General features: G+C 38.9%; 1 protein-coding gene across 2 annotated transcripts; it reads right to left on the bottom strand.

Moving 5' to 3' along the window:
- Positions 1-20,663: 20,663 nt before the first annotated feature.
- On the bottom strand, positions 20,664-39,030 carry Lipf (lipase F, gastric type). Of its 2 annotated transcripts, none has more exon segments than NM_017341.2 (10): positions 20,664-21,019; positions 23,715-23,786; positions 24,224-24,295; positions 26,191-26,337; positions 31,041-31,177; positions 32,947-33,056; positions 34,120-34,318; positions 35,361-35,478; positions 35,617-35,729; positions 38,995-39,030. In NM_017341.2, coding segments are annotated over 9 exon segments (1,188 nt in total). In that variant the 5' UTR covers positions 35,719-35,729; positions 38,995-39,030; the 3' UTR covers positions 20,664-20,788.
- Between the last annotated feature and the right edge of the window lie 31,131 nt (positions 39,031-70,161).

The following is a 70,161-nucleotide window of genomic DNA, read 5'->3' as shown; positions in this document are numbered from 1 at the left end:
ATAAGCTTCCCAAGTATTTTGTTTTTCCTACCTTGAGTATTAGAAGTGTCAAGAAATGCAGACAATATGGTGTCCAAGGTTTGTTTTTTTTTTTACCACCCCTTCAAGAGATAGTGCATGATTCAAGATCTTTAGCAAGCTGCAATTTGCCTCTTCCTTGACCCATATACTACTTGTGTGTCTGTACTAGGCAGAGTCTTGGTGCTATAGATCCCATTAGGAGTTTTTGTGCTGTGTAGATTTTTATTTTCAGCAGAAAATATTTTGAAAAGTTACAATTATACAGGTCTAGGTGGGTTGAAAAAAATGTGTGTGTGTGTATGTGGTATATGTGTATTTGTGTGTTTGTGTGTCTATATCTATGTATCTATACTTATATCTATATCATCTATCTATCTATCTATCTATCCATCCATCTATCATCATCATCATCATCATCATCAATTTTACATTCTTGAAAGTCTTGATGTGCTCGCAGAGGCCAGAGGGGGTGGGTAGAGCTTCTGGAACTAGAGATACAGTGGTTGGCAGCCTCATGTTTTGAGAATAAGGGAGTAAACCCTGGTCCTCTGCAAGAGCAGTACACACTCTTAACCCCTGAACCACCTCTCCAGCCCCCCCTCCCAGTTATGTATTGTTTATATGAATCTTGTATGTAGACATGTCTGAACTATGATAAAAATTTACAAGCTCAATTAGGAGATTCCTCCTGAATTTCAAATCTCTGGAAATGAAGTAAGTGGAAAGAGCTCCTATTTTAGCAACTGAGCAGTACCCGTCCCCACAGTCACCTGCAGTGATGGAGTTTGTTAGTAGCTAACATCTAACTCACTCCAGGAGATACAGAGTTTCTTAGGCAAAGTAAGTGAAAGAATAAGGAGAGTGTTCTATAGTTGGTCTTGAACTCTATTGCCAATGGTTGTCTTCATCACATACCTTGAAAACACATACACTGTAGCCAGCAGCACCTTTATATCAACAGAGCAATGCTTCTGCAAAAGGGTTCTTTGCTGTCTGGTTTTTTTTTCTCTTAGTTTAATCTTAACTTTTGTTCCTAAACCCAAATTGTACTTAATATCTTGAAATATGAACACTTTCCTGAAATGTATGAAGCATGTCTACTTTTCATGTCATTTGACAAATGTGACCTTGTGGCCAACTCTTCTTACTCAAATAGGACTTGGCTTTGTTGTTCCTGGAGCTCCTTGGTGAGAATTATTTAAAACTTCTCAATGGTAACAGGGGAGTTTCCTCAACCCCCACCCCTTTTAAAAAATATTCTTTAATTTTTTTAACAGTTGTGTCATTATCCCCCTCTTTGTCTGCCCTCTGACTGTTCCTCAGCCCATACTTCCTCCCCAGGCTCCCAGAGGATGTCCCACCCTTCAACCCCCACCCCACCAGACCGCCCCATTCCCTGGGACCTCAAGTCTCTCAACGGTTAGGTGCATCTTCTCTCACTGAGACCAGACCAGACAGTCCGCTGCTGTATGTGTGTCAGGGCCCTCATCTCAGCTGGTGTATGCTGCCTGATGGGTGGCTCAGTGTCTGAGAGATCTCGGGGGCCCAGGTTTGTTGAGACTGCTGGTCTTCCTACAGGGTCACCCCCCTCCTCAGTTTCTTCCAGCTTTTCCCTAATTCGACCACAGGTGTCCCTGGCTTCTGCCCATTGGTTGAGTGTTTTGCATCTGACTCTTTCAGCTGCTTGTTGGGCCTCTAGGAGGGCAGCTATGCTAGGCTCCTGTCTGTAAGCACGCCATAGCATCAATAATATTGCCAGGCCTTGGAACCTCCCCTTGAGCTGGATCCCAATTTGGGCCAGTCACTGGACCTCCTTTCCCTCAGGCTCTTCTCCATTTTTGTCTCTGCTGTTCTGTTAGGCAGGAACATTTCTTGGTCAGTGTTTCTGACTGTGGGATGATAACACCAACCCTCCACTTGATGCACTGTCTTTCTACTGGAGGTGGATGCTACAAGTTCCTGCTCCCCAATGTTGCACATTTCATCTAAGGGCACTCCCTTTGAATCCTGAGAGTATGTGGCCTTTGGTACATTCTAGAGGGTTCTCCCCACCTCCTACTTCCCAAACTTGCCTGTTTCCATTCTTTCTGCTGGCCCTCAGGGCTTCAGTCCTCTCACCCCCGTCCCACGCCTGAACATATTTCCTGAACAATACCTGAATATGTTTCCTTTTTCCTTCCCCTCTCCTATCCAGGTTCCTCCTCCCTCTGCCCCTCCCCCCACAATTGCTTTCTTCTCCCAACCAAGTGGGACTGGGCCATCCTCACTTGGACCTTTTGGTTTGTTAACCTTCTTGAGTTCTGTAGATTGTATCCTGGATATTCTGTACTTTTTGGCTAATGTCCACTTATTAATGAGTCCATATCATGCATGTCCTTTTGGATCTGAGTTTCCTCACTCAGGATGATGTTTTCCTAGTTCCATCCATTTGCCTCCAAAACTTATGATATCCTCGTTCTTCATAGCTGAGTAGTATTCCACTGTGTAAATGAACCATGTTAAGTTTTTCTAAATACAGCACCATAGCCCCATCCCTGAGAACACAGGGAGTTTCAACATGCTCACAAGGCTTGTAACGTAGTCACTTCTCAAGGAATTATACATTTTGAACTTTTCCAGTATTTTGTCCTCTGGTCATTTCATTCTATGCAATTACACACCATGATTAACATCATTAGTGAATTCTGTTAGAATTTCTTCATGATACAAATTCAGACACAAGATGGGTTCACCATAGATCACATAGATGCTAACTTCAACTGTCTTCTGCCATATTGTTTTAGAATATGCAGTTTGCTTCCATCAACGTGCCAAGAGAACCCATTTTTGTGTGTGCAGAAATACCTGTGATATGCAAATATCCCTCACAATTTGTCTTTTTTTTCCTAATCATTTCATTTATCATTTACTTCATTGAACAGTCATCTCTGTTTTCATGTTTCCCTTTTATACTAAATGAAATTGGAGGGTCTATATTTAATTTAATTCTCCTCTATTCCTTAACATACTAGAGGGATAGATGTTTTCTCAAGGGTCTTAAGGATCACTTAGGCATTTGACTAGAGCAACGGAAAGTTAGCAGAACAAGCTCTACTTTGCTTATACTGCTAAGACAGTGTGGTCAGAGTCATTATTCAACTGCTTGTGCTCAGGGTGTTGAGATGTATTAAAAGATCTGAACCCCCAGTTCACTGGAATTGTTGGGGGGGTGGGTGGTAATGGGGGGAGGGTGGGGAGGGGAACACCCACATAGAAGGGAAGGGGAAGGGGTTAAGGGGATGCTGGTCTGGAAACAGGGAAAGGGAATAACATTTGAAATGAAAATAAGAAATACCCAATTTAATAAAGACGGATTAAAAAAAGAAAAGAGAGAAAAAAAAAACAAGATACATATCCTTTAGAATGGCTTACATCTAGGTCCCTTGTTTTACACACACACACACACACACACACACACACACACAGAGAGAGAGAGAGAGAGAGAGAGAGAGAGAGAGAGAGAGAGAGAGAGAGACTTACAATGTATCTATAGTTATGAGTCAGAAATTTGATGCTTGATGAACTATCCTGGTTTGATTAATTGGCTTAGTGTACCCTCCCATGAAGTGTATATTTCTGAGTTGTAGGAGAGATCTCTGTGTTGAATACCTTTTGAAAATGCAGGTGCACGGATGTATCTGTTGTTTTAAAGATGTTCTGCTGAAGATTGTGGTTGAGAAGGAAGCAAAATTCATAACTAATTTAGCTTATTCCCTGTGTTAATAAATGTAACATCTCATCTATGGGGATTTTCTTAGACTAGTCTTTTTTTTTTTCTCCATCTTTATTAACTTGGGTATTTCTTATTTACATTTCAATTGTTATTCCCTTTCCGGTTTCCAGGCCAACATCCCCCTAAACCCTACCCCTCCCCTTATATATGGGTGTTCTTCTGCCAATCCTCTCCCTATTACCACCCTCCCCCCAACAATCCCGTTCACTGGGGATTCAGTCTTGGCAGGACCCAGGGCTTCCCCTTCCACTGGTGCTCTTACTAGGATATTCATTGCTACCTATGGGGTCAGAGTCCAGGGTCAGTCCATGTATAGTCTTTGGGTAGTGGCTTAGTCCCTGGAAGCTCTGGTTGCTTGGCATTGTTGTACATATGGAGTCTCGAGCCCCTTCAAGCTCTTCCAGTCCTTTCTCCGATTCCTTCAACGGGGGCCCAGTTCTCAGTTCAGTGGTTTGCTGCTGGCATTCGCCTCTGTATTTGCTGTATTCTGGCTGTGTCTCTCAGGAGAGATCTACATCCGGCTCCTGTCGGCCTGCACTTCTTTGCTTCATCCATCTTGTCTAGTTTGGTGGCTGTATATGTATGGGCCACATGTGGGGCAGGCTCTGAATGGGTGTTCCTTCTGCCTCTGTTCTAAACTTTGCCTCCCTATTCCCTCTCAAGGGTATTCTTTTTCCCCTTTTAAAGAAGGAGTGAAGCATTCGCATTTTGGTCATCTTTCTTAAATATGTGATATTTTATTGATTTCAAGGTGTTTATGTTTATAAAATATTTCATTATGTATTGCATGACTAGAAAAGAAAAATCAATTCCATTTTTAAGATATCACCAATTATTATATAAAGGACTTGGAGTATGAAGTCATAAGTATATTTTTAATGTGTAATTTTAAGTCAGGTAGGACAATAAATCTAATTATAAGAGAGTGTTTTATGATTCAGATTCATATGTTGGCTAAACACTCCCATGCTTTAGATTTTATGCAGTGAAGACACCTAATGTTCTCGACTTAAGGATTATAATTCTTTAGGTTTCTAAGGGCTTTAAGAAACCACAACTGTTAAGAAGATGATACTGAGACAGACAACCCATTATCTCTAATTGTCACCTGATCTAAATGTGAAGATAATAACGTAGAGACAAACCAACGTACTGGGAAATTAATTTTTTGTAAAGACATAATTTTAAGACAAAATTCAGAGGGTAGTTCAAGACGTTGCAGCAGCAGTGATATAGTGTTATGATAGAACAGCAGTCCTGGGAAAGATGCCATAAAAGTGCTTTCTTAAACTATGTAATTTGACACCACTTTTATGAAGAAATTTTGACTTGTCCCGCATATGTAAGTAAATAAAAAAAAAGGTACCTAAATCAAACGCTATTGCTAAACCACTGGTTTATTCTATGGATCCCTTGTTCCTTCCTACATAAATAACCAAACCTTAATGGTATCTTTGATTCTTCAGGATATAGTATCTTCAACATTATTCATAATTGATAAATACTTTCTTTTACAGTTGTCAGTGCTGACAGCACTGCTTCATATAAATGCAATGTACATGTTGACAGAAGTATATTTAGTGTAACTTTAGAAGTCATTGAAAAATTTGTCGTAATTCTAAAATTTATTATATGAATTTAAATTAGATCTCATATCAGTAACTAAAGATCAAATTTTTAAATAGTCAGGCATTCTAATACAACACAAGCCAAAGATACATTTTGTAGATATTTATATGCTGAAGACTGAGAGTAGGAAAATGATTTTTTTCTCTGATTAAACCAGTATTGTAAGAGGGGAAAGCTTTGCACGTATATTAAAACCACAGTAGTTCACAGTGTACAGTGGTCTCAGGATCGGAGCTAAGGTGGTTCAAAGTGCATTCATTGGTGGCTCATGGTTAGCAGCACGCACAGTATGGAATGCACATGTGCATTCAGAACCAAAGCTGCAGTGAGAGTCTGCAGTGCAGCATGGGTCAGCACCACCAGAAGACCTTTCATCAGTCACATGCTTGATTTGGAATTTATTTTAACTCACTTCATGCTTAGTTTTGCATCAAAAGGTTTCATGACCCTCAGAGTCTGAGACTTCCTTTGCCATATAAAGGTTGTTTTGGACCCACAGGAACAATACACTCATAAACCAAAGTGTTTCAAATAAATTTGACTTTGTTTTCAGAGATCCTTTGGGAATATTATCTGTCTAGATGCTTCTTGATAATAGAAAACTTTATTGTGAAATATAAACATGGAAAGAACACATGAATATATTTGAGAAAGACATAAAAGGCAGTAAAAGAATATGAATAAAATATGAGTAGAATCTAATTATACTTAAAGGAGGTTCAGATTTTAGTTATATCAAGTCTCATGGCTATTAAAGAGTATAAAAATAATTATTTTTCAAAATGTGTATCCATATGTATGTATGAATGAATGTTTTTATGTATATGGGCATGCATGTTCAAAGATGAGCATGTGGAGGTCAGAAAACAAAGGAACTTGATTCTCTCTCCCACCATGTTGGTCCTTGGATATAGATGTTATATGTGTTACACATACACACATGTATACATATACATATACAGATATACACATATACAGGTATACAGGTATACACATATACACATAAACACACACACACACACACACACACACACACACATATATATATATATGTGATATATATATCCTCCAACCTCCTCTATCAGTGGAGGAGCTGGATAATAATAACAGAGCATGTCTTGAAAAGGACATCATGCTCCCAGTTGCAATGACTGTCCTCTTTTTCAAATGACCATTCTGTGACTGGAAAAGTCAAGCTACCCATTCATGGGATGGTAAGAACTGTGTTTAGCTTTTTCTACAGTGGGCTATCTTCTCTAACAGTAAAGGTGGTGGTGCGTGCAATGTGCTGAGAGCAGCACTTGATGTAATTAATTAATACTCCTTTCTCTCTATATGGAGTCAATATTACATATTTAGCTACAGTCAGAAAAGATAACTTTAGAAATTTACAAGAATTGGGAAAGATGTCACTTTGGTGAGCCTGTGTCCTTAAGCTTCCATTTCTCTGCTCTTCTGGGTCTGCTCCATTTGCTGGTGTGTGTGTGTGTGTGTGTGTGTGTGTGTGTGTGTGTGTGTGTGTGTGTGTGTATCTGTATAAGAGGGGCAGGGTATTGTTACTGATAGCCACAATCTCTTACTATTCCCCCATGGAACGTGGTGAGACTGGTTATCAAAACAAAAACAGGGGGTTGGGGATTTAGCTCAGCGGTAGAGCACTTGCCTAGCAAGCGCAAGGCCCTGGGTTTGGTCCCCAGAACAAAACAAAAAACCCAAAAACCCAGTCGTACTGCTTTTCCTCTCCACCAGCACCATCTCTACCCAACACCCTTCTCTTCCTCCTCACTCATTGCCTAAATCCTTTATTTACAAATTAATTTTTAGATATTATTTTTATTTTCTCTCTATATACGCTGTCTTGCCTCCTTCATGTCTGTATGTTTAACAGAAGGTGTTAGCATCCTTGGAGCAATTTTCGTTATCCACCATATCAATGCTTGGAGCAGAATTAGGCTCTTGGGAAGAGCAACAAGTGCTCTCAACTGCTGAGGCAGCTCTCCAGTTCAGCCTTTTTAAACCTTAGTGTCTGGGTCTTCCCTTCCTTCCTTCAGGAATTACCCAGTGCCACGGTTGATAAGGAAGTTTGAACTGGTTTTGGTTTTGTTGGACTTATCAACCCTGGGACTACAGCAGAGTATGTTTCCTATAGTTTTCTGGAACAGTCCAAATTAGACTCCATAAACATCACAGGTCAGTGTCTGATGACCTAAATAGATAGAGGAAAACTGATGTAGCCATCAGATCATCAGATAGGCCAGGGTATCTCAGAGCAGTTTGTGGTTCAACAAGGATCTTGTTGGAGTGCAGTCTCATGGGCTTCACTCCAGACACACTGAGTCAGAGGCTCTGAACTTGGGTTTGTTTGTTTGTTTGTTTGTTTGATCAAGATCTCTAGGTTATAGCATAAGCTGAGGTTGGTTCTAATCTAGAGCAGCATTTTCATATGAATTATGTTGTAAGCTCTAAATACACATCTTAGATGTTAACACTTAGAGACAACCCCTTATTATCCGCCTGCCCCACTGGCTTTATGAAAATGAGAAAGAGCACCTCTCTTCAGCAAAGGCTACTTATACCATCTCTAAGCAGCAGACCACGCCAGATCACCACTCTCTGCCTCCCCCAGTCTTGTGTAACGAGGTACCTGCATATCTTCATCCAGTGTGACACTTGGTTGTGATGACAGAGAAGGCTATGGAGGTGAAGAGAACATGAAATTTGAAATTTTTCCTACAATCAGATTGTAAGATTAGTCCTGACCCAACATCCTTCTTCGGCAGCAACTGCATTTTCAATGTAGAAGGGTGAGTCATACTTAACGTAAATGACGAATTCTAGTGCACATTATACTTCAGTTTTAGCTTAGCTTAGTCCATTAAGTATCTGTTCTTATCCGAATCTGACTGACCAAGGACCACGTTCAGAATTTTGCATCCCTGTTCCTCAGACTTTCACTCTACTTTTTTTTTTATTAACTTGAGTATTTCTTATATACATTTCGAATGTTATTCCCTTTCCCGGTTTCCGGGCAAACATCCCCCTAATCCCTCCCCTTCCCTTCTTTATGGGTGTTCCCCTCCCCATCCTCCCCCCATTGCCGCCCTCCCCCCAACAATCACGTTCACTGGGGGTTCAGTCTTAGCAGGACCCAGGGCTTCCCCTTCCACTGGCGCTCTTACTAGGATATTCATTGCTACCTATGAGGTCAGAGTCCAGGGTCAGTCCATGTATAGTCTTTAGGTAGTGGCTTAGTCCCTGGAAGCTCTGGTTGCTTGGCATTGTTGTACATATGGGGTCTCGTGCCCCTTCAAGCTCTTCCAGTTCTTTCTCTGATTCCTTCAACGGGGGTCATTTCTCAGTTCAGTGGTTTGCTGCTGGCATTCGCCTCTGTATTTGCTGTATTCTGGCTGTGTCTCTCAGGAGCGATCTACATCCGGCTCCTGTCTGCCTGCACTTCTTTGCTTCATCCATCTTGTCTAATTGGATGGCTGTATATGTATGGGCCACATGTGGGGCAGGCTCTGAATGGGTGTTCCTTCTGTGTCTGTTTTAATCTTTGCCTCTCTATTCCCTGCCAAGAGTTTTCTTGTTCCTCTTTTAAAGAAGGAGTGAAGCATTCACATTTCGATTATCCGTCTTGAGTTTCATTTGTTCTATGCATCTAGGGTAATTCAAGCATTTGGGCTAATAGCCACTTATCAATGTTCACTCTACTTTTTAACCCATGTATTAGGTCCTCTGTTGGCTAGTAAGTAGAGGCAATTTTCTTTTCCCTGTTAAAATAAAATACTTCAGTTTAATTTTAGGAAATAGCTCCATGTCAAAGGAAAACATTTAGAAGATATAAAAGAAAAACAAATAATATTTGGAACTCATCAAATCGAATTAATTTTTTAACTTTGGCGCTATTTTACATTGTTTCATCTCATCTTGAGGGAATTCATCTTGACATGGGAATTCATCTGCAAGGGTTGGGAGGGATTCTCTCCTGGAGTCTGTGTCTGAGCTCATTTTGAGAAGACTTTGAAAAGCTCACAGGTGATTTTGAAACTCATCTTTGAATAGTCACAGCTTTACCAGGAATAATAAAAAAGGGAAGCTACATATGGAAAACTGCACATTACTTACAGGTATAGATGACAATATGAATAAGTAAGGACAGTTAACATTTTGAGTATAAATAACCTGGAAAATTGTTCAGTTTTTGAAGATTATTGGAAAGGTTTAATGAGACTTAGTCAAAATTCTGTTGATTTTTTTTTAAAACAGTGAAAATGTAATTTTTATCAAGGATAAAAAAGTGACCTATAGAGAGCCAATTACTGACACTATTAATGATATTTTGCTATGCTTGCAGGCAGGGACCTAGCATAACTGTCCTCTGAGAGGCTTCATCCAGCCGCTGAGGGAAACAGATGCACAGATCTACAGTCAAACAACAGGCAGACTTTGAGGAGTCTTATGAAACAGTGGAAAAAAGGATTCAGGGAGCTGGAGGACTCAAAGACACAACAAGAAGACCTACAGTGTCAACTAACCAGGACCCATTAGGGCTCACAAAGACTGAATATCAAGCAAAGAGCACCCATGGGACAGACCTAGGCCCCCTACACATGCGTAACAGCTGTGCAGCTTGGTCTTCATTCGGTCTCCTTACAAGTGGAGGGGAGCAGTGATTCTGACTCTTTTGCCTCCGTTTGAACCCCTTTCCCTTAGCTGGGCTGCCTTGTCTGGCTTCAGTGTGAGAGGATGCCCATTTGCCTAGTCCTGCTCTTTCTTGATGTGCCAGAGTGGGTTTGTCCTCTGGATAAACAGTACAAGAATCTTCTTCATTGAGCCCTCAAAGTTTTAGCTGTGCCACCAGGACTCTAAAATTCTTTGAATTATCAAATTTCCCTTCAGTGTAGCAGTGAGAGCTATGCTTCTGTGTCAGTGACCTCCCTGCTCTTGAGGACATCAGTCATTATGGATGAAAATGCCTTTCTGACTCAATCACGCTTCTATTCATGGGATACAATAAAGATCCCAGAAAGAGCTTTTAATTGTTAGGAGTGGTGTCAATGAGAACAAATCCTGACAAAGGCAACAGAGTAATCAAACAAGTCTAGGAAGATTTACTTCACTGTACACTAATTACTCTTGAAGGCATACCGTGATATTTGATAGGAGGGTAGGAATTGAGGAAATGATAATGCCTTCCTTGAAGGCCAAAGTTATTAGTGGTAAAATCCTATCCTAGCACAATTTATGAAGATTTTTCAAAAGAAAGGTAAACTCAGTTCTACTTTAGTAATTTAGTCCCCTGTAATCCATGTAATAGCCTCGTTTGTTGACACTGACCAGGGGAGATGCTGTGACAAACTAGTGCAGGCATTCTAGCTCTCATCTATGCAGTTGAGTCAACTCTTATGGGGTTGATGGGAGGAGGAAATGGGGCATGGCATGTTATTGGGGATTTAGTACTTACACAGGTACATTGAATACATTCTTCATGATTACATATAAACCGTCTTCCTGATAGGCTTAACTATTAGCATTTGATCTTCAGGTATTGATGTGATTTTAGAAGGTCATGGAGACTTTGTGAGGTGGGAACTGGCTGGCAAAGGAAGGAGGGTGGGAACAGGTCCAGAGTCAAGTCTCATCTTTGACCTTTTCTGTCCTCCTCTGGCTTCTGTCCTCACAGAGATGACAAAGCTTCCTTGCCGCACCCTCCCACTGCAGTGATGTTCTACTCAGGTGCATGGGGCCAAGTGGCTGTGGACTGAAACATTTGAAACATGGGCAGAATTAATCTTTCCTTTAAAACATATTTTAGATACAATAATGTAAAAGTAATTGATCCAAAGCCATTTTGAGAAAAATCTCTTAAGAGTTGAAAATATAGGCATAAACTTAATAGAATAGATGCTCTTGGAGTAGAGGAATTGCTAAGAGAGAAAATGAGATCCCTCTGAAGTATTCTCAAGGACAGATTACACTCTCCAAATTGAGGGAGAAAGTCAGTCAGTAAGAGCCAGGAAAAGAATACAAACAAGAATATAGTCTTAAGATACTCATAAACCAGTGTGGTATAAGGTTGTGTTATGTCCTGATTCTGAAAAACAAAAACAAAACAACAACAAAACAAAAAACTAATGCAAAAAGCACACTTAGACAACAATTAGAGAGATTTGAGGTTGATTGGTCAAATTAAAGAATTGTTTTATACCTTGTTTTAATGTTCATATCACTACTGGGATTGCTTTTGAAATACCTGTATTTTATCTATATAAAGAATTATTCCTGGGTGAAACAATTTGTGTCTGGAGATTTTCTTTAAGGTAATTTGTTGCTAGTTTAGGTGAGATGTAAACAAAGCAAAGGCGATCATGTATTAATTATTTGGGGCATAAGACAAATATTTAGGGCTCATACTGATTTCTAGATGTCATGTGTTTGAAAATCACAGTAGAAACTCACAACGCAAATAATTATTAAAATGATTATTAAGTAATTGCATTACATTTAGGGCATAATTTGTGATGTGTAAATCAATTAAAAAGTATTTGCTACCTAACTCTATTCTCTAAAAGAATCTACCACATTGACAAAAGCAATTTGTCCACAGGCCAGAAAACAGTAATTTACTGAGTTATTCAAAATTCAGCTTTGTAGACACATAATGGAGTACTTCAAGTTGAATAAAAGTGTTCATGTGTGTTTGTATCTAGCAGAGAGGAAATCTAAGCAAAATAGGATCCATGAATTCATAGATTCTTTACACAACCAGAAGCAAAAACAGCAATGTAAACATTTCATATGGCTGAGACTGGTTGCAAAGAAAGGAAATATACTGAGGTATACTGTAATATGAGATATGCATTTGCACTAAAGCTTTGATTTAGTCTAAGGGCAGAACACTAAATAAACTGGAATTCAGGATCAGGTAAAATTGAATTCAAATCCTGATTCTACTGCTAATTCATTTTTAAAATCTTAGCAAAATGTTCAATTTTGTAGTATTTTTTGGGTACTATTAACCCATACGCCAAACTCTTTGCAGAGACCTAGATTTTATTAAATCCCATATGGTCTTCTCAGAGTTAATTGATTTGTGTTTTTTTTACTTATTCAATATTTTCATCATAACAATATTTTAAAATACAGTGATTTTATTAGTATATATTAGTTGTAGAAAATAATAAGGTTAATTGTGATATATTTATTTTATTTTATATGTATGTGTGTTTCACTTGCCTGCATGTGTCTTGCATCATATGTGCAGTACCCATGAAAGCCAGAAGACAGCATCAGACCTCCCAGAACTGGAATTACAGAGTTTATTGACAGCTATGTGGGTGCTGGGATTGTCCTTTGGGTCTCTATAAGAGCAACAAGTACTCATAACTGATGAAAAGCCTTTTGAGACCATCGTCACAATATTTTTGCACATATGTATATTAATTTAATCATACTCATCCCTAATTGTCCTAATTACCCTATCTTATTTTTCGAGGACCCACAGATCATTTATAACTATCTCTGAACCTCCATATTCATATATCTGTAGTTTCTCTTGTTATTGCTGCCTACTCTTTTTCCATTATAACATAATATACCTGAAATTGTGTTGACTGTTTTTGTACTTATTAATACTTATCTTAAACCCTGTGATTGATTCATGACCAAAAATGCACAGAGGCCACCGCAGTTTTGCTACAAGGGGACCAGACTATATCTTGAGTTAGAAAAACTCGCGGATCCTATCTACATGATGGTAGTCTTGTAAGTGTTTTTGTTTGTTTTCTGTTGTTGTTGCTGTTGTTGTTGTCAACTTGACGCAAGCTAGAGTCATCTGGGAAGTGGAATGCCACTCGAGGAATTGCCTCCATAATATTTGTCTATAGCCAAGCCAATGGGTCATTTTTTTCTTCATTAATAATTGGTGTGTGTAAGCCCAGTCCACTGTGGGCAGTGTCATCCATAGACAGGTTTTCCTGGTTTATACTAATATGGTAACCGAGCAAGCCATGGGGAGCAAGACAGTAGGCAGCATTCCTCTTTGCCCCTGATTCTCTTTCTGCCTCCAGGTTCCTGCCTTGACTTCATTCATCATATGTTGTGATTGAGATTTATAAGGTATAATAACCCTTTCCTTCCCAGTTTGCTTTTGGTCATGGTCTTTTGCACAGCAATAGAATCCTGAATAAAATAAAACTGTAGGAAAGAAAAAAATGCAAAAGTTACAGGGTCATGGAGGCTTATACAAAGGTTCCAGAAAGCTGTGAATCCAGACAGTATATACCCATTATAGCTCATTCAAAGAAGGCCCATGAGGCCATAGTATCAAGACGGAGGCTAAGTTAAACGTAAGCTCCAGGATGGTGGAGATGCATGGATCTTCTGTCTACTGTCAGAAGCCATCTAGGGAAAGCTAAAGGTTAGCAGGTGATTTTTCAGAGATGGTCTATGGTGGACTAGGATGAATGAGTGTTGGAGAAAAGAGACAAGGGTCTTTGTTGCAGGACTGATTCTTGCTATTGATATGCCCTTGCTGTCATTATTAAATTGATATAACAAGCCCTGGGCAGATTAGCCCATCCTACTGGGTAGATTTTCTGCAGATTGGCAAAGATATAGTGTCTTATGGTGATGCTATATAGACAAATAGACATTTTCTTAATTCTTAATGATGATTCTATAAGAACTTCTAAATTTATACTAGTTATTATTGAGGTCTTTGTAAAAAGGGGTATAATCAGGGCCCTCTGTAATATGAAAACTGCAATTAGGAATCCTTCCAGTCTTTATGTGTCACAAGTTAATTTAGGTAAGATAGCAAGCAGGCATGATACAGATTTACAACTTAAAAAGCTAGGCCATAAATCCATTGATGAAATATTGTAAAAGGAAACAAATGATTTATTGTAGGTGCAAGGACAGAAGATAAAATATTGAGTAGGTTTATGTACACAAAGCTTCAATACTAATGAGACAGATTTGCTTTTTGACATACCCTGCTAACTTGGACCTAAGAATTATAGTTTTAGACTCTCAATGAACCCGTGGAACTCGTGGCAGAAAATGAATGTTTACTTAATGGAAACACATCCAAACACCTTAGTTGTTACTTCTTGTTCGATGTATGATTTGAATTTATATTTGAACTTGTTGTGAACTCTTAAAAAAAAGGATGCTTAGAATACCATGTGATCATGTTCTTTTGGTATCGGGTCACATACACAATCTATTATAGTCGAATATAGTTTCTTTCTCTTTCCACTCTGTGTAGGTTGGTTTTTGTCCGGGACTTGTTTATTGTAGACACCAGGCTGTACTCACTCAGTTACTTCCTTTGTGTACTGAAATCCTTTTCTGACCCGAATGACCTCTGTGTCCTGTGGATCCAGGCAGATTCCTACTCGCTCCAAAAACACCTGCTCTTCCAGTCTCACACCCACACGCACCCATTGTCCAAGCTGAGAGGTATGGCCAGAGTACACAAGAGTGGGGGAAGCAGAGAACTGAGTTCTACATTAGAGGTACAGAGCTGAGGAAACAGACTTCTTCCCCTCCCAGGCTTGGATCTCTCCAACACCACACAACAGCAAACTATCGAGTGGATTCCATAAGTTTTAATAAGAAGGTTAAGATATGGGGTCAATCAGAGTAACTGCACCCCTGCAGAGAAAAATCACAACCACTAAATCCACCTTGCCCTCTAGTGGTGAAATGCATACAGGGTTGTTTCTGAGACATTTTTCCTGCCTTAAATAGTCTTGAAATCATACACATTCAAGTAATGTTATATGGACTGAGCTGGTATTCATAAATATATGTATACAAGTATATTATATTCTAATATATAATAGGTGTGTATGTGTGTGTGTGTTTGTGTGTGTGTGTGTTTGTGTAAAACAACGATTAAAAAAAGAGGCCATGAATTTGAGAGCGAGCAAGGAAGAGTTACAAAGGAAAATGATTGAAGAGACAAAAAAGAAGGCAGAAAACAATCTTATTACATTTCAACAAAAAAAAATTAAGAAGTAGGTCCTTGTTGGAGAAGAAAAGGGTTGGGAAAGGGAAAATGCTATTTTAAGTAACTGTTTTTGTCACAGTGTTATTATTTATGTCTACCCACTTATGGAGCTAACTTACTCTGTAAAGTTAAATGTTGATTCTTAGAATCAAAATTCTGTTAGACTTTCAGTTATGCCAATATAACCACAAGGCATTTATTAAATATTTAGCAATGTCTTGGCACATACTCGTTATTATGACTTGGGGTGTGTGAGTGCTATTAGCATCTAGTAGGTAGAATAAACTGTTAATAATACTCAGGGAATGCACACAATTATGAATAAAGATCATAAACATATGTGTAGGTCTTGCTTGGATTTTATTTCAAGCAGTTCAATATTGATAAAATGAGTTGACATTTGAGCTCTGACTGGATTTGCAGCTTTAAGGGGGGTTTGGCAGAATAATGGTATCATTTTGTGGAAAAGAGACAATATCATTTGAAAAACCTATCCTGAGGCTGGAGTCACTGGTAGAACAGGATTGACTGAGAGAACTAAAATAATAAAGAAAATCATCAAAGTGTACTAAATCTGAATAGATTTAAACTTTTGCACACTTAGGGGAACAAAAGAGGTACAAAGTTGACTCCAAAGTCGTGTCCCCACGTACCTAGAAACACTTTATTTGTTTGAATTATGTTGGCTCGGAGACTGAGGTATGTTGGCTTGGCACTGATGAGCTTTACGTGACGAGATGTTGTCTAGGGCATGGGTAAAAGAATCCTATGTGAATAATCCCTCAAACACTGCCATGTGTGTCCACAATTCAGAGTAGCCAATGAGAGACTGAAGCTGGGCTGTTGAGGAAGCAACTCCAGCACCATTACCTGTCTTCAGAGAACAAGGACAAGTGTCCATATCTGCAGACATAGACTAAAAGGCAGCTAGAGGAGAAAATGACACAGGCTCTAAGGATGCTTTTCTCTGGTAGGTGTAGATGACATAGTTTGTCCCTCACTGATTGGACCACCCAATATCTGTCACTAGCTATTCACCAAGAGCCTCCTGCCACTTTCATGGTGGGGCCCTACGATTTTCACTGAAATTTTAAAGGCTTCTATGTGACCCTCTCTGACAAGTATCTTCCTTAACAAAGAAGAAGGGGGAAGCATACTGAACGCAAGAAAGCGTCACTATTCCTAGCCAGAGATGTGGGACATGGTAAGGCAATAAAATTTAACATTTTGGCGAAATGTGTTCTGTCTTTTGTTCATTATGCTGTCAACAAATAAGGCTTGCTTACTGTAGGATGATGTCATTATGCAGAAAGGCAGGCCCAAGATGAGGCCTTATCAATGATAGGCTTTATCATTGGATGAGAAGGAAGAGTAGACAGGAAGAAAAAGTCTAGGAAGGAGAGAGGAAGAGGAGGAGTGAGAGAAATCAAGATGGAGACAAAGGAGCGGGATGATCCAGATCTAGGTGGACTAGGTCAATTTTATCTTGTCTAAGTGGGCAGTTTAAATCTTTATTAATTGGCAGTGAATTTATTGTTGGGTGTATTATGGGTTGAGTATTTAACATATAAATCTAGTTGCTAAATTACAAGTTTCAGGAACTTTGATTTTACCCACCAAGGGGACACTGTGTGAAATCGGCTGGCAGAGAAGCAGCTCCCACAGACCATGTGGGAGCCAGTTTCACCGCTTTTTTAATCCTACCACAACAGGTGGAGAACCAGTGTGTTAGGCAAGAGACCACTAGAAAGTTAAGATTATTGGCCTAAGAGTTAGAAAGAAAGATTTATTTTCTAAGTAGGAGGGGGCCAACGCCATGTTGAGTCACATGATGTCTCAAGCTCAGGAACCTTAAACAAAAGAAACACAGAAGCATCCTAGGTTTGCAGGCTGTAGGTCCCCTGCTGTGATACAAGTTAGAGATTAGAAGCTGCTTGCTTCTTTAAAAAATGGTTGGATAATAATTTAATTTAGCTTTGGTTTAATTGCTTTAAATATAGTAGAAAGTTAATGCTCTAATAAGTCTTACAGGATACTCATATTCTTTCTACATGGGCTCCACAGGAATTTTGGGCTAAAATCCTGGTTTGACAAGTTGCCTGCTTCTTAATGACAGGTATGAATAGAAATGTTACTAAATTTGTTTTTATAGTTAAAAGGAGAGAGTACAGAATTTATCTGAATCATGTGGAGATTTTCACCCATGTTTTAGAAATTAAATAGGGGAAAATTGTCACTGACTCCAAGTAGAGAGTGGTGATATTTGCAAGTTAATAAGGTCATTAAAAATAGAAGTCTATACAGCAGGCAGAGTGAATACAGACATATATTATGGGAGTTATTAATAAATAAAAGTTTGACACTCCAGGTAGAGAGCTTGACAGATTGATATATTTTGGGCTAAAGTCCTGGTTTGATAAGTTATTTACTTCTTATTGGTATTGGAATTGATAGAAGGTGTTTAATTTGTTTTATGAATTACTCCACTAAAGGATATATGGCTTGATGATGCCAGCTAGCGAGGGTTTGTGGTTATTTTTGATATTTACCACAACAGGAAACACAGGTTCTCTTAACATGGGCTCTATGCGAATTTTTGGGTTAGTTTCCTGCTATGACAGATTAGAAAAGTCTAAACAGGCTACTACACTATTATTTAGCTTACTTCTTTTAAAAAATTGTTTTAATTTTCATACTGGGTGTGATTTTGAGTCTTGTTATATCATTCCTCTGGGAGAAAGTACAAGATACAAGTTTTTCTGGTTATAGACTAAAGAACATGATATTTGGGGAGAAAGGTTTTGTCTTTGTGTTTTTTAAGAGGGGCTATTAGGCTCCTGGACAGCTTCCAGAGTTATATAGATCAGATTTGATGAACGGAGACCACCTGAAGAACTAAATTCAAGAGACTCAAACAAAAAGATATCTTGATTCTAAACTTTTGTCTTGAGAATTATATTTTGCAGAATGGACCTGCTTGCATTCCTGATCTCAAGGACATTCAGCTGGGTCAGCCAAGGCAGACACATCAGGCTACAACATTTGTTTAATTTTTCCCTAACACCCCCCAGAGGTTAGCTCAATGCCCACGTACAGCTTGAAGAAGCCATTGAAGAGTCATCGCCCCAATTCTCTGGACTTTAGAGGGCTAAAGGTGGTTATCCTAAGGTTGTTTTATGAGGAATTTAGAAATGGTCATAACTTAACAAGGAGGAATTAGCTAGATTGATTTGTACAGCCATAATCTCATTTGGTAACTAAGCTAAAGTCATATCTATATTTTGGTATGGAACTTACTTGTTACAAAAAAATTTAAAAGTACAAGGCTTAGACCCAGTCCCGTAACTATGATTATAAACTGTTTTTAGACGATTAGCAATGCAAGTTAGGAGCCAGATAAGAAACTCATGGTTCTGAGTAATTAAAAGGGTACTTTTGAGATAGATCAATTAGAAATGATCAAGAGTAGTCGAGGCCTAACAGTTCAGAAATGCTTTGCATAGATAGTCTTCAAAGGCGTCAGAAATCTACAGAATATGATGTTTATGTACATTTCCTTATTAAAGATAATTTGACTAGAGACCTGTATGCTCCTGACAGGACCCCTTCTTGGATTCTAAGAAGAAACTGAGCATCTATGGAGTTGCTCCAATTGTGGCAAGACAGCCACTGGGCAAGAATTGCTTCAATTCATCTACAAGTACTGCCCAGAAAGGGACACATGCAGACTAGGTGGGTGATAATCTTTGCTGAGCCAGAATTTTCAGCCCTTCAAAATTCTGCATTACGAAGGTCTGTCAGATGACCTTGGGCCAGAAGCTGAAGACTGATGCTCTAACATTTTGAGGAATGAGGGACTGTACAGGTGACCAGCGGTCTCTATAAATTGGCTAAGTTTTAGAAGTTATGCTTTGTGCTTCTCAACATTTTAGTTAATACTAGTCATCCTCAGATTTCTGATGGAGTTGAGGACTAATTTAGTCTCATAGTCTACCCCAGCTAGTTAACTTTGAGAAAATATAGTCATCTAGATGATTTTTAATGGTAATAGTTGTGCATAGCTTATATGTGATGAAAAAAAGTTTGTTTTTTTTTACTAAACAGAAAGTGTGATGTAAGATGATGTCATTATGCAGCAAGGCACGTCCAGGATAAGGCGAAGCCAATCATTAGATGAGAAGGAAGAGTAGGCGGGGTGGGAAAAGTCTAGAAAGGAGAGAGGAGGAGTGAGAGAAATCGAGATGGAGACAATGGAGCAGGATGATCCAGATCCAGGTAGACTAGGTCAATGTCATCTTGTCTAGGTGGGTGGTTTAAATCTTTATTAACTGGCAGTGAATTTATTGTGTGGATGTATTGTGGATTGAGTATTTAACATATGAATCTAATTGCTAAATTACAAGTTTCGGGAACTTGGATTTTACCCACCAAGAGGACAGTGTGTGAAAGCAACTGGTGGAGAAACAGCTGGAGCTCCGTGCTGAGTGAGAACGAGCAGGAGCTGGTTCCGCTGCTTTTTTAATCCTACCGCAGCAGCTTATTTCATATTTCATGCATTTAACCCTACTATTAAAATAGAAATCAAATTGTTAGTTACTTAGAACAAGAAGTCATACCCACGTTGAGAATGTGTTCATCAAACTCCCTAATTGGGATGTGTTTTTGGAAGTTTTTTTTTTAAGTTTTAGGCTTTTAAAACATTTTCATCAACCTATGGCAGTTCTTAGTTTGGTCAGTTGGAGGAATTGTATATCTCGTAGTTACCAGAACACAGCAACTTTAAAAATATTTTTGTTAGATGATGACTCAACAGCAGGTTAGGTCTGTAGTTATGATGTCAAGAGCAGACCTTCCAGTCTTCCTGAACTTACACCGGGGCTGTCTCTTGCTTCCCGACTCATGCTCAGAACAGGTGGATTTCTCATGGAGATCACAAGGAGGAAGTGACTCTTTCTGCATGTAGATCTGGCAGTGGTCGTGAATAGTGGTCAGAAACAATCCGATCACTGTCAGACACACATAACCAAAGTCACCATTCAGCTCCAGGACTCTTAATGACCCATGCTCCTAATCCAAATTGAGTTTAGAAAACAGTTTTGGGATGATCCAAAGAGAAATTTTACTTGCCTCAGAAATGTATTCTCTCAAGTGTTTCTAATATAGGCTTCCAAATAAAAATATTAGATTTCTTTCAATCAAAAAATTCAAATGACACATGAGAACTTTGCTGATGCCAATATATTTCTAAAGTCAAAATTACAGTAATATGTATTACATTTTTAAACACTGGAAAAACTGTATGAAAGGGGAAAAGATTTTGGAATGGATGTGGATAATTGATTCTTTTAGTCTTCTGCCATCATGGAAATCATCTCATTGTAAACCTCTTGAGGGGCATCCATTGCCCAGATGAAGTCCAGGTGATTGTAGGCAAGAATCTCCTTATGGAACAGGAGGTTGGAGAGTTTGGGAAGCAGCATGGCGACATCTTGGGGATCAGCCAGGATGTCATTGCCACCGTTCCACACTGCAACTGGCACAGTCATGGCTGACACATCATATTCAGGAGGCGTTTTCTGAAATATGACAGGTGAAAGAAATGGAGTTTAGGCAACCACAATTCCAACCATTGTCTAGTGTGTGCTAGTTCGAAACAAAGTCTAATGATCATGTCAACAAAGTCAACCTTACTCATAGAGCAAAGTGAGCACAGCCTAGTTTGGGTCCAATGCTTCTCAATCTCTAATAGGTGTGTCAATTCGTTAGGACTCTGTTACAATGCAGACTGACTCAGCAGATCAAACAGGAAAGTCAGGGAACACACATTCACAGGGGATGAAATATTGTTGGTTCTAAGCTATGTTTCAGTTCAGATGAAGGAAGGAGATTTCACTAGATTCTCGTGGGTGGATGGGATGGGTACATGCAAAACACAATGTTTATGTGGATGGTAGAGTATAACCTTCATGCTGGTCCTTGCTGTCTATCAGGCAGGCTCTCTTCCTTTCACTAGCAGATATGCCAAGCTAGCTGTCTAACAAGCTTTTGGTTGCTCTGTCTCTGCCTCCCATCTCCGAATAGAACACACTGAACTTACAGATAATGGTGCTTACATAGCAAACTCTTACCACTGACCCATCCCCTTAGCTAGGTTTTGATTAGATCTTGACTGGGGCAGATTGTCTCTACCACTCTGAATCATGATTTCCTCAAAGAATCCTGGGTTCCGAGTCACTTGTTTTGCGTTGATTCCCACAGTGTGTATTATGCTGGTAAACTTTTGTACGCTCTTTCACCTCACTGACAAGCTGCTCTGCCTAGACATCTCTCAGTTAGGGACCTGAGTGTGGCTCTTTGAGTAGAGCTGTCCCAGGCATTTCGGCGGGATGCTGTAAGTTCTTGATTTGATCTGTCTCTCTGCTTCTCACATCCCACTCCTCCACTTCAACGTCTCACTTGAGGAGGTTCTTTACTCTACAAAGGCTCTTGATTCAGAACTTCAGTGGGCTATTCCAATAGGCCGTCTCCCATCAGTTTCCGCTAGATGATTCTCAGTCTCGAACTTGATGACGTTATATCTTGGTTGACCTCTCATTCAGACTGCCTCACGCATACTACTACATGTTTTGGGTACCTGATTTGGTAATGTTTTTTGCTATATCTCTACTGATTTTCTCTACTTGCATTGTTCTATTTATTCTTTTTAAGATTTTCTGCAATATCATTAATAACCTCATTTACTCAAACCTGAAGGCACAGCTTTCATAAATCATTCTCTGGACTGTACAAAACAGCTGTCCATATAGCATGGTTAGTGACCAGGACAGTATTTCAGGTGAGAATATGGGTCTGTTGTATACTCACGTAATTTTCCTATATATTGCTTCAAATTCTGAGAAAAAAGTATTGGCATAGGTTTTTTTTTTAAGAAAACCATTATTAACACATATGGTTTATAAAGATTCACAAGGCAGAAAAAAGAGCAAGAGGGTCATCTCCTTGATTTCCGTATTTTAGACAAAATTTTATTAGGTGCTTTTGTTCAATAGGTTAATACTTCAAGGATACTAATCTAACAGCCTTAAAGTTTGGGAAAGAGCCAACTTACAGTCTACAATTTATTATATTATTGTCCCAGTAATTTATGGTTTTTTGTACATTCCCTCACACATGGGTTAAAGTATAAAGAATATCTATAATAAACACACTTTATTTTACTTCCATACCACTAAGGAAACAGCCTCCTAGATGTTATCCCTGTTAAATTAACATCACTGATTTCAACAATTACTCAGAAGTGTTATTCACTTGACTGGAAGAAGGGTAGACTGGATGATTGGTACTCTGGAAATCTAGGATTTATTTCTTTGGTTATCAGAATGAGAGCCCAGTAGAAAAGTAAATTCAAAGCAACTCTGTATTTTGTGAGTTGACCTTATAGTATCCTGAAAAGAAAAAGCCCTTAAAATCATCAAATTAGAAAAATCCACAGTGTGTGGATTTTCTCTATATGTAGAATCTTGTCTGAAAACATCCTTCTAAGATTTGAGCCAGAGGAACTAAGGAAAATCAGAGTTATTCAGCTACTAAGTGGAAGAAAAATTGGAGGTGTTTAATGAAAAGAGTGGCTCACAAACTACTCTAAGCCTTGCTTGCAATTAATCACTCATACTCCAAGAGTTTGCCCTGTGCATGTGGTTATGGATATTATCCTTTTATAGCTTGTCAATAATTTCCTAGTCCATGAATTATTGTGCAAATTTGCATTTAGCACCAGTTAGATCAACTCCACATCTGAGTTATTTGCAGCATAGTAAATGTGGGGATTACAAGGCACCTTGGTGCTCAGAAATATTTCTAATTTTGACCTGGAAACATACCACCTTTTCTTCCACATGGAACAGTGTTCCCATGAAATCATTTGCCTGCCTGTCCAGAGAGAGTAATGTGTGAGAAAACTGCTTAATCTTATGCATGGATATAACTGGCGACTTGATTCAGCCAGTTATACTTCAAGGAGAACAGAGTGTTGTGTGGAGACTGGATTATACAGCAGCGCTGTGGAAAGATCATATACTGTTAATTTACAGAAAGTCTTTGCTTGGGACCCAGCATTACTCTGAGAGTATGTTTCCAGAGCACAGTAGTGGGATAAGTAGAAACTGGACATTAGCATTATTTAAAAAAAATGAATACTCAGTCATACTATTCTTCTTTTCAAACTCTTTTGTCATTTAAATTATGAGCCATTTCAAGCTCAAAAAAACATACCTGGTTGTAGTGTAACATGTTCTGGGATGGGCTTCCCCAGTTGAAGGCTTGAAATTTCCCAGATCTAACAAGCTAATAAAAATTTAGAGGTACAAAAGGAAATAAAAATTTAGTAAGGCGTAATTAAAATTAATTAGCTAAATATTCTCATAACCACATAAAAAGTAATTTAATCTTCTCCAAATAGCTCATTTTTAATTTTTATAATTATTGAAAACACATTTTCTTATTTGAAATAATAACTAACCGTCTAGGACATATGTGGTAAAAAAAAAACTTAGCGTTGGTTTTAAATATTTTGTTTTTCCCTAGAAAATCATAAAAATAATTATTTCTTTGTTACTGAAATCATGTGTTCTCATAATATTTTATGTACATGAGTTAATGGTTATTTTTGTAGGTTGTCATATATAGAAACATTGCCTTACAGCAACATCTTAATAATGTACTTTAGGTTAAGTGTAAAAGTTCATTACCACAAAATGATGCTAACAACATTGAAATGATACCTGTGCCCAGTGGAGAAAGTCTTGAACAGATGTCCCTGCTGGATTATGCCCTAGATACACATCAAAACGACTCTAGAAATCAAGCACACACACATACACATAGGCTTAGACATAGTTGGTTTCTGAAAAACAATTGGGGCCATGTTTTCTGATTTCAATCCAGTGTTTCAGGGTAACCTTCAATGGCAGGGCAAATAGTGCCGTTAAATGCCACCTCAGAATCTAAAAAGCACACCACGTGTTTTAACTACGATCAGCAATGTGGACGGCTTACTAACTCCGTAGTTTTTTCAAAGAAGAGTTTGAAACACAAAGAAATTTAGACAAATGCCAGATTCACACAAATCAGTGGCAAGCAGTCTGAGGCTGGAAAGTTTTACGTAGCTTCTGAAGCTAAATCCTCAACTTTCAATTTAATGTCAGCATGCAAGAGATTAAACATTAATGCGGATTCGCTGTGTTTCCTAATTTTAATGCCTTGACTAATTATACATACACTCAGGTATGTATGTTTATATGATAACCACTGCTTACATGTAGCTATGGTATTCTATCTGGTTCCTAGATTACCTTGCTCAAACCCTTTAGTTCCATTTCCAGATCGCATGGGGCAGTTGAGTAGTGGGTCTTAGAATGTGACAAAGTCAAATGAACTCAAGGTTATCAAAGGGGCTAACGTCTCCATGTAGGCAGCACGCAGGAGACAAGCACTCTAATCTTGTTCATTCTCTGCATCTTCAGATTTCTATTATCTTTCTCTGAAAACTCTTATTGATAATAGATAAGAATCAATGTTTATTGGTATAGTAAGGATGGGCTGCTCTGCTCCACTCCTCACACATAATGAGAAACAGCCTCAAATTGAGAAGAAAAAGGGACCCTTACCACCATAAATGGAAACTAAAGGACAGAGATGAGCAAATGTCGATGTATTTATTCAGCTAGAGTGTGGATCATCCAGGCTGAGAAAGACAATTGAAACTGTTCTCCATAGAAACAGCAACTGTGATTTCACTGCTATGTTCCCAGTGAGTACTACGGGAATTACTATATTATCTTAAATAATAGAATGCTGTACATTTTAAACAATAGAATTCATTTTTCTAAGGCCTTTAAATGTATTAAATGAGAGTCAGGAATGAAAGAATGGCTCTATAATTCCAGTTACTTGGAAGGCTGAATTATGAAAATTTCTGGTTAAAGCCCTGCATTGGCTATAGATTAGGTGGCTGGGCAATTTAACGAGGCACTGTCTCACAATAAACATCATTTAAAAATATTAAAAATATATACCACTGGTAGAGCACAGTCCTAAAATTCCTAGGTTCCATCCACAGAACTACAAAAAGACAAAAGAAAAGAAAAGAGCAGAGGTATGTTTATATAGTATAATATACAGCATAAAAATAGGATAGTTTGTGCATGAAGAAATAAATACAGGAGCTCAAATCAGTTCCAAAGGTAGGATTTAAATTAGGCTGACATAAATCCATATGTTAATGTACCTTATAATATTGGGCTTTCTTATATATGCCTTAAAACTTCAACTCAGGGAGCAAAAATGCAGATCAAGATATGGACAAGCTGTTACACTGCTTCTCTAAAGTGTGTTTTAGAAAATTAATGGGAAGGGCCAGCATGATTAAAAGCATTTACAACATTTATTTGACAACTATGCATCATTCCTCAGAAGAGTCTTCCCAATAAGGTTCATTCCCTTCTGTCACAGAACGTAAACACCATGCCAGGCATCTAGGCCGTCACAGGCCAATCATAGTTTTGAATGAGAGCAGGAGATGAAATTGGAATGAAGGGTGGCTTATAATTTCTCTGGGGCCTACCACAATGCTCTGGGCACACTTGTCAGGTGCGTCTTAGTTCTCCTGAAGTATCCTTTCTAAGGGATGCTGTTAACACAAAGGTGTTTGGGGGAAACCTCTTGAGTGGAGACCACAATGCATACACACCACATTTAAGTTTTTCTTGTCAAATCCACAGAAGATGAATAAAGTGTTGCTGCAGAGAAGATCTAGAACCTCCCGTGAGCACACTTCGGTACTAAGAAAGTCATCAAAGTAGGTGTGGGGCAGGAACATTTTCTTGCCAAACATAAGCTGAAAAATAGAAGCATCATCAGAACATGGCGGCAGCCTAGCTGCTGAAGCAACTTCTGCAGATGTGAACTGCAGGCTCACTTCTTAGTTCTGTAAATTGTTTTAGAAGCTCCCTATCCTTCAGGCCCATTACCATGTAAAGAATCAATGCTGAATGATCAGACACATAAGTATGAAGCCCCAAACACTGAAACTTCTAGGAGGAAGCGCAGGCAGTACCATGTTTGATATAGATATAGGAAGGGACATCCTGAGTGGGGCTCTGTTTGTTCAAGATTTATGGCCAACTCTTGGAGGTGGAACCTCATAAACTAAGAAGCTTCTGCATAGGTAAAGAAGCAACGGACTGGGCAAAGCAGGAGGCCACAGAATAGGAATTTATCTCTGTTAGTTATACCTCTAGCAAAGAATTAATATCCATAACATATAAATTATTTAAAAACAAACAAACAAACAAATGACACCAGCGCACAACTCACTCAAATACTGGGCCCAGAATCTGGACAAAGAGCTCTCAAAGAAGAAAAAGGAAAGTATAATCAAAGCAAACAAACATCAAACCAAACAACAACAACAACAACGTGGCTAAAAAAAAATCTCAAAAAAATTGTTCATTGTCTCTAACAACTAGGAAAATGCAAATCTAAACAGCTTTGATATTTCATCTTACCCCAGTCAGAATGGCATAGATCAACAGAGCAACACAAAAAATTGTTGGGGAGGAATGTAGTGAAAGGGGAGTTCCTCACACAGTTGAAAGGGTTGCAAACATGAGAAGCCACTCAGGAAGTCAGTGTGGAGAATTCTCAACAAGCTAAAAAGAATCAACTCGGTTGTACCACTCAATTCACATGTCCAAAGGACTCTATGTCCTACTCCACAAACACTCGCTCAGCCCTGGTCACTGCTGCTCTCTCCACAGTAGCTAGGAAATGGGAACCATCTAAATGGCCTTCAACTGACAAATAGATAATGGAAATGCAGGCCATAGACACTTTGAAACACTGTTGAGCTGTAAAGAGAAATGAAATCATGAACTTTCCAGGTCACTGTATCTAGAATAGACCATTGAGTAAGGTAACCCAAACCCAGAAAGACAAATATATCAAGTTCTGTCTCTGAGGCAGCTAGTTCTAAATATTTAGATATGTGAGTATATATCTTGGAGTAACTACAAAACCAGAAAAGTAAAAATAGACCATTGGCAGGGTAGGAGAGTTGAGAGTGGACTATCAGGGTACAAGTGATCTGATGGAAGCTATCGGATGAAGGAGGGGCTCTAATTAAGAAAGGGGCGGGGATAATTACAGAAAAAAAGGAGGAGGGTAATATAACATTAAGGATGTCTGGAAAAGTCATAAGGCATTTTATTGTGAACTACCTAAATAAAAATAAAACCACACAATACACGTACATTTTTGTATTAATATACATATGTAGTTTAAATGAATTTAAATGAGTTTAAATTAAATAAATGAGTTTGGATTTTTCACCTGGATTGATAGCACCCTTGACAAACCAACACCAGGCATGAGAATCTCTCATTTGAGTTGTTGAAGCTGTTGATCACGGTTATTTAAGAGACTTCCAAAACATTGCAAACTATTGCTATTGCCCTTGGTTGCCCTCGCCATTGAAAAATCAGACACTGCTACTGAAGACACCTGCAAATTCAGACAAAGGAGCCAGTGACCTCTGAGTTGGAACTGACTCGAAAGCCTAATCCATTCAAACTTCCAAAAGAGGCAGCAACTGTCAGTTCTAACCAGCTAGTACAGCTATGAACCACAACAATGATTAGCCTGGCAAGATGCCTGAAGAGTGCAGAAATTGCACACAATTGAGGATAACCAATTGCTCTCTATTAAGGACTTGAGACCTACTCAATAAGAGGAATGCACTTCTAATACAGAAAGCCTATCCAGCTACCCAGGGAGAGTGACGTTATGAATCATGGAGGAGATCCTACAACCATCACTTTACTAAACCAACATAATTCTTAACTACTTTCTAAATATTTTTGCCTTTATACCCAGAGATAATATAGCCCTTACCCTTCTTAAAGGAAGTTGCCATTTGCAACAGACAAGAGATTATTACCACAACCAATCAGAGGGCAGAGTTGTAGCGCCCAGTCCCAAGTGATACATCTACAATACACACCCACACATAAGGTGCAGGGGACCATTGTGGAAGAGGGTGACTATAAAAGCCAGCTTGTCTGAGAGTTTGCAGTGACGTGTACCCTCGTAATGCCAGAAGTAACATCTAAAATGTCTCACCGATGTGACAGGCCTTACATGAGCTGACCAAGGATGACACCAATAAACATGCTAATGTGCACAGAGGAAAGAGCATGCGACCTCAAACCTACTCGAGGGACTATGGGTAACTAAGAAAAGCTGAGAAAACAAAAGGTGCTCTTCCCCAGGAAAGCACGCATTAATTGTTTATCAATACCGAATGGTCCGCTCTGAAAATATACATACAGTACCATTATCCAGCCTCAGTAGGTTATGCCTAGGAATATATGTGCATAGAATTATGCATCCGTGCATGTAGCAGCAAGTAGTGAAAAAAAGAAGCCATAAATTTAAGAGATCAAGGAGGGATATCCCTCCTTGGGAGGAGGAAAGGGAAAGTGAGAATGATATTATAATATGATTTTATAATGCTATTATAATCTAAAAATATTTATTATGTGCATGTGTGGGTTAATATATGAGCCAAAGAAGTTGTGTGGAGATCAGAGGACAACTTGTGGGGTCCTTTGTTCTCTCCTTCCATGTGCCCTGTGATTGAACTTAGGTTGTTAGACTTGGCAGCAATCTCCTGGACCCATTGAACTAGTTTGGCCCCTCTTTTTCTCAATGAAGTTGTAACTAGAAAGGGTGTATTATTGAATTGAGAACTGTATTGCCTCTCAGAGGAAGTTGAAGACACAGTGAATTATGATCCAGCTGGACTAATAAAGATTATGGCCAAATCATGAGATAACATGGCATAGTGTTGTAATTACTTAGCAACAGATGAGATCTGAATAATAAATTTTGAGACAAGGAGGAGTAAATGGGAACTCAGAAGGATATCGCTAGGAAAATCTTTAGATGTTTGCTTCAGTTGTACTGAGCATTGGGTAATTTTGCTTTATCAGTTTTATACTCAAGGAAGAATGGTTAGGAAATATCAGTGTTTCAGGCTAATTAGGACTAGGTTGTATCTGCAGTTCTGATTCATGCCTGTGACTCAACGTCTAGATGCCTCTGTCTTTCAACTCCTCTGCTCTTGCTATCTGAAAATCTGAGAATAAGTGGGAAGTGAGAGACTCAGAGCAGGAGGAAATGGTCACAGTCATGTTAAAGCCTTAGATTTTGCAGAAAAGTTCTATAAATACATTTGATTGCAGCCAGTGCCAGGCTTTAGATGTGCGTGCTAATTATGAGTGCAAGTAAATGGACAAGACAATACAGAAGGAAAAGAGAGGTTACTGTACTTGGAGCCTCAGGCTAAACTACTCTGCTGAAAGAGGCTGGGCAAATGTGCAGGCCTGTCTACACGGGTTGGCTTGAGTGAAATAGAAGCAGGGCATTAAGCATTTGAACACATAAGTGCTATCGATTCATTCCCATGTGTGTTCAATAATGCACTAAATATCATGGTCTGTTGAAATCCACACTACTGTCCTATGCAATTTCCATTTCTCAGGATAAGAACTCTTAGGCAGCCCAAGAGCACTGACCTCGAAGTCTGACGGTGTTTACTGTGCTCAGGCACTGCTCTCTTTATTTTTCTCCTTTCCTAATTTCTTTTCCCCCTCCTCTTCCAGGTTTCTTTTCTTCCCTCAACATAATAGTTTCATTAAATATCTGGAAGTTTCACACAATGCTGCTGGATCACATTCACTTCCTACTCCTCCCAGGTCTATCCACTCCTCCACCAAAATATCCGAAACCACCACCACTACCACCACCAACAACAAAACAAAACAAACAAAAACAACAAGAACCAAACACAAAAAACAAAAACAAAAACAAAAAACCTCTACCAACTCCAACTTGTGATATATATATATATATATATATATATATTTTTTTTTTTTCCTCTGAACATGATCAAGCTCTCAGTGGCCAGCCCCTTGGAGTAAACCGAGTCCTTTGCGCTCAGCCACACCCTTGCCATTGACTGTGAAGATCTACACTTCAGAATTTTTAATACAATTTTAAAAGATTCTCTTCAATAGCTTCCTGTCTGGGCTGTTTCTTTTCTTTCTCTCCTTTTCTTTTCTCTTCCCTTTTTTGTTTTTTGGCTGATGGGTAGTGGATGGGTTGTCACAGAAGGCTTCAATATCCCTCTGGTCCTACCTGAGATTCTTATTTGACTATTTTTCTCTGCTTTTAACACTCCATTCCCTGTTGCAGGAGTAGAACTGTTACCTCGACACAGGTGTGTGGAGTGCTTGGTCAGTGAAACATCCTTGATTAAAAGCAAAACACTTACTGGCATTGACAACCCACTGTAAGCTAACCAAAACCAAAGGAGTAAACGGTAATTTCAGAGGCAAGAGGGGATCCGCCTATGTTAATACAGTAAGAGAGACAGCACAAACATATGCAATTTAGCTTGAGGATATGAATGTGTAAGGTACATTTGTTTACGTTGATCTGTCTGAAGTTCAGTGACAATTGGGTACCTTAGTCACATACCTTGAAAAGAAATGTAGGAATAAATGAAATCTTTTTCAAGGGACTTTGTGTATACTTCACGGTAGCAACTGGAGCTAATGCATAAAACGTCTTGATTTTTTTGGCCAGTGTAGGATTGGTAGAAAAGGCAATGAAACCTGAAATAGAACAGACCATCGATGAAGAAGGTGTGTGAATGTGTGTGGTTTTCTGTTTTCGGAAGTGTGAGATTATCTTGGACTTGCTTAGAGATGCCATGTTAAGCACGCTGAGAAGTTGGCCCAATGGTTTGTTGAGATACATAAAAGCACGGTAATAGCATTTAAAGATATTTCATTAGTGGAAAAAGAATTGATATATTCAGTCTATGGTAACCCAAGAGGGAAGCAGAGTGGAGAAATTCGCTGTCAAGCCATGCAATTTTCCTCACCTTGGTAAGTTCTAGGGAGACCATTGCAACTGCACCTCAATTTAATAGCCTTGGGCTACAGACATCCCACTAAGTTATATTAAATGTGTCACTGAGGTTATGACAGCCCCTTGTAGCCAAGCACAGTTACTGGCTGTTATTAGTACCCTGCAGGCTGAGTCACAAGGATCTGGAGTGAAGCCAATCTAAACTAGCAGGACAGCCTTGTTTCAAAAATCCACCACCAACTGCTGCAACAGAGAAGCCTATGACTTCCAGGCAATTTCAACAACTATCCTCTGAGGCTGCATTTCACTCAGCTTTTCAAACACAAGTAACCACTTCCTGTCTTTGAATTCCAGAATGCTAGCTGCCCTTGCACATCACCTCTGAATTTGTTTTCTCAACCACTGAACTCTCATGCTCTAAATACAGGAATAAGTCGGGCTTGTCCTAAGACCTCTCCTCTTGGCTGTCCGAGCTGACTTCATGGAATGTTAAATGCAAGCTCACTGACTCCTATTGAGTAGCGTCAGTCTAATATCCTTCCTTGACCTGCATACTGTTTATGACTGACTCCATCTTTACTTGCCTCTTTAATAGATGACTTACAATCTTCCCAAGTTGAACTCCTAATGTCTTTACATAACAGCTCTTCTTACCTCTTCCTTCCTCACTTGGGGTAAAGGAATCTTCATTGTTCTAGGAGCTCAAGCCACCAACTCTGGCATTGTCTTTACTCCTATTTTTGCCTCATATACCATAGATCCAACATTTTAGTAAAGTTTGTTGGTAGTATCTCATTTGCACACATATACATGTACATATGTATCTAGGCATGTTTGTCTGTCTGTCTGACTGTCTGTCTGTCTGTATGTGTACACATTTATACTGCTTGATTGGGTATCTTTATTCTCACATCTCTCCTCACCCCTCAGTAATCCAGCTCACCAGAATCCTTGGCATGAGTTACAGTATGTGTTCTCCAGCTGCTTCTGAGTTCCTGCCATTACTACCCTTCAGCAATTAGAAGGAGCATATAATGGATCATGTAACTCCTCTATTAAAAATCCCTTCGTGATTTCCTCTTTACTTATATGCCCGTGCAATATCCAAGGAACCCTGAATACTGTGTTCTTTTCAGCAGCCACAATGCCGTCTCACACTGATTCTTTCTGCCCGTCTCTTACTCTGACTCATCCCCATGATGAACAGCACCACCGCTTCCCTGAACACGTGTTCCATCGTAGCATTCGTTACACTTGCTGTTTTCCCTCCCTAGAATGCCAGGCCGGCGCTGGTGTCTGAGACACGCTATTAGCCTATTTCTTGATGGACATGATACCACTTGCTTGACTTATTTGTTCTATTGTCTGGTTTATCCATCTCTAGGGTAGGAGGATCAATTGTCCTTATGTCACTGGGTTGCAATGGCCTGTGGCATTTTATAAAGTTCTACAGCGGTGGCAATGGTGCAGGGTAGATATAGAAACTGCTCAGTTTCAGCATTTTACTTACCAATAGTGGTGCCCTGAGAATGACCAACATAGTGTATCTTCTCTTGTCCAGTTTTCTGTACAATGAAGTTTATTGTGGCGGGAAGGTCATATTTAGCCATTTCATCAAAGCTGTAAGAAAAAAATAAATCAAACAAAAATATATTTTCATTTTATAATTGTAAAACTCAAGCCCTTCACCCTCTACCATGGTTCTCAGGCCCCCATTCACAAATAAACTATATCTAAGCCAAAAATCATATTTATAGAGAAACCTCTATTTCTACTTGAGGAATAGAAAACTAGATACTTTAATTATTGCCAGTTATATATAAACCCCTAGCAAACGCCAGGTATTTGGGGGGGGGTAGTTACTTGTAAACAAAGGTCATTATTTTCAAACATGTATAATGGCTGTAATCTAAATATAACCAAGATGTGTATCTATGGATGGGCATTATTTTTATTTCTGAAATGGAAAATGAGGTTTAATAAGCACTTGTAGTTTACATTCCATTTTTATTTACTATGAGTCCCATCTCTGTAGTGGCTTCTCATTGTGTACAGAATGAACTGCAACACACTCACTAGATCTGGTTCCTATCAACATGCTAGTGTTCTACTGTGTTCTCTCTCTCTCTTTCTCACTAGACCAGATACACATGGGCTTCCTACCAGCTTCCACAACCATCAGAACTCCCTTGCACCTCAACAAGGTCAGCTGATCCTCTCTGTCAACTATCTTTCTCAGTCATTTCCAAGTTATATTCCTAGGGCTTGAGAAGGTATTGGGAACCTTTGGTAACTTTTCTGTACCCAACATTTGAGCTTTTGATGTTAATGAAGACTGCTGTTCCCCCTTGCCCCAATTCTGATGCCTCTCTAGTCTATTCGCTTCTCCCTTTGCAACTTTCTAAGAACAGCGAAGTGCCTTGCATCCTAACTTTAGCTGTGCTGTTGGTTTTATTTGGAAAAGCAGTTTTAGGCATCTCTTGATCTTTGGTATGGAGGTTACAGCAAGCTTGAAGGAAACACTTCCCTTGGAATGAGGCACATAGAAGACTCAAGGGTTGGAATAAATGATACAGCTTCCTTCACCTCCTGCCTAGAGGGCAGTTGGCTGTGATGAGTAAGAGAACGGCTACACTTGTGGATCCCAAATGCATGTCCACTTTGAATTCTTCTCTTCCCTTACCTGAAAGCCCAGAATTCAACTGAGTCTGGTGAGTAGTATACATTTTTCCTGGACCATGTATTTCCTCGACTGTTCCCCAGCCACACATCATAGCCAGCGTCTGCTAGCATAAAGGCCAGGCTGTTGTTTGGTAGATTTGCAATCCAGTTTGTGGCTGATGCGATCAAACCATGCTGCAAATACACCACAGGTCTCTTGCCTAGGGAAGAAGATTACTCAAATGTTATAAACTTATTCTTTATAGAGGGTAGACACGATATGTTCACTTTGTTGTTGCATTTGATATCTTAATTACCTTTTCCCAAATATGTCTCATGCCAAAATTGATGAAATAGTACATTTTATTTATTTTCAAGGATTTATAATTTATGTTTATGTGTATTTATGCAAGCCTGTACATGCTTATGTGAACCACATATGTGCAGGAGCCCTTGGAAGCCAGAAGAGGACACCCAATCTTCTAGAACTGAGATTATAGGCAGTTATGGGCAGCCAGCGCGTGAGTACTGAGGATTGAATCCAAGACCTATATGAGTGGCTTTTAACTACAATGTGATTTGTTTGGTACATACATTTTATTTTCATTCATTGCATTTGTTTTATTAACACAGGCCCTTGCATATGCTAGGCAAATGCACCACTGAGTTATATCCTCATCTCATATTGTACATGCTGAATGTGTTTACTCTATTATATGCCAGTTGTGTGTAAATAAAGATATTCAAATGATGGTCTAAGGAAATTAAGTACTATATAAATGTAGGCTGTATGTAATAACATTATGCTGCACAATTTTTCTATAATGAAAAACTATGAAAATTTAACAATAACATCAAAATAAAATGACCTTTATCTGTATTGGAAATAGATCTCTGGCTGTCTCCCAATTTTCCCCTCTACAATAGTACCTGGCTAACTTCCTGTGCTTGGTTCAGCTCAGTTACTATAGTAAAAGAAGCTGTCCCCGATTCCTCGTCTGGTTAGAGGACTTGAATAGTTTGTAAATAACAGTAGGACTACAATTTATCAAGATCACTTGGTCATCTTTCCGTCTCATTGACTTGATTGCTATTTACTGATGATTGGAAATGAAATCTTGTGTTGTAGAGTGAGCTACACTTATTTCATCCTTAGAGGAAAATTAAATGGGGGGAGAGCAAAGAGGGGAGGGTAGAGAGATAGGAGAGGAAAAAGAAAGAAGGTAAAGGAGAGAGAAATGAAGGGATCGAAGGAGTTTGTACCTATATTTTCAGAATTATTCTTCCCATGAGGAATTCTGTAGACCCCCAGAATGTAGCCATCTTCAGTAACAACTTCATATTCTTGACATGGATATCCCCAGTAAGTTATCATCTGACTCTGAGGAGGAAAATTAAAAAAAGAAAATCTTTTAAGTATTAATTAGTTTGAAAATGCATCTAACAGACATTTCTAATGAATTTTAACTGTTCAGACCCATCCTGAATCTAATCCTAGTAATACCCGTATGTTACTCACAATATTCATATTTGCTTCAGGGTTTCCAGGACCCAGTTTTCCAAATAGGCCATGTGCACCTCCGAATGTTGATATCACACTTGTTATTAATAACAGCCACATCTTGTACTGCTCTGAAACAAAGACATAAGCTGTGTTATGGTTCTATAACATTCAATGTTTTGGTGATTTTGCCTCTAAGAGAAGTACAGGGATGATTGGGCTTGATTACATTCTGTTGAGCAACAAACCTGGGTAATATATAGGTAAATTAATCTTACTGTTTAAAATGTTTTCACTGCGATTGTTTCTTCTTTTTCTGTCTGTGTGCACATATGTGATCATTTGTATGTTTGTATATGCATAGGCATGTGTGCATGTGTGTGTGTATATGTAGGAGAGCAGAGGGTAACCTCAGCTGCCCTTCCTTAGGAATCAGGGTCTTTCACTGGAGATTTCTTAATAGGCTGGGTCATTGGTCAGAAAGAGCTAAGAACCTACCTGTCTCAAATCTCCCATCTCTGGGATTACTAGCACACATCACTGTTCTCAGTTATTTTATTGGTTCTGGGACTGGAAATTGGGTCCTTAACCATGCATGGCAAGTACTTTACTAATTGAATCATATTCTCAGTCCTGATTTTTTTCTCTTGAAAAGCATTTTCAACTTAGATTTTCATCCTTATACATAGAATTTTAATCATCAAATAGCTTTCCGTCTATTAGGTGAAACAAAGATTTATTATTCTGTATGTTTAAGACTTGCATCAAACTTGATTTGTGAGAAGATTTGGACTGAAGGGTAAGTGGGTATTTGATGACTTAAAATCAATTTTAACTTAATGTGCATTTAAAATTATCATCATGGAATTGAAAGGCGACCCACTTGATAAAAGCAAGCCCGATGACCTGCATTTGTCCCTCAGAACTCCCTCCCAAAGGCTGTCTCTGCCATTCACATGTTCTCTGTCTCAGTCATATCTGCCCTGAAATAACTAGAACTATTGCTGTGCTAAAATAATTAATAACAGCTAGTTTATAACTATTAGCTGATTTGAAATCATTGCATGAATTTGAAAGCTGATATCACCAAGAATATGCATAAATATAATTTTAAGAAAGTGTTGCTCTTTCAATTTCCTACTAAGATATTATCTCTTTGAAATTACTTGGGTAAGTCATATTGCTTATGACCAGTGCACTATGTAGCTGTATACTTTTCTCAGAAGTATATTTAACTGCAAAAAGAGAATTGAGTATTTATTACTTGTAAAATACATAAGGGCTTTACTAGTTGAATTCGCTCATATTTATACTCTAAAAATCTATGTTTTAGAAAACAATCATTGTAAAAAATGGGAAAAAGGATTCAATCTATGTTCTTACTTAAATGATCCATCTTTTACATAACATTTTCAAAATCATATCCTATATGTAGTTATAACACAGTTCAGGCTTATGATAAATGAATGAAAATCTTAGATTGTAAATATCATGCTATAGCTAATCACCGATAAAACTGGAATAAATTCTAGCTACTTGTGTTTTTATATTTTGATTGTCATTTCAAATTATAAGCTTTGATTTTGTATAGAGAGATTACACATTCTTTTTTACCATGTGGTTGTTATTGCCATTTATTCTTTAGTATAACTAATACATGAGATTATACTTATACTATTGAAACTTACTTAGATAATGTAAGCACCAACTATGAATTTTAGAATATTCCTTTATTAAGTTTAATAAAAATATTCAAGTGAGAAATATTTTTTCTCACGTTTGAAGAGAGGCCTTGTTGAAGATTGTTTAAAGTAAAATTATGTTAGTGTATCTGAAACATAGTTTTTATTGTGAGTAGGGTGCATTAGAAGTAAATTTGGAAATCACAAATAAAAAATATTTTATACATGGACCATGCCTTCGGGAAGCAGAGGCAGGAGGATCTCTGTGAGCAAGCCAACTTTACAAAGAGAGTTCCAGGACAGCAAGGGTTCCACAGAGTAACCCTGTCTCAAAAATCAAAACAAACAAACAAAGAGCAATGAATAAACTATACTTTAATTGTGTGTGGTGAACAATTCATCAAATTTGGATCATTTGTTTCAAATGGTGTTCCTTGGAAAAGGATGAAGTTTCAGTTGCTACCACTATTTCAGCAAACACTGTATGGTTCTTCATTAATATCGTACACTGTGTAAAGTTCTTGACTTCTGTGGAGCTGAACTAGAAACTCCAAGACCTAAATCCAATCCTCTGATATTGGGATGTAGCCAATTAGTTTTGAAATTGGATATCATGGTGTCCCTGGAAATGGATTTAACTAAAACTTCTCTGTATAATGGAAATTCAGGAAGGGATAAACCAGTTTATAAAGACTAGCCACGATTTTAACATCCAAACCAAATAGTTGTCAGATTATTAAAAAAATTGACAGTTCCTTTAAAGCATTTCTTGTGTTAAGCAAGTAATTTGCCTTTATAAAGTGAGGCTCTTCGACATATGGTTTGAGGTACTAGATATTCCAATAACAAAAGTCAACAAGAAAGGCTCTAAAATACTTGGGACGTGATTAAATTCCTTAAAACATATGATATCAAATTCCAGGATAATATCAGTAACCAACTATTGCCCAATAGTGTGCTCACACATGTAATTTGAGTTATTTTCACAATCTTTTCCTTTTCTGTAAAATAGGACAAACAAGAGTATATTCCTCATTGATACAAACAGTATAATTATGTTAATATAAGTATTATTGCTGTTATTATAAGTAAGTATTATTGGTATTACTACATTTAGTTTAAATGATTAAGTCTTTGGCATTATGCTCCTTACTTTGCAGATGAATAAAACAAGACCCAACAAGTATATAGAAAACACCCAAGCCAAAATCGTACTGGCTGTTTCTAAGGATTATCTTCCCTTCTACTGTAATGTTTCATTGGAATGACCTTAGGCAGGATATATAAGAAATGAATTGGAGACAACTTTCCCAAAGAATTCAAACTTTTGTTTCCTTTGTTTTAATTTGAAGAGCTATATTAGTAGCCTGTTGAGCAATGTTACTGGTAATTGTTAATTCAATACCAATTAGTGGATAGTGTTATGTTACCCAATATCAATAATAATGATTTCTATGATGTGAAAGGGCTGGTCTATAGTTTGTCAAAATTATAACCTGAAAAGACAAAACTTCACAGTAGATATTTATGACATTTATAGGCACATTCACCTATCAGTAAATAAGAATTTCATTTACAGACAATAAAGAAAAATATAAGCCAAGCTCTAGAAGGATAGTACATAAATTAAATGAACACATTTAACTCATGATAGGTGAAATAAAGAAAAAAAGGACTAAAATTTCAATTAATTTTGATCATCAAAAGTACTTACAGTGCCCTCAGAAACAAGATTCTGCTTCTCTGGTTGCCTACTTTAGCTAATGGACAGTTGCTCCTTATATACAAAATCTTAACAATGGCCAGAAATGATTATTCATTCTCTTATTAAATTATCATAGGTCCTTCATATCTGGACATCATTCAATATTAAAGCACAAACCTTAAAACCAAATATTTCAGATGGCTGCACATGGAATTGGCTGAACTTTAACCTTTAACAAAAGCAAACATTGCCCAAAGGATTGCTGATTAAAAGTAATTCAGGAAACAAGAAAAATGATAACTGATAACATATAAAAGCCATTGAGCATGACATACAATGCAAATGATTTTGTAGTTGGGCTTAGAATAAATGGCTCATGGTAGTAAAAGACTTGATCATTTGTTATTTAAAAAAAGCCTGCCATTGGCTACTCTGATCGGATGTTAAATAAGCCAATTTTTTCTGTGCCAAGTTGAAGATTTATTATGTCTTTGGTCATTGTCTTTTGCCCTGCAACTAATATATGAAACTTGGCCCCTGATTGTAAAGAACAAATGAGCCATGCTATGTAGTCTTTATGAAATTTCTTGGTTACAGTTTAAACAGCGTAAATTACATTTTCATGACAGCACTTAAATCTATAGCAGAAATAGTGAAGAAGTAATCATTATTGGGGAAAAAAAGTTCATCCATAGGCTAATGCTTTCCAAAGCTCCCCAACACAACTAACTAGAAGTACAATGAATATATAAGACAACATTGGGAATTATCAAATACTAAGTGTGTTTATATATTCATACAAGCTAAGGTGTCACTTCCATTGTGTCTTGGTTGTCATTGACAGCCACTAAATTTGTAAAGGCAAAGAAGTTATTTCATTATAAAGAACAAGTTAGAAAGGAAAATCTTTAGTTTTCTACTTACTGTTATAAGGTTATTCGAATTCAGTTCTCCAGCAAATAGTAAACTGTTTAACTATGTTTCTCCACTCATTTGCTTAAATAAGCAAAAAAGAAAATAAGGTGTGTTCTCTTGGTCTTTGACTGTAACTGAAGAGGATTTTGATCTAAGAGGATTTTGGGGGAAAGGTACATATTCTACTAGTTGCTAAAAGATCTTCATGAAGACAGCAGCTGAACAGCGAACACATTTCCACTTCTCTCTGAATGCCTTAAATCTGATTCTCTGGCAGCAGTTAATGCAGTTCCCAACATGATGTTTGCTTAGCCCACTGTCATTATATCCTCTTTCCTCTACCTTTCCCCCCAGACTTCATGTTGGGTTTAAGTTTATAGTGTTCTTTACTAAACACTGGGCTAGGAATCTATTCCTACATCCCTGTGAGACTTTGCACTTATCTGTATTTGAGGACTTGCTATATGATAGCTTATTATGGCTCTTCACTAGGCCACACACACACACACACACACACACACACACACAGAGAGAGAGAGAGAGAGAGAGAGAGATACACAGACAGACACACAGAGACAGAAAGACCTGACACACAGACAGACATACATTTACACAGACACATAGACACACAGACACACAGACATGCACGTGCACACAAACATGCACCACACAGACACATACATAGACATGCATAGACATACAAAAGCACATGGACACACACATAAACATACACATATAGATAGGCAGACACACACATGCACACAAACACATACAAAGACACATACACAGATACGCATATACAGACACATAAATATACAGACAGACACAGATAGACACATATATGCACAAAGACATACACACAGACACACACATGCACCCCCTATTCTTTAAGTCAACTACTGCATTTTGTTTATTTACTATTATTTCTTAATACCTAGAATTTGTCTGGAATGAAATATATACATGATCAATATGTGCATATATTATTTATATTTAGAAAAGATTTAAAGAGAGAAAAATAATTACAAATTTTCTGTAGACATTTATGCATATGCTTAACTAAATATGCAATATATACTTTAGTAACTAATTCTATGATTAGAAAGACCCTTGCAATCATTTTCATGTACATGTAATACAAAAGAAGATGCTTAAGTATATGTGAATAAAGTTAAAATAGAATATAATTATCTTATTGCTAATCTCATTGATAAAAATTTACCAACAATAATCAGAAACTAGTTTTTTCTTTTAAATTTTACTTTACGTATGTAGAATTATGATATATATAGCATGGCAACTTCACACATGAACAAGTTGTTAAGTCGATACATGTGTATCATATGTAATGATCAAATTCAGGAAATTAATTTTCCTATATGCCTAATATATTACAAACTTGCTAATATATAATATTTGAACATTATTTTAGTTATAGTATACTTATTTGCATGTATTAATTACATAAGACAATGCATTTTTCTCAAATTATATACCTAGTTTTATTATTAGTGTGAGAATCAAATTCAGAATCTCTCATGTGCTGATTCAGTAGTCCCATTTCTAATCTGTGGGCTACTCCTCTGAGGGCACTTCTAGCTCATGATATTTCAAAATGTATGTACAGTATGTGCTGATACAGTTAAATAATTACCTTTCCATCTCTTATTATTTTGTGTGTGGAGCCCCAGGTTTTCTCTCCTACTTATCCATTACATATATAATATATAATATTGCATCATGTACTCTAATTTAGAGTTCTATAACTTACTGTAACTTCACTTTTACATACTTATGTTTGGGTTACCAGTTGTTTAACCCCTCACTAATACCTCTTTCTACACTTCTTCTCAGCTTATAGTTATTATCACCCTTATAAATCCTGATTAACCTTTTTAAATATCTGTATCTGAAGGAGAGCAAATGTAACTTGTCTTAGAAAACAATTAATAAACCTCCGAAAAAAATCCATTATTTAGACGTGTAGTAATTGTTCCGTGATTCTGAAATGTTGAGACAAGCACTGAAAACCACCACTGATGTTTGGAACCCAAGGAATTCATTCTCGACAAAGGAGATATGCAGGCAAAAACATGAAGAAGGTGGGAATCTGGAATTCAAGAAAAATATCAACATAGAAAACATGAATGTGTGTGTGTGTGTGTGTGTGTGTGTGTGTGTGTGTGTGTGTGTGTGTGTAATATGTATGGATAAGTAACTAACCTTGAGATTAGATGAGATCACCAAGGGAAAGTAATTTAATTTTGGTTATTTATTAGAATCTTCAAGAGAAAATTTCAATATATATGGCTTAATCTCATTCAGAGGATTTTCAGGAAGTATTACTGAGATGAGATAGGAGATTTGAGGGAGTATGTGGTTCATGATATCTTCATAATTTCAGGAGTTTTAAGATCTAGACATGGAGTAACCACCATCTTACTGAGATCTAGCAAATTGAGAAGGAAATTGCTCCAAGCTCCCTCCTGTCTTTCGATCGACAAATTCATAGCTGAACTGACTATTTAGTTGGTAGTATCACTTGCTTGGCAGAAACAGGCAACAGGTATACTATCAAAGGATCTTTGAATTGTTTCCATCTCCCTGTATTCTGTCCTATCTTGCTTCCCTACATCCTCTGATGGTGATAATCTGCCTTGCCACACATAGTGACAAAGAGCAGTGGAGATAAGCAACCCTGGAAAGCAGAAGCCAACATAAATCTTTCCTTCCTTCAGTTGATTTTCTCAGGCATTTTTTTGGAGATAGATAAACTGACTAGCACAATGCCCCTTTACATCAGGAAGAAACAGGGAAGGGAAAGTGTTTTTATTCCTAATCCTTAAGGCAACAGTAGAATAGACTATTGAAAATCTAGCAGGATCTCTTTTGTTGACTTCTGTGAAGAGAGTAAGATAGGTATGTTTTAGAATTTTTAGACAAAGACTAGTCTTTGGAAGTTGGCTATGCTACAACTTGGCCAGTTAGTCTTGAATTAATCCCTTAAGTATAGAGAGATAAGGATACTGATCTCACTCCCAGAATCAACAAATTCTAGCCTTAATCCTGCTGAGGTTTGCTTCCTACCCCAGGCTTGGCTACTATATGGGTAGGAAAGATTTTGATGGACTCTCCAATACAGTAAAGAGAACTGAAGGATAAGAAAGACATTGAAGAGACCTTTTCTTAAGATTCAGATGCACAGGGATAGAAATATGAAAAAGCAAATGGAAGAAAGAAAAGTCTGAGGTATCTTGACTCGAACTTTCTTGTCAGGTTTCCTGCCTCCTGCACTATCCAAGTCACACCAATGAGGTTATTAAGAGTCTATTAGACAAATATACTTTTCATATTATATGGAATTCTTGCATTATTATGTATCATTGCATTTTTAGGGCTATTCTCAAGGTAGCATACTAGGTACCACCTCTAATCTACAAGTAAGTAAAACACCTTGAGCAGATCCAATCAGCTATGCACTGGTGATGATAGATGCTTTCAGGAGTTACACCTACCACATACAATTTTTATTGGCCCCCCCCATCAACCTTCCACATTCTCTACAACTGCTAGGGATTTTGTTATAAGCTAAACTTTTGTACTGACGTGTGAAATTCAGCTTGGGTACTTTTTGGCCTTGTCTTTTAAGTTTCACTCTCCCTTAAGATGATAGTATTTTTATTTGTCTCAACTGCATACAGTCATTTGCAAATATTAGTAATGACTAGTAGCAGGTGTCTAATTATAAACAATTTGGGACTCTGGATATTGAAAAGTAGTACTTACCTTCCTCTAACAATTTCTCCATTTCCCATTCTCATGATTCTTTATGCCTTTAAGTACTATTCCATTTGGATTTAAATCTCTACTTGATGGAACAAATATTTTTGGAATACAGTTGCCCTCATTTTCTCTACATCAGTAATTGATTTTGCCCAATTCACACAGATTAATTCTCCAAGTTTCCACTTGGAGTTAAACAAAGAAAGCATGAAGAAAATAAAAGACTAGGGAATGTCCTCTTCCCTGGCTCTCCTCTCCTCATTCATATGTTCGCTCTCTCCAGTAAATCTTTTCCTGAGTGAATTAAGCAAGAAGTTGAAAGTCTGGTTGATCAAAACCATTGGAGGCATTTGGTAACTTTCTCCAGGAAGTGACAGAATGAAGTTCTTAATGTATTCTCAAATAGGAAGTTACTGACAAAGGGAGAGAGAGAGAGAGAGAGAGAGAGAGAGAGAGAGAGAGAGAGAGAGAGAGAGAGCGCATGGTTTCCTGCAATGTTAAAGAGAACCCAGAAAGGAAACAGGGAGTTTAAGAAAGATAACCATAGCAAGGCCTGAAATCCTAATAACAAATGATTCTCCTTGGAGAGCACTGGTGAAAGTCAACAAAAACACTTGACCTTCTAATAAATTTCAAGATCATATTCGCAAAAATAGAGATAAACTTCCTAGAAACGTGTGATACACACTATCCTAAGAAAAAATGTCCAAGAGACAAGAATCGGATAACATCTTGTTGAAGACCAGCTTTGACAAGTCAGGGTAAACGGAGGCAGGGATTAGAGTCAGTGATAGATCACTTAGCATACCTTTCTTAAATATTAAATGTAGTAAGGGGCAAAGGTCATGTAACATATAAAGGCAGAACTATAAGAATTACACCAGACTTCTCACCAGGGACTGTGAAAGCCAGAAGATCCTGGTCAGATGTCATACAGACCCTAAGAGAACACATATATCCAGCAAAGCTCTCAATTAACATAGATGGAGAAACCAAGATATTCCATGACAAAACCAAATTTACATAATATCTTTCTACAAATCCAGCACTACAAAGGATAATAGATAGAAAACTCCAACACAAGGAGGAAAACTACACCCTAGGAAAAGCAGGAAAGTAATCTTGCAACAAAACCAAAAGAAGAAAGACACACAAATATAGTTTCACCTCTAACAACAAAAATAGCAGGAAACAACAATCATTATTCCTTAATACCTCTTAACATCATTGGAATTAATTCCCAATAAAAAGACATAGACTAACAGACTATTGCATATATAAAGAGGACCCAGCATTTTGCTGAATACAGGAAACACACCTCAGTGACAAAGACAGACACAACCTCAGAGTTAAAGCCTGGAAAACCATTTTCCAAGCAAATGGTCCCAAGAAAAAAACTGGAGTAGCCAGCCATTCTAACATCAGATAAAATTGATTTTCTTTTTTTTTTAATTATTTTTTTTATTAACTTGAGTATTTCTTATATACATTTCAAGTGTTATTCCCTTTCCCGGTTTCCGGGCAAACATCCCCCTCCCCCCTCCCCTTCCTTATGGGTGTCCCCCTCCGAACCCTCCCCCCATTGCCGCCCTCCCCCCATAGTCTAGTTCACTGGGGGTTCAGTCTTAGCAGGACCCAGGGCTTCCCCTTCCACTGGTGCTCTTACTAGGATATTCATTGCTACCTATGGGGTCAGAGTCCAGGGTCAGTCCATGTATAGTATTTAGGTAGTGGCTTAGTCCCTGGAAGCTCTGGTTGCTTGACATTGTTGTACTTTTGGGGTCTCGAGCCCCTTCAAGCTCTTCCAGTTCTTTCTCTGATTCCTTCAACGGGGGACCTATTCTCAGTTCAGTGGTTTGCTGCTGGCATTCGCCTCTGTATTTGCTGTATTCTGGCTGTGTCTCTCAGGAGCGATCTACATCGGGCTCCTGTCGGTCTGCACTTCTTTGCTTCATCCATCTTGTCCAATTGGGTGGCTGTATATGTATGGGCCACCTGTGGGGCAAGCTCTGAATGGGTGTTCCTTCAGTCTCTGTTTTAATCTTTGCCTCTCCCTTCCCTGCCAAGGGTATTCTTTTTCCTCATTTAAAGAAGGAGTGAAGCATTCACATTTTGATCATCCGTCTTGAGTTTCGTTTGTTCTAGGGATCTAGGGTAATTCAAGCATTTGGGCTAATAGCCACTTATCAATGAGTGCATACCATGTATGTCTTTCTGTGATTGGGTTAGCTCACTCAGGATGATATTTTCCAGTTCCAACCATTTGCCTACGAATTTCATAAACTCGTTGTTTTTGATAGCTGAGTAATATTCCATTGTGTAGATGTACCACATTTTCTGTATCCATTCCTCTGTTGAAGGGCATCTGGGTTCTTTCCATTTTCTGGCTATTATAAATAAGGCTGCGATGAACATAGTGGAGCACGTGTCTCTTTTATATGTTGAGGCACCTTTTGGGTATATGCCCAAGAGAGGTATAGCTGGATCCTCAGGCAGTTCAATGTCCAATTTTCTGAGGAACCTCCAGACTGATTTCCAGAATGGTTTTACCAGTCTGCAATCCCACCAACAATGGAGGAGTGTTCCTCTTTCTCCACATCCTCGCCAGCATCTGCTGTCACCTGAGTTTTTGATCTTAGCCATTCTCACTGGTGTGAGGTGAAATCTCAGGGTTGTTTTGATTTGCATTTCCCTTATGACTAAAGATGTTGAACATTTCTTTAGGTGTTTCTCAGCCATTCGGCATTCCTCAGCTGTGAATTCTTTGTTTAGCTCTGAACCCCATTTTTTAATAGGGTTATTTGTTTCCCTGCGGTCTAACTTCTTGAGTTCTTTGTATATTTTGGATATAAGGCCTCTATCTGTTGTAGGATTGGTAAAGATCTTTTCCCAATCTGTTGGTTGCCGTTTTGTCCTAACCACAGTGTCCTTTGCCTTACAGAAGCTTTGCAGTTTTATGAGATCCCATTTGTCGATTCTTGATCTTAGAGCATAAGCCATTGGTGTTTTGTTCAGGAAATTTATTCCAGTGCCCATGTGTTCCAGATGTTTCCCTAGTTTTTCTTCTATTAGTTTGAGTGTGTCTGGTTTGATGTGGAGGTCCTTGATCCACTTGGACTTAAGCTTTGTACAGGGTGATAAGCATGGATCGATCTGCATTCTTCTACATGTTGCCCTCCAGTTGAACCAGCACCATTTGCTGAAAATGCTATCTTTTTTCCATTGGATGGTTTTGGCTCCTTTGTCAAAAATCAAGTGACCATAGGTGTGTGGGTTCATTTCTGGGTCTTCAATTCTATTCCATTGGTCTATCTGTCTGTCTCTGTACCAATACCATGCAGTTTTTATCACTATTGCTCTGTAATACTGCTTGAGTTCAGGGATAGTGATTCCCCCTGAAGTCCTTTTATTGTTGAGGATAGCTTTAGCTATCCTGGGTTTTTTGTTATTCCAGATGATTTTGCAAATTGTTCTGTCTAACTCTTTGAAGAATTGGATTGGTATTTTGATGGGGATTGCATTGAATCTGTAGATTGCTTTTGGTAAAATGGCCATTTTTACTATATAAATCCTGCCAATCCATGAGCATGGGAGATCTTTCCATCTTCTGAGGTCTTCTTCAATTTCTTTCCTCAGTGTCTTGAAGTTCTTATTGTACAGATCTTTTACTTGCTTGGTTAAAGTCACACCGAGGTACTTTATATTATTTGGGTCTATTATGAAGGGTGTCGTTTCCCTAATTTCTTTCTCGGCTTGTTTCTCTTTTGTATAGAGGAAGGCAACTGATTTATTTGAGTTAATTTTATACCCAGCCACTTTGCTGAAGTTGTTTATCAGCTTTAGTAGTTCTCTGGTGGAACTTTTGGGATCACTTAAATATACTATCATGTCATCTGCAAATAGTGATATTTTGACCTCTTCTTTTCCGATCTGTATCCCCTTGATCTCCTTTTGTTGTCTGATTGCTCTGGCTAGAACTTCAAGAACTATATTGAATAAGTAGGGAGAGAGTGGGCAGCCTTGTCTAGTCCCTGATTTTAGTGGGATTGCTTCAAGTTTCTCTCCATTTAGTTTAATGTTAGCAACTGGTTTGCTGTATATGGCTTTTACTATGTTTAGGTATGGGCCTTGAATTCCTATTCTTTCCAGGACTTTTATCATGAAGGGGTGTTGAATTTTGTCAAATGCTTTCTCAGCATCTAATGAAATAATCATGTGGTTCTGTTCTTTCAGTTTGTTTATATAATGGATCACGTTGATGGTTTTCCGTATATTAAACCATCCCTGCATGCCTGGGATGAAGCCTACTTGATCATGGTGGATGATTGTTTTGATGTGCTCTTGAATTCGGTTTGCCAGAATTTTATTGAGTATTTTTGCATCGATATTCATAAGGGAAATTGGTCTGAAGTTCTCTTTCTTTGTTGTGTCTTTGTGTGGTTTAGGTATAAGAGTAATTGTGGCTTCGTAGAAGGAATTCGGTAGTGCTCCATCTGTTTCAATTTTGTGGAATAGTTTGGATAATATTGGTATGAGGTCTTCTATGAAGGTTTGATAGAATTCTGCACTATACCCATCTGGACCTGGGCTCTTTTTGGTTGGGAGACCTTTAATGACTGCTTCTATTTCCTTAGGAGTTATGGGGTTGTTTAACTGGTTTATCTGTTCCTGATTTAACTTCGATAACTGGTATCTGTCTAGGAAATTGTCCATTTCCTGAAGATTTTCAAGTTTTGTTTAATATAGGTTTTTATAGTAAGATCTGATGATTTTTTGAATTTCCTCTGAATCTGTAGTTATGTCTCCCTTTTCATTTCTGATTTTGTTAATTTGGACGCACTCTCTGTGTCCTCTCGTTAGTCTGGCTAAGGGTTTATCTATCTTGTTGATTTTCTCAAAGAACCAACTTTTGGTTCTGTTGATTCTTTCTATGGTCCTTTTTGTTTCTACTTGGTTGATTTCAGCTCTGAGTTTGATTATTTCCTGCCTTCTACTCCTCCTGGGTGTATTTGCTTCTTTTTGTTCTAGAGCTTTTAGGTGTGCTGTCAAGCTGCTGACATATGCTCTTTCCTGTTTCTTTCTGCAGGCACTCAGCGCTATGAGTTTTCCTCTTAGCACAGCTTTCATTGTGTCCCATAAGTTTGGGTATGTTGTATCTTCATTTTCATTAAATTCTAAAAAGTTTTTAATTTTTTTCTTTATTTCTTCCTTGACCAGGTTATCATTGAGTAGAGCATTGTTCAATTTCCACGTATATGTGGGCATTCTTCCCTTATTGTTATTGAAGACCAGTTTTAGGCCGTGGTGGTCCGATAGCACGCATGGGATTATCTCTATCTTTCTGTACCTGTTGAGGCCCGTTTTTTGACCAATTATATGGTCAATTTTGGAGAAAGTACCATGAGGAGCTGAGAAGAAGGTATATCCTTTTGTTTTAGGATAGAATGTTCTATAAATATCCGTTAAGTCCATTTGGCTCATGACTTCTCTTAGGCTGTCGACATCACTGTTTAATTTCTGTTTCCATGATCTGTCCATTGATGAGAGTGGTGTGTTGAACTCTCCCACTATTATTGTGTGGGGTGCAATGTGTGCTTTGAGCTTTAGTAAGGTTTCTTTTACGTATGTAGGTGCCCTTGTATTTGGGGCATAGATATTTAGGATTGAGAGTTCATCTTGGTGGATTTTTCCTTTGATGAATATGAAGTGTCCTTCCTTATCTTTTTTGATGACTTTTAGTTGGAAATTGATTTTATTTGATATTAGAATGGCTACTCCAGCTTGCTTCTTCTGACCATTTGCTTGGAAAGTTGTTTTCCAGCCTTTCACTCTGAGGTAGTGTCTGTCTTTGTCTCTGAGGTGTGTTTCCTGTAGGCAGCAGAATGCAGGGTCCTCGTTGTGTATCCAGTTTGTTAATCTATGTCTTTTTATTGGGGAGTTGAGGCTATTGATATTGAGAGATATTAAGGAATAGTGATTATTGCTTCTCGTTATATTCATATTTGGATGTGAGGTTATGTTTGTGTGCTTTCATTCTCTTTGTTTTGTTGCCAAGACGATTAGTTTCCTGCTTCTTCTAGGGTACAGCTTGCCTCCTTATGTTGGGCTTTTATAAAGGATATACCATTTATTATCCTTTGTAGTGCTGGATTTGTGGAAAGATATTGTGTAAATTTGGTTTTGTCATGGAATATCTTGGTTTCTCCATCAATGTTAATTGAGAGTTTTGCTGGATACAGTAACCTGGGCTGGCATTTGTGTTCTCTTAGGGTCTGTATAACATCAGTCCAGGATCTTCTGGCCTTCATAGTTTCTGGCGAGAAGTCTGGTGTGATTCTGATAGGTCTCCCTTTATATGTTACTTGACCTTTTTCCCTTACTGCTTTTAATATTCTTTCTTTATTTTGTGCGTTTGGTGTTTTGACAATTATGTGACGGGAGGTGTTTCTTTTCTGGTCCAATCTATTTGGAGTTCTGTAGGCTTCTTGTATGTCTATGGGTATCTCTTTTTTTAGGTTAGGGAAGTTTTCTTCTATGATTTTGTTGAAGATATTTACTGGTCCTTTGAGCTGGGAGTCTTCACTCTCTTCTATACCTATTATCCTTAGGTTTGATCTTCTCATTGAGTCCTGGATTTCCTGTATGTTTTGGACCAGTAGCTTTTTCCGCTTTACATTATCTTTGACAGTTGAGTCAATGATTTCTATGGAATCTTCTGCTCCTGAGATTCTCTCTTCCATCTCTTGTATTCTGTTGGTGAAGCTTGTATCTACAGCTCCTTGTCTCTTCTTTTGGTTTTCTATATCCAGGGTTGTTTCCATGTGTTCTTTCTTGATTGCTTCTATTTCCATTTTTAATTCCTTCAACTGTTTGATTGTGTTTTCCTGGAATTCTTTCAGGGATTTTTGTGTCTCCTCTCTATGGGCTTCTACTTGTTTATTTATGTTTTCCTGGAATTCTTTCAGGGATTTTTGCGATTCTTTCAGGCATTTTTGCGATTCCTCTCTGTAGGCTTCTACTTGTTCTCTAAGGGAGTTCTTCACGTCTTTCTTGAAGTCCTCCAGCATCATGATCAAAAATGATTTTGGAACTAGATCTTGCTTTTCTGGTGTGTTTGGATATTCCATGTTTGTTTTGATGGGAGAATTGGGCTCCGATGGTGCCATGTAGTCTTGGTTTCTGTTGCTTGGGTTCCTGCGCTTGCCTCTCGCCATCAGATTATCTCTAGTGTTACTTTGTTCTGCTATTTCTGACAGTGGCTAGACTGTCCTATAAGCCTGTGTGTCAGGAGTGCTGTAGACCTGTTTTCCTCTCTTTCAGTCAGTTATGGGGACAGAGTGTTCTGCTTTCCGGCGTGTGGTTTTTCCTCTCTACAGGTCTTCAGCTGTTCCTGTGGGCCTGTGTCTTGAGTTCACTAGGCAGCTTTCTTGCAGCAGAAAAGTTGGTCTTACCTGTGGTCCCAAGGCTCAAGTTCGCTCGTGGGGTGCTGCCCACGGGCTCTCTGCAGTGGCAGCAACCAGGAAGACCTGTGCCGCCGTTTCCGGGAGCTTCAGTGCACCAGGGTTCCAGATGGTCTTTGGCTTTTTCCTCTGGCGTCCGAGATGTGTGTGCAGAGAGCAGTCTCTTCTGGTTTCCCAGGCTTGTCTGCCTCTCTGAAGGTTCAGCTCTCCCTCCCACGGGATTTGGGTGCAGAGAACTGTTTATCCGGTCTGTTTCCTTCTGGTTCTGGTGGTGTCTCAGGCACAGGGGTCCTGCCGCTCCTGGGATAAAATTGATTTTCAACCAAAACTTATCAAAAAAGATAAGGAAAGCCACTTCATATTCATCAAAGGAAAAATCTACCTGAATATCTATGCTCTAAATGCAAGGCACCTACATTCAAAAAGGAAACCTTACTGAAGCTCAAAGCACACATTGTACCTCACAAAATAGTAGTGGGAGATTTCAATACCCTATTCTTATCAATGGACAGATCGTGGAAACAGAAACTAAACAGAGACATAGAAAAACTAGCAGAAGTTATGAACCAAATGGATTTAACAGATATTTATAGAATGTTTCATCCTAAAACAAAAGAATATACCTTCTTCTCAGCACCTCATGGTACCTTACCCAAAACTGACCATATTACAGTTACAAAACAGACATCAACAGATAGAGAAAGATAGAAATAATTCCATGCACCCTACCAGATCACCACAGACTAAGGCTTGTCTCAATAACAACAGAAAGCCCGCATATACATGGAAGTTAAACACCACTCTGCTCAATGATCACTTGGTCAAGGAAGAAATAAAGAAAAAAATTAAAGACTTTTTAGAATTTAATGAAAATGGAGGCACAGCACACCCAATCTTATGGGACACAATGAAAGCAGTGCTAAGAGGAAAAATCATAGCGGTGAGTGCCTCAAAAAAAAAAAAAATGGAGAGAGCATACACTAACAGTTTGAAAGCACACCTAAAAACTCTAGAACAAAAAGAAACAAATACACCCAAGAAGTAGAAGACAGGACTCAAACTCAGGGCTGAAATCAACCAAGTAGAAACAAAAAGGACCATAGAAAGACTTAACAAAACCAGGAGATGGTTCTTTGAGAAAATCAATAAGATAGATAAACTCTTAGCCAGACTAACCAGAGGGCACAGAGAGTTTATCCAAATTAACAAAATCAGAAATGAAAAGGGAGACATTACAATAGAATCTGAGGAAATTCAAAAATTCATCACAAATGCCTATATTTAACAAAATTAACAAATCTGAATGAAATGAACAATTTTCTAGACAGATACCAGGTACCAAGACAACTCTTATAAGAACAACATTTAATTGGGACTGGTTCACAGATTCAGAAGTTTAGTTCACTATCATCAAGGTATGAACGTATACAAACAATCACAGATACATTTTTAATTATGTGTATTTTCGTATATATATATATATATATATATATATATATATATATATATATGTCTGTGTCTGTGTCTCTCCTCTGTCTTTGTCTATTTGTGGGTATGTGGATGTAAGAGCATATGATCATTGAAACCAGAAGAGGTCATAAGGCCTCCTGAAGCTGGTGTTGGAAATGGGTATGGTGCTGGGAATTGAGCTCAGATCTTCTGCAATATCAGTGTATTCTCTTAACAGCTGGGTTAGTTCTGTAGCCCCTATTATATTCTACAAAGATACAATACTCATTATTTGAGGAATTTTACCTAGGGGCACATAAAAAAGAGTATGTGCAAATCCATCTGAAAAGGAAGGGTCTATGTAAAACGTGATTTGCTGAAGCTCATATGTGTTAATAGAAGGGTCAAGACTAGAAATCTGTTAGCCAGACATAGTGCTGTCTTCAAAACTTACAAAATCCCAAAGAATAAAAGCCATAACATGGAGATTTATCAATAAGTGAATTGTGTGCATTATTTTGGTTCATGATGTCATTCCATTGCCCATCTACTTTCGCACACATTAATTTGACCATTGTGCATAAAAATCAACTTCTATTATATTGAACCTTAACCTCTCCCTCTCTTCCTCTCTCCCTCTCTCCCTTTCTCCCTCTGTCTCTCTGTCCCTCCCTCCATTTCCCCCCCCCCGGTGTGTGTGTGTGTGTGTGTGTGTGTGTGTGTGTCTTTGTGTCTCTGTCTTTCTCTTCTGATTGAAACTAAAACTTAGGACCATACACATGTGTGGCAAGCACTCTACAACTAAGCTATACCCCTAACTTCACTTGACCTGTTCTATGCTCTACTCCACTGCTAATGTGGGACCTCATTTCAATTCTGTTTTTTGTAGTTTGTAAGATCCTTGGTACATTGTTTAAGTGCTAAAAAGGTTTGTTCCTTTAATCCTGAGATTGAATTGTAAACCTAGTTTAGAGCATAAGAAATGTGGTGAAGTACTAAATATAAAAAGATGACACATTAAAAAATTCAGTTCATGCTAGAGATTGTGACTGGCCAGTTCTTCATAGCACATGAGGGAACAACTCTTGCTGGTTGTGCAAACTACAACCATTCCTGGAATGACCGGTTTACAAGTGCTTTCAAATGCCTTGAAGAATGGGACGTAGGGAACGACCCTCACAAGCTATTTCATGGTTTGTGCTGCTAAAAAAAAAGTGTATGTAGAAAAAAACCAATGAATAATATCAGAAACAAACAAAGAAAAGGAAGATGAATCAATGTGACTTTATATGAGTTCTAAAGCAAGTGTGAGGCACACAGAAGGTTCTTTCAAAATGTCTTCATTGTTGCTGAGCCCAGGAAGTTCATGCTCTACTAACAACAGAGACTCTACTTGCTAACAACACTTACATGTTGAAAATTAACTGAACATCTCCAACCCCTTGTTTGGGCCTGAACACAAGGGTTCCTTTTAGGTATCAAAAGCTGCATGTTCCTCGCCCCAGAACTTCTCTTGTGAAGAGTTACGTGAGGAAAACGAGTCAGATACGCTTTCCTTCTAAAATCTGCTCTTGTTTAACTATTTTTAAATTTTCTTTTTTTATTTATGTAGCATCCCAATATCTGTCTCCCTCTCCTCCCAGTATCCACTCACACAGATAACTCCCCCATTTGCTCTCCCCTCTTCTCTAAGAAGGAAGAGCATCCCCCCAGGTACTCCTTTATATTAAAACTTCATTGTCCAGTCATTTGCATGTGACCAGCCTTTGCCTTCTGATTAACCTCTGAAATTAGCTATGTTAGCAACCAAGATTTATATGATGACTGCGGATTCTTACTTCACCCCACAAGAATGCTTTAAGTATAATAGCATCTACACTGACATGGTCCCTCCAGACTTAGATCTAAAAGGTTTGTTCCTGGGTCATTTATATCACTGGGGTCATAAGCCACGAGTCTCTCCTGATCCTGCAAGTGTGTTTCTACATATTGGTAATGAATTTGATAGATAAATCTGGGCGACTCTTTTCTGCTACCCTCTAAAATTTCCAACAAGAAGATGGGGAATTTTGCAGTTGTCATTTCATAGGCAATTCCTCCGATTAAAATAAATCCTTTTCCCATCAACTATGGTCATGTCTACACCTCTAAGGCCTCCTCTACTTCTAGGATTTGTTTAACTGTTTGAAATTCTGTCTACAAAGTGAACTCTTATTTTTGGTTGTGAGCCTAGCCTTTAATGGCTGAGCCATCTCTCCAGCTCTACAAAGTGAACTCTACAGTTTTCTTAACCATTTTTACACTGCCAGCTCATGGTTGGCCCCATCATGGTCACCTAGTTTCTTAAAAATATTTCATGAGCTACCTAAGCAAGACTGAGAAATAAGAACCAAGGGAGCCATTCCCTACTTGCAGAAAATATTCACTAACTTAAAATGTGTATGTTGGATTTATCAGTGATGTAAAACTGGAATTACCAGCTTAGCGTTTAAAGGGCTTAAAATTGGATTCAGTTTAATTTCTTCATTTAAATCTGCTTATATCTTACTCTCCAATAGAACATGAACCTTTTAAATTGTAAATTATCCCAACCGTTATGTTATCATCTTAGAAAATATTTTCATAAGTGTTCTGTTGTTCACATGGTACACTGGAAAACAAAATGGAATTGCACTTTTAACCTCTAGTCCCTTTATGCTCCTAAGAGGTCCCCAAGCTGGACTTTGTTTTAGATTTGAAAAGCTGGTTCCAGATGCCATTTTTTCTGCTGGGCAAAATATAGAAATAATTAGACCCAATACAGCTGGAAATCCTTTGTGACTATCTCTGTACTCATAAAACAACCTTTGTTTTTCTCCCTGTAATCCTTCTTTAGAACTCTATATTTATGTTGTCTCAAAATCAGGAGCAAGGTGCTTGTATGTGTGAGTCTGTGAGGTGTGTGTGTGTGTGTGTGTGTGTGTGTGTGTGTGTATGTGTGTGTGTGTTTACATACATGTATACCTGTTTGTATGTGAGAATGCTAATGTGAGTGCAAGTGAACATGCATGCTTGTGTTCTGGAGGCCAGACAAACGCTATTAGAAGCTTGAAGCATGAAGGCCTGTTAAGAACTAGGACTGGAACTTTGCCATACGGCCCAGCAATACTATTAAATGATAGTTCTGGCTCATGTCTGTTGACCAAGCTCCATGATGTTTCCTATAATTGCTGTATCAACTCCCACCAACACTGTAAAAAAAAGTTGTTTTGTTTACATCCTTGCCAGTATTCTTATCCTTTTTTTTTGACCATAGACATTAAAGCTGGAGTGAGGCAGTAGTATATTTTGGTTTTCAGTTACATTTCCTTGGTGACATGATTAAGGAAGATTTTTGAGTTTTGTTGAGGCTCATTAAGGCAAACATACTTTCTCTTAGCCAAAAGAATACAATCTAAATTCAGCCTTTAGCCTTGGAAGATACCTGGCATCCTTCCTCCTCCTCCTCCTCCTCCTCCTCCTCCTCCTCCTCTTCCTCCTTCTTTGTTTAAATTTGCTTGAGGACCCAGTTATACATCTCTTGGGCATATACCCAAAAGATGCTCCAACATACAACAAAGACACATGCTCCACTATGTTCATAGCAGCCTTATTTATAATAGCCAGAAGCTGGAAAGAACCCAGATGCCCTTCAACAGAGGAATGGATTCAAAAAATGTGGTACATCTACACAATGGAGTACTACTCAAAAACAATGACTTCATGAAATTCGTAGGCAAATGGAATGAACTAGAAAATATCCTGAGTGAAGTAACTGAATCACAGAAAAACACACTTGGTATACACTCATTGATAAGTGTATATTACTCAAAATGCCCGAATTACCCAAGATGCAATCCACAGACGACAGGAAGCTCAAGAAGAAGAATGACCAAAATGCAGATGCTCCCACTCCTTCTTAAAATGGGGAAAATATCCATAGGAGGGGATATGGAAGCAAAGTTTATAGCAGCGACTCAAGGAATGGCCATTCAGAGCCTGACACACATGTGGCCCATATATATACAGCCACCAAAACTAGATAAGCTTGATGAAGCTAGAAAATGCATGCTTAAAGTGGCCACTGGATATAGATCTCTCCTGAGAGACACATTCAGAGCATGTCCAATACAGGGGTCAATGCTAGCAGCAAAACACCAAAATGAAAATAGGGTCCCCTTGGGGGGAATTAGAGGAAGTATTGAAAGAGTTGGAGCTTGCAACCCCATAAAAACAACAATGCCAACCAACCAGAGCTTCCAGGGACTAAACCAAAGACTATACATGGACTGACCCAGGGCTCCAAATGTATATGTAGCAGAGAATAGCCTTGTTAGGGCACCAGGGGAAGGGAAAGCCCCTGGTCCTGCCAAGGTTGGACCCCCAGTGCAGGGGAATATGGAAGGGGCAATAAGGGGGATATATAGGGGGAACACCCGTATGGGGAATGGGGAGGGAGCAGCAATGTGGGCTTACGGACAGGAAACCATGAAGGGGAATAACCTTTGAAATATAAGTAAAGAAATATATCTAATAAAAACTTTTAAAAAATTGTTTCATGTGCTAGGTTTTTTTCTTCTTCATGTTATCTGTGTGGAACAAACATGCCCTGTGCCTGCAGAGGCCAGAAGAGGGCATCAGATCCTTGGAATTGGAGTGACAGATGACTGTGAGCCAACATGTGAATGGTAGAAATTGAACCAGGACCTAAGGAAGAGAAGTCCACGTTCTCAAGCCATCCTCCATCCTCAAGACCTAACATTATAATATATTATAAGTAATATAATATTGATTAAATATCTATTATATTGTCTATTTTTGTTATATAATTACTATAATATTTATTATATTGAATAAACTACTATATTCGACTGACCTCTCTTTTTATGAGTAGTCCAATTGAGAGGCCAATTAGTTGCTCTCAAGTCTATGGGCTGCTTTGCTTGAAGTCATGCTAAGGAGATAGAAGGAATAATTACCCACTTAGTGAGAGTCTTCCACAGACTCCTCCAGGATGTTGTGTCCAAGGCTCAAGTCTTAAAGCACTGTAGTCTGCCCACTTTTCTAAATAATGAAAACTGTAATTTCTTTTCCATTTTTTCTCTCTATCTCACTTGGATATTGACCAAAGTCCGGGCATGATTTCATGGGAACTCTAACTCTCTTTCTTTTCCTATCCAGCATGTAACTGAATGGTCTGTACCTGTGTGGCCTGTATATTCTATAATTCTAAGAACTTTAGACTTCTGCTTGACATTGGCAAAAATGAGATGCTGAATTGACTTTCCCTTAGATTGTATCCAGAAGTGGTCTAGGGTTTATCTACACAGGACATAAATCATCCACAGGAGAAGAGGTTCTGGGTGTTGCCACCCAAAGGCAGGGCAGAATTTTTTCCCCCAAGGTTTGTGGTGCCCCAGATTGCTGGGCTGTTAACTGTGTTTATTTGTCTTGCAAGTAGACGAGTTACCTATAATTACAGCTCTCTGAATTGTTATTCCATTATAGTGGTTTCCCAATAGCTGTGGAAGCCTCTGATTGTAGAGTTAATTCGTCACAGGTCATCAACAGTGCAAAGTGACCCAAGGTAATTCCAAGTGGCTGTCACAACTTAAACATGGAGAAAGAGTTTAGACCAAAATTCAAACACATAATGTCAGACTGGTCTACCTAGAGGTGCAAACAAGCTGAAAGGGTGTTCTGTCAAAACAAATCTCAATCTTCCTCCCACATAGCTCTGTAATCATTCAGCAAATGGTTCAATGCAACCTTCAAGATGACCATCACTTCAAACATACCTGGTTTCCTCTCAGGAGAATCTGGTATCAGAAACACAATACAAAGTCTATCAAGGTCTGGGCTGAGAGGTGGCCAGCACCGTTTGACTCCATGAAACAAGTGAGTAGAGTATTCCTCACAAATAAGATCAAGCTACCTTCCAAACAGCAAAACATTCCCTCTGCTGTTTTATTAATTTACATTTACCAGCAACAAGTGCCTAAGTAAGACTCAGGAAGCCAGGAGGACAGGCACGGTTAGCCCCTTATTTTCTTACTGGTTATTCAAGTTACATGGATATTCAGTTCCATGACCCTTCTACCTCAGCTTCCCAGTATTTCAAGTGAAGTTACAAAGAATAAATTAACAATTTTGATTAAATTTATCTATGGTTTTGCCAGTCTGGGGTAAGGACCCATGTTAGATTCTCTGTATTTTTGATGTGGCTGTGAAACATTTTTATAGAAGAAATAAAAAGAAAGAAGCACATGTGGTTAGGGATGACACTGTGAGGTCTGTTACAAGAACTCTGAGAACACTCTTTCCGGAGTACAAATTATTACTTCGATATCACTGATTCTAAGGATGGGGCTGGTGGGCAATTTTAATTCTTAGGGTCTATTGTTTTAATGTCTCTCTTACATTGTTTTCATTTCTTTGGTGGTTAATATTAATTTTCAACTTGATTGGAGTAGGATACGGATAATTAAAGTCTATCAGTGAGTGTCCATGACATCTCCAAAGGGCTAAGATTGCACTAATCTATAAGCTGGGGTCTGGTCAAGTAAAACGGAGGGGGAGAAGGAAATCTCCCACTAACATCAGCAATATCTATCTCTACTTCCTGCTCATGATAGAGCCAACCTCATCATCAACAAACTGTCAACATGCCTGGGAACCAAAGCACCAGCTGGGCTAGACTGAAGTATCTGAAACTGTGAGCCAAAGTAAAAACTTTTGCTCTTTGACACACTTTTCTCAGATATTTTGTTTTGGTAATGGCAGAAACATTGTAACTTCCTTTTACGCGCTAGTGCACCTTTTTTCTCTATATTTTCTTTGAAATTTCTAAATTAAAATTGTATAATATATTTAAATTTTTCAGTATATAATTCTTAATTATTTATATATACAGCTATCCTTCAATAAATGTAAAGACATGATTGCAGGGCTTCTGAAGATACAAAAGCCTACAAACGTGTAATTCTCCCATTTTATATTTTTTATTTTTTTAAATTTTTTATTAGATATATTTCTTTACTTACATTTCAAATAGTATTCTCTTTTCCAGTTTACTGTCCATAAGCCCACATCCCCACTCCTTTCCCAATACGGGTGTTTCCCCCATCCACCTCCCTTACCACCCCACCCCACCCCCACATTCCCCTGCACTGGGAGGACAACCTTGGCAGGACCAAGGGCTTCCACTTCCACTGGTGCCCCAACAAGGCTATTAACTGCCACATATGCAGTTGGAGCCCTGGGTCAGTCCATGTATAGTCTTTGGGTAGTGGTTTAGTCCCTGGAAGGTCTGGTTGATTGGTATTGTTATTTTTTTTTTTTGGTTCTTTTTTTCGGAGCTGGGGACCGAACCCAGGTATTGTTATTTTTAATGGGGTTGCAAGCCCCTTCAGCTCTTTTAATGATAGTTCTGGCCCTATGGGTTTTCTACTTGCGTGGTAAGAGTAACAACAAGATATTTTATACTATTTGTGTCTGTTGTGATGGGTGCTGTTTCCCAAATTTCTTTCTCAGCCCGTTTATCATTTATAGAAAGGAAGACTACTGACTTGTTTGAGTTAATTTTATATTCTGCCACTTTGCTAAAGTTGTTTATCAGCTGTAGTAGTTCTCTGGTGGAATTTTGGGGGTCACTTAAGTATATTATGATATGATCTGCAAATAGATACTTTGACTTCTTCCTTTTTAATTTGTATCCCCTTGATATCCTTTTGTTTTCTAATTGCTCTAGCTAGAACTTCAAGTACTATATTGAATAGATAGTGTACTGGCTGGTTTTGATGCAAGCTGTAATTATCACAGAGAAAGGAGCCTAAGTTGAGGAAATGCCTCCATGAGATCCAGCTCTAAGGCATTTTCTCAACTAGTGATCAAGGGGAGAGGGCCCAGCCCATTGTGGGTGGTGCTATCCCTTTGCTGGTGGTACTGGGTTCTATAAGAGAGCAAGCTGAACAAGCAGGGGAGGCAAGCCAGTAAGTAACATCCCACCGTGGCCTCTGCATCAGCGTCTGCTTCATGACCTGCTTGAGTTCCAGTCCTGCTTCCTTTGATGATGAACAACTATGTGGAAGTGTAAGCTGAATAAACTCTTTCCTCCCCAGGACTAGTTTCTTGGTCATGATGTTTTGTGCAGAAATAGAAACCCTGACTAAGACAGATAGGGAGAGAGTATGCAACCTTGTCTTTTCTCAGATTTTAGTGGGAAGATCTCCTTCTGTGCTTATAGATTGGTAGGATTAACATAGTGAAAACAGCCATCTTACCAAAATCAATCTACAGACTCAACACAATCACCATCAAAATTGCTACACGATTCTTCACAGACATGGGAAGAGCAATTCTCAATTTCATGAGGGAGAACAAAAACCCAGGGCAGACCAAACAATTCTTTTTTCTTTTTTTAGCTTCCCCTGGCCAGAAAACCAGACAAATACAAACAGGAGCAAATTTTTATGATCCAGACAGAGTCTTACCACTTCAAGCACTAATTCAATTATACCATTTTATTATCATTTATGAGTATTCTACATATCAAGTCGAAGCTTGTATTATTTGACCCTTACAGTTAGTAGCTTTTCTGATTCATCTCAGTGTGTGGGCACATACTCAAGTCAGATCACTGTGCTCGAGGGCTACAGTCTATGTTCCCTTTCCACAAAGAGAGCTGCATTGACAGTGAACAAAATTTTTTGTGTTTCCTTGGTCTAGAGTTTAGGGTTTACTTTTAAGCCATGCTTGTTAGCATATTTATTCCATAGAATAATCTGTGTGTAGAGTTTATATACAGCGATCATGACTCATTCATATGTCAAGATGTTTTTGCTCTTATCTTTAAAATGTTTCTTTGAGGACACTGCTTTCTAAGCACAGAGGGTTTCCTTCCTAAGACTTCCAGAGAACAAAGACAAAGTAGGCACAGTCCTGGAGACTTTTACTTTGCAACATATTCTCATTAAATTAATAGTATTTTATTTGAAAAAAATTCATCAGAAGGCCCTGAACATAAAATTAAGAACCCCAAATATTCCACATATTAAGAAAAAAGATTTGGAGAGAAATTAGCTGCAGGCCCTCGGAGGTTCAAAAGGCAGAAGAAACCGATCTACTCTTATTGTCTTCTCAGAACAGTAACTAATAATTTTTACTCTCTTACATAACTTATACTTAGTCAATATTTGCGTTTATTAATCTCCCAATGTGTTTTGAGATTTAGATAGAGTGGGTGTGTCCTTGTTGGAAGAGTCATGGCCCTCTAGGCAGGCTTTTGGATTTCAAGAGACTCACACATTTCCTGTGCTCCCTTTCTGCCTTGTGGTTGTGGATCATGAAATACATTCTCAATTTTTTCACCATTCATGGATCACAAATCTGTAACCCTAAGCCAAATTTAACACTTTGTTCTATATGTTGACTTCATCATGGTAATTTTGGGGGAGCATTTTCTTCTTTTTTTCTTTCTTTTTCCTTCCATCTTTATTAAATTGGGTATTTCTTATTTACATTTCAAATGTTATTCCCTTTACCAATATCCCCCAGACCCTACCCCTCCCCTTATATATGGGTGTTCCTCTGCTAATCCTCCCCCTATTACCACCCTCCTCCCAACAACCCCTTTCACTGGGGGTCCAACCTTGGCAGGACCAAGGGCTCCCCTTCCACTGGTTCCCCTACTAGGCTATTCATTGCTAGCTATGAATTTGGAGCCAAGGGTCAGTCCATGTATAATCTTTGGGTAGTGGCTTAGTCCCTGGAAGATCTGGTTGGTTGGCATTGTTGTTCGTATGGGGTCTCAAGCCCCTTCAAGCTCTTTCAGTCCATTCTCTGATTCCTTCAACAGGGGTTCTGTTCTCAGTTCAGTGGTTTGCTGCTGGCATTCGCCTATGTATTTGCTATATTCTTGCTGTGTCTCTCAGGAGAGATCTACATCTGGTTCCTGTCGGCCTGCAGTTCTTTGCTCCATCCATCTTATCTAGTTTGGTGGCTGTATATGTATCAGTCACATGTGGGGCAGGCTCTGAATGGGCATTCCATCAGCATCTGTTCTAAACATTGCCTCCCTATTCCCTCCCAAGGGTATTCTTTTTCCCCTTTTAAAGAAGGAGTGAAGCATTCATATTTTGGTCATCCTTCTTGAGTTTCATGTGTTATATTCATCTAGGATAATTTGAGTATTTGGGCTAATATCCACTTATCAATGAGTGCATACCATGTGTGTTTTTCTGTGATTCAGTTACGTCACTCAAGATGATATTTTCTAGTTCCATCCATTTACCTATGAATTTGATGAAGTCATTGTTTTTGATAGCTGCATAGTACTCCATTGTGCAGATGTACCACATTTTCTGTATCCATTCCTCTATTGAAGGGCATCTGGGATCTTTACAGCTTCTAGCTATTATAGATAAGGCTGCTATGAACATAGTGGAGCATGTGTCTTTGTTATATGTTGGAGCATCTTTTGGGTATATGCCCAAGAGAGGTATAGTTGGGTCCCAGGTTGTGCAATGTCCAATTTTCTGAGGAACTTCCAGATTGATTTCAAGAATGGTTTTACCAGTCTGCAATCCCACCAACAATGGAGGAGTGTTCCTCTTTCTCCAAATCCTTGCCAGCATCTGCTGTCGCCAGCTTTTGATCTTAGCCATTCTGGCTGGTGTGAGGTGAATCTCAGGTTGGTTTTGATTTGCATTTCCCTTATGACTGAAGATGTTGAACATTTCTTTAGGTGCTTCTCAGACATTTGACATTCCTCAGCTGAGAATTCATTGTTTAACTCTGAACCCCATTTTTAATAGGGTTATTTGTCTCCCTGCAGTCTAACTTCATGAGTTCTTTGTATATTTTGGATATAAGGTGTGTGGGTTCATTTCTGGGTCTTCAATTCTATTCCACTGGTCTATCTGCCTGTCCTTTATCAATTGTAGGGTTGGTAAAGATCTTTTCCCAATCTGTTGGTTGCCATTTTGTCCTACCAACAGTGTCCTTTGCCTTACAAGGCTTTGGAGCTTAATGAGATCCCATTTGTCCATTCTTGATCTTAGAGCATAAGCCATTGGTGTTTTGTTCAGGAATTGTTCTCCAATACTCATGTGTTCGAGATTCTTCCCCACTTTTTCTTCTATTAATTTGAGTGTATCTGGTTTGATGTGGAGGTCCTTGATCCACTTGGACTGAAGCTTTGTACAGGGTGATAAGCATGGATCGATCTGCATTCTTCTACATGCTGACCTCCAATTGAACCGGCCCCATTTGTTGAAAATGCTATCTTTTTTCCATTGGATGGTTTTGGCTCCTTTGTCAAAAATCAAGTGACCATAAGTGTGTGGGTTCATTTCTGGGTCTTCAATTCTATTCCACTGGTCTTTCTGCCTGTCTCTGTACCAAACCATGCAGTTTTCATCACTATTTCTTTGTAATACTGCTTGAGTTCAGGGATAGTGATTCCCCCGGAAGACCTTTTATTCTTGAGGATAGTTTTAGCTATCCTGGGTTTTTGTTATTCCAGATGAATTTGCAAATTGTTCTGCCTAACTCTATGAAGAATTAGGTTGGAATTTTGATGGGGATTGCATTGAATCTGTAGATCGCTTTTGCTAAAATGGCAAATTTTACTATATTAATACTGCCAATCCATGAGCATGGGAGACCTTTCCATCTTCTGAGATCTTCTTCAATTTCTTCAGAGACTTGAAGTTCTTATCATACAGATCTGTCACTTACTTGGTTAAAGTCACACTGAGGTATTTTATATTATTTGGGACTATTATGAAGGGTGTTGCTTCCCTAATTTCTTTCTCAGCTTGTTTCTCTTTTGTGTAGAGGAAGTCTACTGATTTATTTGAGTTAATTTTCTACCCAGCCACTTTGCTGAAGGTGTTTATCAGGTTTAGTACTTCTTTGGTGAAACTTTTGGGATCATTTAAATATACTATCGTATCATCTGCAAATAGTGATATTTTGACTTCTTCCTTTCCAATCTGTATCCCCTTGATCTCCTTTTGTTGTCTGATTGCTCTGGCTAGGACTTTGAGAACTATATTGAATAAGTAGGGAGAGAGTGGGCAGCCTTGTCTGGTCCCTGATTTTAGTGGGATTGCTTCAAGTTTCTCTCCATTTAGTTTAATGTTAGCCACTGGTTTGGTGTATATGGCTTTTACTATGTTTAGGTATGGGCCTTGAATTCCTATTCATTCCAGGACTTTTGTCATGAAGGGGTGTTGAATTTAGTCAAAAGCGTTCTCAGCATCTAATGAAATGATCACGTAGTTTTTATCTTTCAGTTTGTTTATATAGTGGATTATGTAGCTGGCTTTCCATATATTAAACCATCCCTGTATACCTGAGATGAAGCCTACTTGATCATGATGGATGATTGTTTTGATGTGTTCTTAGATTCAGTTTGCAAGCATTTTATTGAGTATTTTTGCATCAATATTCATAAAGGAAATTGGTCTGAAGTTTTCTTTCTTTGTTGGGTCTTTTAGTGTTTAGGTAATTGTGGCTTCATAGAAGGAATTCAGTAGCATTCCGTCTGTTTCAATTTTGTGGAATAGTTTGGACAGTATTGGTATGAGGTCTTCTATAAAGGTCTGATAGAATTCTGCACTGAACCTATCTGGACCTGGGCTCTTTTTGGCTGGGAGACTTTTAATGACTGCTTCTATTTCTTTAGGAGTTATGGGTTGTTTCAATGGTTTATCTGTTCCTGATTTAACTTTGGTACCTGTTATCTGTCTAGGAAATTGTCCATTTCCTCAAGATATTCAAGTTTTTTGTAGAATTTGAAGATTTTTTAAATTCCTTCTGATTCTGTTGTTATGTCTCCCTTTTTATTTCTGATTTTGTTAATTTGGACACACTCTCTGTGTCCTCTTGTTAGACTGGCTAAGGGTTTATCTATCTTGTTGATTTTCTCAAAGAACCAGCTTTTGGTTCTGTTGATTCTTTCTGCGTTTCTTTTTGTGTCTACTTGGTTGATTTCATCTCTGAGTTTGATTATTTCCTGCCTTCTACTCCTCCTGGGTGTATTTGTTTCTTTTTGTTCTAGAGCTTTTAGGCATGCTGTCAAGCTGCTTGTATATGCTCTCTCCTGTTTCCTTCTGCAAGCAGTCAGGGGTCTAAGTTTTCCTCTTAGCACGGCTTTCATTGGGTCCAACAAGTTTGGGTATGTTGTACCTTTATTTTTATTAAATTCTAAGAAATCTTTAATTTCTTCCTTTATTTCTTCTTTGACCAGGTTATCATTGAGTAGAGCATTGTTCAACTTTCATGTATATGAGGGCGATCTTTCCTTACTGAAGGAACTTGATGAAGACTAGCCCTAGCCCGTGGTGGCCTGATAGGGTACATGGGATTATTTCTATCTTTCTGTATCTGTTAAGGCCTGTTTTGTGACCGATTGTGTGGTCAATTTTGGAGAAAATCTTCTCACCATGAGATGGTGAGAAGAAGGTATATCCTTTTGTTTAGGATAGAATGTTGTATAAATATCTGTTCAGTCCATTTGGTTCATGACTTCTCTTAGTCTGTCTATGTTTCTGTTTAATTTCTGTTTCCATGATCTGTCCATTGATGAGAGTGGGGTGTTGAAATCTCCTACTATTATTGTGTGAGGTGCAATGTGTGTTTTGAGCTTTAGTAAGGTTTCTTTTATGTATGTAGGTTCCCTTGTATTTGGAGCATAGATATTTAGGATTGAGAGTTCATCTTGGTGGATTTTTCCTTCAATGAATATGAAGTGTCCTTCCTTATCTTTTTTCATGCCTTTTTGAAAATTGATTTTATTCAATATTACAGTGGCTATTCCAGCTTGCTTCTTCAGACCATTTGCTTGGAAAGTTGTTTTCCAGCCTTTCACTCTGAGGTAGTGTCTGTCTTTTTCTCTGAGGTGTGTTTCCTGTAGGCAGCAAAATGCTGGGTCCTCATTTCGTATCTGGTTTGCTAATCTGTGTCTTTTTATTGGGGAATTGAGACCACTGATGTTGAGAAATATTAAGGAATAGTGATCGGTAGTTTCCGTTATCTTTGTATTTGGAAGTGAGATTATGTTTGTGTGCTTCTCTTCTCTTTATTTTGTTGCAAAAAAAATAGTTTCTTGCTTTTTCTGGGGTGTAGCTTGCCCTCTTGTGTTCGGCTTTACCATTTATTATCCTTTGTAGGGCTAGATTTAAAGAAAGATATTGTGTAAATTTGGTTTTGTCATAAAATATCTTGATTTCCCCATCTATGTTAATTGAGAGTTTTGCTGGATACAGTAACTTGGGCTGGCATATTTGTTCTCTTAGTGTCTGTATGACATCTGTCCAGGATCTTCTGGATTTCATAATCTCTGGTGAAAGTGTGGTGTAATTCTGACAGGTCTGCCTTTATATTTCACTTGACTTTTTCCTTACTGCTTTTAATATTCTTTCTTTGTTTTGTGCTTTTGTTGTTTTGACTATTATGTGATGGGAGGAGTTTCTTTTCTGGTCCAATCTATTTGGAGTTCTGTAGGCTTCTTGTATGTTTATGGGCATCTCTTTCTTTAGGTTAGGGAAGTTTTCTTCTATGATTTTGTTGAAGATATTTACTGGTTCTTTGAGTTGGGAGTCTTCACTCTCTTCTATACCTATTATCCTTAGGTTTGGTCTTCTCATTGTGTCCTAGACTTCCTTATGTTTTGGGCTATTAGTTTTTTCTGATTTACATTATCTTTGACAGTTGTGTCGATGTTTGTGGTGGAATCTTCTGCTTCTGAGATTCTCTCTTCTATCTCTTGTATTCTGTTGGGGATGCTCGCATCTGTGACTCCTGATCTCTTCCCTAGGTTTTCTATCTCCAGGGTTGTCTCCCTTTGTGCCTTCTTTCTTTTTTTCTTTTTTTTTTTCTTTTCTTTTTTTTTTTTTTTTTTTTTTTTTTTTTGGAGCTGGGGACCGAACCCAGGGCCTTGCGCTTGCTAGGCAAGCACTCTACCACTGAGCTAAATCCCTAACCCCTTTGTGCCTTCTTTATTGTTTCTATTTCTATTTTTTATCTCCTGGATGGTTTTGTTCATTTCCTTCTCCTGTTTTGTTGGTTTTTTTCTAGTAGTTCTTTAAGGGATTTTTGTGTTTCCTCTTTAAGGGCTTCTAGCTGTTTACTTGTGTTGTCCTGTATTTTCTTAAGGGAGTTATTTATGACCTTTTAAAGTCCTCCATCATAAGGATAAAGTGTGATTTTAAATCTAGATCTTGCTATTCTGGTGTGTTTGGATATTCAGTGTTTGCTTTAGTAGGAGAATTGGGCTCTGATGATGCCATGTAGTCTTGGTTTCTGTTGCTTGGGTTCCTGCGCTTGCCTCCACCATCAGATTGTCTCTGGTGTTACCTTGTCTTGCTGTTTCTGTCAGTGGCTTGACCATCCTAAGGCCTCTGTGTCAGGAGTCCTGTAGACCTGTTTTCTTGTTTTCTTCCAGCCAGTTATGGGAACAGAGTGTTCTGCTGTCAGGCGTGTAGTCATTCCTGTCCACTGGCTTTCAGCTGTCCCTGTGGGTGGAAACCAGAAAGGCTTGCCCCTGCTGCTCCTGGGTCCCTGTGCGCAGGGGTCCCAGATGACACAATGCATTTTCCTTTTGAATCAGGAAGGTGGGCAGAGAGTAGTCTCCTCTGGTTTCCCAGAAGTGTCTGCCGTCTGAAGGTCTAGCTCTTCCCTCCACTGGATTTGGGTGCAGGGAGCTGTTTAAGTGGTTCAGTTCAGATCTGGGCACAGTCTGGTCCATGGCCCTCCTGCAGCTTGACTGCTCCTATCTTCCTGTGTCCAAAGACACTATACAGTTTCCTCTTGGGCCAAGGTGGGCAGAAGTGGCAGTCTCTCCTGTCCTGCAGTCTTAGGATTGCCCACATTTCTGGGCAATCAGCTCTCTCTCTCCCATGGGGTTTGGGAGCAGGGAGCTGTGGCCTGGGATCAGAGAGGTTCGGGCACCAGCTAGAAACCAGAAGTGTCTGGTCCCAGAGGAATTTCCCCTTTGTATGTCCTGAGTCCACCAGGTAGGTCACTTGGAGCAGAAAAGTTGGTCTTACCTCTGGTCTCGGGCCTGAAGCTGCTCCTCAGGGCTGGCTTTCAGCTCTCTGTGAGGGCAGCAACCAGAAAGGCCCTGCCCCTTCTGCTCCTGGGTCCCTGTGCACAGGGGGCCCAGATGGTGCCAGGCATTTTCCTTTAGAGTCAAAAATGTGGGCAGAGAGTAGTCTCCTCTGGTTTCCCAGGAGTGTCTGCCACTTTGAAAGTCAAGCTCTCTCTCCCACGGGATTTGGGTGCAGGGAGCTGTTTGAGCAGTTCAGTTCAGATCCAGGCACAGTCTAGACCGCAGGGCTCCTGAAGCTTGATTGCTCCTATCTCCCTGTGTCCAGAGGCACTATACAGTTTCCTCTTAGGCCAGGGATGAGGGCTAAGGTGGGCTGAAGTGGCAGTCTCTCCTGCCCTGCAGTCTCAGGTTTCCCACATTTCTGGGCAATCAGCTCTCTCTCCTATGGGGTTTGGGAGCAGGGAGCTATGGGCCAGGATCAGAGAGATTCGGGCACCAGCTAGAAACTGGAAGTGTCCGGTCCCAGAGTAATTTTGCCTTTGTGTGTCCTGAGTCTACCAGTCAGGTCACTTGGAGCAGAAAAGTTGGTCTTACCTCTGGTCTCAGGTCTGAAGTCGCTCCTCAGGGCTGGCTTTCAGCTCTCTGTGAGGGCAGCAACCAGAAGGGCCCTGCCCCTGCTGCTCCTGGGTCCCTGTGTGCAGGGGGCCTAGATGGCACCAGGCATTTTCCTCTAGAGTCAGAAATGTGGGCAGAGAGTAGTCTCCTCTGGTTTCCTAGGAGTGTCTGCCCCTCTGAAGGTCTCGCTCTCCCTCCCACAGGATTTGGGTGCTGTTTGAGCAGTTCAATTCAGATCCAGGCACAGTCTAGACCGCAGGGCTCCTGAAGCTTGATTGCTCCTATCTCCCTGTGTCCAGAGGCACTATATAGTTTCCTCTTAGGCCAGGGATGAGGGCTAAGGTGGGCTGAAGTGGCAGTCTCTCCTGCCCTGCAGTCTCAGGTTTCCCACATTTCTGGGCAATCAGCTCTCTCTCCTACGGGGTTTGGGAGCAGGGAGCTATGGGCCAGGATCAGAGAGGTTCGGGCACCAGCTAGAAACTGGAAGTGTCCGGTCCCAGAGTAATTTTGCCTTTGTGTGTCCTGAGTCTACCAGTCAGGTCACTTGGAGCAGAAAAGTTGGTCTTACCTCTGGTCTCAGGTCTGAAGTCGCTCCTCAGGGCTGGCTTTCAGCTCTCTGTGAGGGCAGCAACCAGAAGGGCCCTGCCCCTGCTGCTCCTGGGTCCCTGTGTGCAGGGGGCCCAGATGGCACCAGGCGTTTTCCTCTAGAGTCAGAAATGTGGGCAGAGAGTAGTCTCCTCTGGTTTCCTAGGAGTGTCTGCCCCTCTGAAGGTCTCGCTCTCCCTCCCACGGGATTTGGGTGCTGTTTGAGCAGTTCAGTTCAGATCTGGGCGCAGTCTGGACTGCAGGGCTCCTGCAGCTTGACTCAACAACTCTTAA

Source organism: Rattus norvegicus, chromosome 1 (assembly GCF_021556685.1).
Source record: "Rattus norvegicus strain SHRSP/BbbUtx chromosome 1, alternate assembly SHRSP_T2T, whole genome shotgun sequence".
Taxonomy (NCBI): Eukaryota; Metazoa; Chordata; class Mammalia; order Rodentia; family Muridae; genus Rattus; species Rattus norvegicus.
Note: the sequence above shows the minus strand (reverse complement) of the source record. Positions and strands in the feature narration are given on the sequence as shown.

Coding starts and splice junctions, on each gene's coding strand:
- Lipf (XM_087584690.1), bottom strand. CDS start 35,718: ATGTGGCTGTTATTAATAACAAGTGTGATATCAACATTCGGAGGTGCA. Junction 33,057..34,119: donor GTTGAATTCTGGGCTTTCAG/GTAAGGGAAGAG, acceptor TTTTTCTTACAG/CTTTGATGAAATGGCTAAAT. Junction 26,338..31,040: donor TTCCTACATTTCTTTTCAAG/GTATGTGACTAA, acceptor TCTATTTTTCAG/CTTATGTTTGGCAAGAAAAT.